Source organism: Saimiri boliviensis, chromosome 10 (assembly GCF_048565385.1).
Source record: "Saimiri boliviensis isolate mSaiBol1 chromosome 10, mSaiBol1.pri, whole genome shotgun sequence".
NCBI lineage: Eukaryota > Metazoa > Chordata > Mammalia > Primates > Cebidae > Saimiri > Saimiri boliviensis.
The window spans coordinates 103,745,053-103,817,141 of record NC_133458.1 but is presented as its reverse complement, the minus strand read 5'-3'; the positions used below and the strand labels follow the sequence as shown (position 1 = coordinate 103,817,141).

Below are 72,089 nucleotides of genomic sequence, written 5' to 3'. Positions count from 1 at the left end.
GGCTCTGTCAGAGAGGTACTCTAGGGCTGAAGGCTGTTGTTCAGATTTTGGTCCCACAGGGTGTGTTCCCTTGATGTAGTTCTCTCAACCTTTTTCTATGGATGTGGCTTTTTGAGAGCCGAGCTGTAGTGATTGTTATCTCTCTTCTAGATCTAGCGACCCAGCAAGTCTACGCAGCTCCAGGCCGGTACTGGGGGTTGTCTGCACAGAGTCCTGTAATGTGAACCCTCCATGAGTCTCTCAGCTGTGGATACCAGCACCTGTCCCAGTGGAGGTGGCAGGGGGGTAAAATGGCCTCTGCAAGGTTCTTAGCTTTGGTGGTTTAACGCACTAGTTTTGGGCTGGTTGGTCTCCTTCCAGAAGGTGGCACTTTCAGAGAGCATCAGCTGTGGTAGCATGGGGAGGAACAGGTGATCGGCAGGGTCATGGAACTCCCAAGATTATATGCCCTTTGTCTTCAGTTACCAGGGTGGGTAGGGAAGGACTTTCAGGTGGGGGCAGGGTTAGACATGTCTACGCTCAGACTGTCCTCGGGCAGAGCTTGCTGCAGCTGCTGTGGGGGATGGGGGTCAGGTTCCCAGGTCAATGAAGTTATGCTCCTTGGAGGATTACGGCTGCCTTTACTGCATCATGCCGGTTGTCAGGACAGTGGACGAAAGCTGGCAGTCACAGGCCTCACCCAGCTTTCACACAATCCAAAGGACCGTCTCACGCCCACCGTACTCCCTGCAGCAGCACCAAGTCCGTTTCCAGGCAATGGGCGAGCAGGACTGAGAACTTGCCCCAGGCCAGACGCCTCCCAGCTGTGGCTTTCCTTCTTCCCCCACCCGTAGAGTCTGCACACCACATCTATACCCTCACCCAAGTTCTGGCCAGGAGGCTTCTCAATCCGTTTAAATTGTCACAAAGTTCAGCTGGAAATTTTCTTCTCCCTGTAGCCTTTTCCCAGTGCCTCTGATGGTCCTCACAAAGAACCCCTGTGAAGCCAGGCAAAAACAGCTTGCTAGGGAGCCCAGAAAGCTCCCAGGGCTTTTCCCATTGCTTCCTCTACCCCGGTATTTCGCTTGGCTCTTTCAATTGACTCAGCTCCAGGTAAGGTCAGAATCTTCTCCCATAATCCAGGTCTTCAGTTTCCCCAGTGGGGATGTGTCTTCCAGGGTGGACCGTCTCCCCTTCCCCCTTCCACAGTTTGGGCCCTACAGTATTTGGAGTGTCTCTCAGGTCCTGCAGGAGCAATCCGCTTCCTTCAGCTGACCTGTGGTTCCTCTCAGGTTTCCTGATGTATTCCCGTAGTTGTTGTGCAGCAGAAGTTCATGATGCGAGCCCCCACACAGTGCTCTGTCCATCCAGTCAGAGGTGCAATTAGTCCTGCCTCCTTTCGGCCATGATCCACCAGAAGCCCTGCTTTGATCCTTTGGTGGTGTCATGTTTCCCTGTTTATTTATGATCCTCGTGTATTTGTGCCAGTTCCTGTACATTTAAATCAATAGGCACCTCTTCCAGTATTTACAACAGACTTTGCCAGGGAAGTCCCTCTAGTAGTCAGTCAATCCAGAGATTCCTGGCAGGCTGATTAGTGAGCCTATGGTTGAGCTTGCTGGAGAAGATAGCTCTTGAGTAAGTCTTCCTGACTCCTGGGTGGAGGGAAAGGTGGCGTTGGCCTGAGGGCAGACCTGGAGACTAAGTCTGTGGGTGCAGGCCTGGATCCTGACTCCGTGAGGAAGTATCTCGTGCCAGAGTTCTCTGTGGTGGGCCTGGTGCCTGGATCTGAAAGGGAAGTTCTGAAGCCTAATTCTGTGGAAGCAGAGGAGGGCCTGGGTCTGTGGAACTAGGCTGCAGCCTGGGTCTATGAGAATTGGGCTGGAGTTGGGGCAGTCCTTGAGTCTAGATTAGGGGCCAGCATCGTACAGGGCGTGCCTAACGCATGGTTCTTTAGGGGCTAGCCTGATGCTAGGAAAAGCCCAGAGCCTAGGTCTGCAGGGGCAGGCCTGGAACTTCGATCCACAGAGGCTGGCATGGTGCCAGAGTCTACAGTGCAGATGCGGACTCACTTGACTATCCTTCTCATTCATGGAGGGATCTCTGTGCTGTGGCTTTATGGTCTTAGGGGAGAGGTGACATAAAGCATGTGAAGCTGTGCTTCCTGCCCTCTTCAGTGTGTCTCTCCTCATTTCTGAGCTCCACCCAGGTGCTGCAGTCACTCACTGGAATTCTTTGCTCTTACGAAGATATTTTCATGCATGGATGGCTTTTCAAAATGATGTCACTTTGAGGGGACAAATGATAAAGACTGCCATTCCACCATCTTGCTTACATCACTCTTTGTGTATTTTTAAATAAACCTTTTTAATTTTGGAACAGATTTAGATTTACAGAAAATACGCGAAGTTAGTGCAGAGTTCATATAGATACCCCACACCTAGTTATCTTACTGTTAACGTCTTACATTAATATAATTATTTGGTTACACTTAATCAACAAATGTTGATAAATAATCTTTCGGTAGAGTTATATTTTATTACAAGTTCCTTATTTTTTAACTAATTTCATTTTTCTTCCAGGATTCAATTCAATATGCCACAACGCATTCATTCATCACATTTTCTTAGGTTGCGATAATTTTTCAGACCTTCCTTATTTTTTGTGACCTTGACAGTTTTGAATACTAATGTCAGACAATTGTAAAATGCTTTTCAGTTCACATTAATATAATGATTTTCTCATGATTAGACTTAGATTATGGACTTAGTGGAAGAAGACCACAGAAGTATGAAGATATTCTCATCACACCATATCAAGAATCTATGAAAGTATGAAGTCAAATACATCTATTTTATACTTAGGTTAATAACGCAATACTATTTGGCTTAATTTTGTTAATTTTTTCAATTTTGACTATAGAGAATGATTTCAGTTAGTTCCTGTGTCTCTTTAACATGTCTTCACCATTCCTGCTGTTTTAAGCACTTCTTCACTCTCTGCTGATACTACAAGATGCTCCAGGCTTAATTGCATATATTTTGCTCCAGTGAGATATTGACCATCACCTGCGGAGGTCTGGCCTGCAGACCCAGACCCAACAAGGGATGAATAAATGCACTCTTACACTGTTACAGTGCTTCAAGTGGGCAAGGGATGGTTGTCAGCTGCTTTCAGAGGGCAAAATGCAACCAATCAACCAAGACTCCCCTGTCCGTCCACACATTTATTCAGCCAAGATTTTACAACAGAGGTTCTAAGTCAACATACTTGTGGACAATTAACATGGTTAATAGAACAGTTTCTGGAAGCAATGTATGAGATTTTTCCATTTCCCTTCATCTGCACCAGCAATTGATATTGTCAGGTTTTTGGATTTTAGCCATTTTAATAGGTTTAACAGTATCTCATTATTATTTTAGTTTGCCTTTCCCAAATGGCAAATAATGTTTAGTATCTTTTCATGTGCCTATTTGCAATATGTATGTCCTCTTGGGTGTGAGTTTTCTGTTCAGATGCCTTCCCATGTTTCATTCAGTTATTTCTTTGTGATTAAAATTTAATAGTTTTCTCTATCTTGTTGATACAAGTTCTTTATTAAATATATGTTTCTCAAATAGTGTCTGTCAATCTGAAGCTTGCCTATCTATTCTCTTAACAGTGTCTTACAAGACAAATTTTTTTCATTTTAATAAAGTGTAAAAACCTTGTTTCTTTTATGAATTGGTATTGTATCTGAAAATTAATTCTAAAACCCAAGATCTCATTAATTTTCTCATGTTTTCTTCTAGAAGTTTTATAGTTTTGAATTTTACACTTATATCTATTACTCTTTTGAGATACGTTTTGTGAATAGTGTAATGCATACATCTAAATACATTATGGATTCTACAGAGTTCCAGTTGCGAAAGAAACACCTGTTGAAAATACAATCCTTTCTCAATTAGGTTGTCTTTGTGACTTTGTATCTTCATGTATTTTTAACCACAGATGTGAAAAATATTCTAAAAGCTTTTGAGGCAAGAATAATAGATTTAGACCAGTTTCATTATTAAATAAGCAATTGTTCATCTTAGCAATAGTCTTGGCATTGAACAAAAGTACATAGAGTTTCTAGGTATTCATTTCTGTTGTGCTGTATTCACTACTCCTTCTCAGGGGCAGGTTTTTTTTCTGACAGATGCTAAACTGTGTACCAAAGGAAAAATACTGAGCAAGGTAACTCAAATACTGAACACACAGCGCTAATAGTCCGTAATGAAAAATAGAATATTAATAAGCAATTATCACAGAGTATGACAAGTTTTATAAAAGAAATGCAGGTGATTAGAAGCATAGAATAGGTGTACTATGACACAAGGTGGTCAGGAAGAGTTTTTGAAGTGATATTCAAGTGTTATCTTTATGTTGATTCAGAATAACCCAAGTGAAAACTAGAAGTGAGAGAGGTGGAGGTAGAAACGTTGTTCTGGGAGAGAAAACGCCTTTTGTGCTGACAAAGCATACATTCTTTTTTACCAGATAAAAAATAAAGATGAAATTAAATGTGTCAATGGCAACAGGTAAAGCTAAAGAGCTAGGCAGGAATGACACCCCAAAATGTTACAGCAATTTTTCCAGTGATGATGTTGAAAGAGAGATAGTATTTGATTCGCAGTTCTGGAAGCTCCTTGTTACTACAGGGTGGAAAAGATATGGAGTAACACAACGGAAAAGATAGAAAATCACATTCAAAGGTTGTGTGATAATCTAGGTAGACTGGTGTAGATGGTTAGGTGTTGAAATTCAAATAGTAATGACAGGATAAATCAACAGGACTTGTCAATTCATTGGAAATGGGGGGAGGGGAAGAACACAAGATGATTTAAAGCTCTCTTAATTGCAGAATGATTTGCAATAGAATGCCACTGCTGAGTTAGTGAACAGCAAAATAAGTACGGATTTGGGAAGATCACAAGATAAGTCCCGGGCATGTTGAGAATGATGTGCCTGGAAAATATTAAACTGAATATTTTCAATCGTCAAATGGTCCTAGATCTCAGAAGAGAAATTTTGAATTAAAGATATATGCTTGGAGATTCTCAGTGATGTAACTGAAACTGAAATGGCTGAGATTGTTAAGGCTTGGGTAAAGAATGAAAAGAATACAGCACGGGACACAGTTCTTCAGAGTACTAGCATAGAACGAAGGGTAGAAAAAGGGGGTATTGGGAAAAGATACTAGGGGCAGCCATGGACATAGGAAAAGAGCAGAAGATTGTGACGATTAAAAATCAAGGGAAAATAAAGTTTTAGACGCATGAGTTGGTCATCAGAGGTGGCGCGTGCCTGTAATCCCAGCTACTCAGGAGGCTGAGGCAGGAGAATTGCCTGAACCCAGGAGGCGGAGGTTGCGGTGAGCCGAGATCCCACCATTGCACTCCAGCCTGGGTAACAAGAGCCAAACTCCGTCTCAAAAAAAAAAAAAAAAAAAAAAAAAATTATGTTGAGAGGTCCAATTAGATAAGACATGAAAAATGTCCACTGGTTTATTTTGCAAGAACGTTTTTAGTCACCTTGGTGAAATAAGTTTCAGTGAATTTTGTGTTGGCTCAATCCAGATTACACTGGGTTAAGTAGTGAATGGAAAATTGATGCACTATAAGAGAAAGCCATCAGAGAACAGCCTGAATCCTGCCCACGAGGACCATCAGGTGAATAAGGCGACACCAACAGCATCTGTGTTGGTGACTCACAGAACATCAGAAAAGTTGGAAGCCAGCCCTGGGGAAGCTGCAGCAGCCATCTTAAGTCCTGTGCTCATCTGCCCGCTGGTCCTTTGCCCTTCCATTTCTCGGAGCCTGCTGTCTGGGATGTAGATGTGGCCACATTGAACCGCAAAGGCAAGGACCACATTCAGCCTCTCTCAGACTTCCAAGAGCAGAGTGTCAGAAAAGCCCTGTATCTCTGACCTCCAGACGTTGTGTGACAGGTAGAGGAAGTTCAATCTTGCTTATGGTGTTTGGAAGGTTTCATCACTCTGAACATAATTTAATTCTTGCTAATAAATCAGTCATCTTGTAATACTAGCTTCACCCCTGCAGGTAAATTTGTGTGTTTGGTGACAGAAAGCTGGAGGAGCTTTCCTCCCATAGCATCTATTGAATATTTAGAGCAGCAGGAGTGGGTGTCTTTATATCACATAAGGAGAATTCTTGAGGCTGAAGGAAGAGGAAGCTGGCAAGAGTATGAAATAGTAACTGTGGTGAGTGCGGGGTGAACCAAGTAAAGGATTAATAGATTTATGATTATTACCATGAAAATAATAGTTGATATATTTATAATTATTGCTATTAAAATAACAGAGCTACAAGGCAACATCGCGGGCCCATTTGAGACTACTAAGAATGAATGTTTCATGACATCAGTTTAATGGTAATGGTTTCGAATTTCTCGTTATTTGTTATTAAAGAAAACTGCAGAAAACATAAATGTCCAGATCAACAAATCAACACAGAAAACACTCATATAACCAGTTCCCAGATCAAGAAATAGAATGTGATGAGACCCATTGGACGTCTATCCACATGACATCCCTTTCACTTTTCCAGTGTTTATTTCTATCACCATAGTATAGCTCTACCTTGTTTTACAATTTGATTGAATGGTACTATAGAGTATGAGCTCTCCTGTGTCTAACCTCCTGTGTTTGATATGTTTATGAGATTTGTCAATTTTGTTGTCTATGGCTATACCTGTTAATTTTCTTTGATGTCTGATATTTAATTATATGAACATGCCACAACTTATTAATCTATTCTGCCATAGACAGACATCAGGATTATTTACAGTTTTGACTTCTTAAAGGTAATCATCATGGATGATGCCAGGTAATTATTGTGATATTCTTACATAAGTTTCTTAGCATACAGCTACACAAATTCCTCTTGCATATATACCTGGGAATGGAAGCAGAGTTCATAGTGTAAGCACATCTTATACTTAGCAGATAGGTTAAGCCGAGTTCCAAAGTGCTAATACTAGTTTGGTGGTATTCCCACCAAATTTCATGAGCCTTCCTATATTGCTTCACATCCAGGTCAATACCTGAAAACAATAATCTTCTAAATTTGGCTATTTTAACAGGAGCATACCATCTCACTGTGATTTCATGTACATTTGAGTTGCTACTAAAGAGATGAAATGTCTTCATGTATTTATTCACCTTTTAGATACTCTCTTTTGTGAAGTAAAGATGGCTTACATTCAAGGAAGTTAAAATGATAAACTTCCGTAGCATAATATGGAGAAAGATACCAAAGATTCAGGAAAATAGGAATGCTGTATGTGTTTATTATGCAAAACACATTTACTTTCCCGCTATTCCCTGGGAGGGCTCAGAAGACACCCCATTTGCTAAGACATTACCAAGAACCAGGGAAGTATCACTAGCTGCCATAAAGCCAGCTCTGTGGAGTCAGCCTTCTGTAGTGCAGCATTGCAATGGGCTCCTTCTTTGATGGGGATGACTTGTTCATGGCAGCCAAATAATGCCATGACCATCCAGGGGTTTTAATCTGTATGAATCTCTGCTGTGGCCCATTAATCATGATGGCCCTAGAAACTAAATAGGTAACAACTGATATGTAGCATTAACCAATATATACAACTGGGAAGAAACATAAAAGACTTTAGATCTGGTCAACAGAAACATGACTTAGGTCATTACAAAATAAAAAGATTCCTCTCACCACATCCTCAGACATACAGGACCTCTATACACACTAAAGTCATGGCAAAGCCTCTTTCCACTAAAACCGTGCTAGAACACAGCTTAATCAAATAGAGAATTCCAGCCTGTTGCCTTGGCCCCCTTCTCATATACACTTCATGAATACAGTCTCAAGACCGTAGTGTCAGTAAGTTTTATTGTTTTGAGTTAATTCCAATTTGTGTCTCAAATAGGAGATCGCCATTCCTCCAATACCAACAGATTGTAATTCACCACAAAAAACCCTTGACTGGAGGAATATCTGGGCCCCCTTGAAGAAGTCCCTCAACATGCCAATGCGTGGGGAGCTGAAATGCCCCCACTTCATCAGATTGAAGGATGATAGAGATTAGGTCATAAATAAAACCGTACATGTGGTGGGCCTGTGGACCAATCCCCTGCTTGCTTTCTTGGTTTCTAAATGAATGTTAGGATACAAGTACTCAGAAGCTTGGAGAATCCTTATACTGGTCTTCTGACATAAAGAGTGAGGCCAAGACTGGCTGCACTAATAGCACTTTGAATCTAAGTGTGAGGGGGAAAGAAATGAAGAAAGGGGTAAAATGATACAGGTAAAAATGTCAGAAGAGAAACTGGGATGAAGTTTGTGAAACTGTTGACCTCCTAATGTCTTGGGTGTAACTGAATACAGGAAAAGAAAGGGTAAAATGTTTTGGTATGATTTGGGGTCTAAATTTATTATTTCCAATTTGTAATAGTCCTAGGAAATAGCAAAGTTTGTTATGAGACAATGGAAGTGTGTGGTTGAAGCAGGATGAACATATGTTTATTTTCTATAAAACCACAGATCTGAGATGGCAGGATTTTTACCACGTCATCCAACTAAAGGTTGAATAACTAAGTGATGAGGACAAATCACAGGTTAGAGATGATGAGATAAAGCCACAAATCTAAGGAAAGAGTCTGTGATGAATAAGAATAGATGTGTATGGTCTAAGTTGAAGGACGTGAGTCTCAAATGGACATTCAAGGTGGAGAAGTCAGGTCTGGAAGCTCTAACCTTTAGTTATTTGGAGTGCGAGACCAAGGGTGGTCTCCATCCATGAACAAATATCCTAGGCATGTAGTGTCATCCAGAGAGTGTATCTCTATTAAGAACAGAGAGAGAGAGAGAGAGAGAGAGAGAGAGAGATTCTCTATGTCTTTAATCTTAGAAGAGAAAACTCTAGGCTGGACATGGTGGCTCAGGCCTGTAATCCCAGCACTTTGGGAGGCTGAGGCAGGTGAGTCTTCTGAGGTCGGGAGTTCGAGACCATCCTGGCCAACATGGCGAAACCCTGTCTCTACGAAAATAAATAAATAAATACAAATACAAAAATTAGCCAGGCATGGTGGTACATGCCTATAGTCCTGGTTACTCAGGAGGCTGAGGGAGGAGAATCAGTTGAATCTGAGAGGCAGAGGCGAGCTGAGTTCGTGCCACTGCACTCCAGCCTGGACCACAGAGTGAGACTTCACCTCAAAAAAAAAAAAAAAAAAGAAGAAGAAGAAGAAGCAGAAGCAGAAGCAGAAGCAGAAGAAGAGAGAACTCTAAGGTGCAATTGAGAGAACTGATAGAGAAGGTCTGAAGTAATATGGGAAGAGAGGGCCCCATAGCATCCAGAAGACTGGGATATCCTGCTTGGAGAATGAAGGTATCTAGCACATGTGGTCCAGTCACGTTGTCTGGATAAAAGATTGCAGCTAAATTAGTGCCAGCTACAGTTTTCCCTTTAATCCTACATTTACTCCTTTCTTCCCAGTTCCATCCCTGAAATTCACTGTCACAGCACACCATGCCCGTGCACACATGCATACAACACACACATTAACCACTCTCACTATGGAGCAGCAAACACGATTTTTACAATTAGTAACCAAGCCCTCCAAATACAGCACAAATCCCAGACAATTTTGAAGACTTACTTTATCTACTTTTTCCTCCTTCTTAAACTGCAGTGCAGTTTCCAAAGTATAGTTTCCTGTACCCATGTTTCCTTAAATCTAAAGTGTCTTTGCCCAGTCTCAGCAATTACCAAGACTAATTGATGATTCAGCCCAGCCATTGGGGTTACTCCCACAGGACCTATAGGTATCTCCAAAGAAAATGTGAGCCGACTCCTACTCTCCGAATTTAAACACTCGGACTTGGGATCAAAATTTTCTTTTATCTAACCTCAAATAACCTCCCAACTAAATTCTGACCATTTATAAGACTCTTAAATGATCTTTCATCTTACACCTTCCCAGTTATCCAGTCATGATTCTTAACTCGATATCAGATCTAAGGTCTTCATATGACTCTTTAGCTAGGGTAGTTACATCATTTACCATCCAAAGGGCATGGCTTTTGAAAGTATAATAAAAGTGTGTGCTATTAATAATTAAATGGGGCACTTGACATGACCCAAGACCATTCTAGTGGTGTCACATTTTTTAACCAACCTAGGATTTCCATGATGCTCCCCTAATTCTCAGGTTTCTAAGAGCCTAGGGGACTACACAGGGCTCTGTGATGACTAGGATTCCTTACCTAAGTCACTGAGCCCTTCCTACTGTGACCCGATTAACTCCAGTCAAGTTTATTATCATAAAGAATCACTTAATCATCATTGAATAACATATCTGGCTCAATTTACTTTCAGATGGGTGGAAGCTCCATGCCTACCGGAGTCGTACCAAAGCCTTTTTCCCAAAATAACTCTACCAGAACATTCTGAATCAAATATAGAACTCCAGACTGTTGCCCTGCCCCTCTTCTCATGCATGTCTCATAAACACAGTCTCAAGGCCCCAATGTATTCTTCATGTAGTCTACTTGTTTTGAACTGATTCATTTTTCTTTCAAATGTTAGTTCTTAATTCCTCAATACCCACAGAGTATACTTAGCACAGTTTGCCTCGGGAGACTCTCAGAATATTCCCATGCATTGTCCTAAAAATATCACTATAAGGTTCAATGAGACATCCCTTTCCATTCCATCTCAATTTTGCAAAGCCTCACGTTCATGCATCACAGACAATGATAAATGACGATAAAAGTTAGTTCGATTTTATTGAACACTACTATACACTGACACTGTGATCAAGAATTTGCATGCATTATCTCACTGTATCTGCACAAAATATGAAACAGAAACTGATATTTACAGGAAAAGTGGGTGAGGTCTAGGAAGGGTAAGTCACTTGCTTAAGAACATACAGACAATAAATACTGAGAGGAAATTTGAACCCACGTTGGTAAAACTCAGAAACCATTTTTAGTTGGGAATGTGCATATTTAAAAGTGTAAGACTAGCTAAATGTTTATAACTTGTTCGGTTTCTTGAAAGATTTTCAAAAGCATTATTTTGAGTGATGATTTACATTCATTCAAACTGTAAACAGAGGTATATAATCATAGGCAAACTTAGAAATTATAGACTTTATCGAAAATGGCAGCTTTTCTCATAGTTTCGTTTTCTTTCCCTAAATAATTATCTGCTGCACAAAAATAGATATGAAGGCGGTTACTTGGTTATTCATGCTAAAAATCCATAACAGAATTTTTAATGAGAAACACATATATTGAAATTATTAAATATCACAAATCCTGAGTTTTAACTGCAGCATAATTCTGAAGCAGGAAGAAGCGTTCCTGAGACAGTAGATTCAGGCACAATATCCTCAGCTTTTCTTACCTGGTGCCCTCTACCTGAAGATTGTTTTCACGAAAGGATGGATGCGTAGTATGGATGCTAACTGTGATGCTAATGAAGAAATTGACAGGCACAGCCTGGTTTTGATCATGAGCCCATTTTAGTTTCTCCTAAGAGAAAAAAAATGAACGTAAGTGGCCATGAGCTTTGTAGAGGGCGTCTAAGCAGATTGCAATGTTGAGGCTTCCTTTTGCCTTCCTTGGAGGTTGCCAATAGGCCAGACGTTACGATTTAAAATGACATAACGTGACCTCATGAATAATTTGAGGTCTAACTTCGTGAACTTCAATGACAAAGTTTCATCGAGTTCCGCAGAATGAAAGCCAGATGTAAGTAATTTACATCGTGGTCATGTATAAAAGGAGGCGATAAAGGGAGAAACACCGCCTGGAAGGTTAAGATCCACAGTAGCCATGTAATGGGCAGTTAGTGTCCATGTGGGTCACCTGCCTCTAAAAAAGTTTGACACTTCCAGTGGACAGCAGCTATTCTCTCTCTACAAATTGTTTACGAAACACAAGCTCTGAGAAACCACAAGTTGCGTTGAGATGAGAGAACTACCTGAGAGTCTGGAACCCTAAGAGACTTGTTTATCAGTGTCTAGGGAAGAGTTTGGCTGCAATTAATTTTGTTTCATGTGGTATTTTTTCCTTAGTCAACAGCAACTTTTATTTACTTACCTCAAGATACTTAACATTTTACCCTACCTTTAAAGCATTTTAGGTCTTAGGATCTGGAAGAAATAAAGTATTGATTTGCTTCTGTGACGCAGGTGACTGGTTACAACGGGTTCCTTCTATTCAGAATGAGTGGTTTGTATTAGTTGCTTATTAAACTCTGTTCTAATTCAGAAATTCACACATGCTGTGAAGACATCATACACATGTGGAAAGAGGGATTATTCATGTTGCTTCTTCCATCATTATCACATGAAGGATTCTCTCATGTTTTTGAAATTGCAACATGGAGAGGCTGGTAAATCCAGCAGGCCAAAGCGTTGGCTGGTATAATTCAGAGGAAAGCGAATTTGAAAAGCTCGTCTTTGGTTAGTATGAATTAGCGGCTTTCTCCTGCACTCTTAATTTCTCCAATTGAAACAGAATTTCTTTACGGATATTTTTTATATTGCTTCAACATCGAAGGGCGTGGACACGAACAGCATATCTAACCCAATGAGGATTGTCTTCCAATTCTTTAGATGGCTATTTTAAAAGTTTTTTTTTTTTTTTTTTTTTTTTTTTTTTTTGAGACGGAGTTTCGCTCTTGTTACCCAGGCTGGAGTGCAATGGCGCGATCTCGGCTCACCGCAACCTCCGCCTCCTGGGCTCAGGCAATTCTCCTGCCTCAGCCTCCTGAGTAGCTGGGATTACAGGCACGCACCACCACGCCCAGCTAGTTTTTTGTATTTTTAGTAGAGACGGGGTTTCACCATGTTGACCAGGATGGTCTCGATCTCTCGACCTCGTGATCCACCCACCTCGGCCTCCCAAAGTGCTGGGATTACAGGCTTGAGCCACCGCGCCCAGCCCTTAAAAGTTATTTCTAAAGGAAATATCTAATTTTGTATCTTCCGGTTACTCATGAAAAAAATTTAAAGTTACATTTGGCACTTACGCCTCAACTTAGGACAGATTTTGAAAGTGTGATGTGGAAAGCCATTCTCTCATGAACCTGTGGAACTGAAAGAAGGTGATCTCCCTCAACTTCAAGGTGGAAAAACGTCCCCAAAACCTTAGAAGAAAAGGACATAGCCACAAAACAGAAAGAACATCCCCCTCTCTAGTTTAGCTCTTCCGTGGATCAATAGCTCTGAAAGTTTACGTAGAAGACTGCAGACATCACAAAGAAACAGTGTTTGAAGAGTAAGTTAACCAAGTTTGAAGATGTAAAACATGAATAAATGTAATCTAAATAAGATACCACCGGGACACAAAGGAATGATCTCCAACAGATTGTATCATGCCCGAGGAAAGAGCATATTCAGATACACATTCCTATTTTAAGTTTTAGTGGGGGACTGTCTGAATTTTTAAGAAGCAAAATAACAACCAAAAGCTAATTAAAAGGGAAGGAAAACAATCAAAAAGTGAGATGGTAGAATTTTATTTTTGGAACACTATCAATAGATATTTTTCAAGAAGAGATTTGCAGTTTTTTTTAATAGGATAAGGCATCAGTAATCATGTTGTTAAAGGAGAAATGGGCAGGAAATATTTCTCCTAGATTTGGATGCAGATAAATTGTCTTTCCTGGTAATTTACTTCCAATCTTGTAGGAGAGTATAATAGCGTTTTACTTTTTTTCTTTTTTTTTTTTTTTTTTAATTGCATTTTAGGTTTTGGGGTACATGTGAAGAACATGCTTTACAAGGACTTATAAAAAAAGTTGGACTTAGTCTCAGAACTGTGTCATGTAATATACCGAATATATTTACTTCTTAAATTTTCCCATTTAAAACTATCAACATAGAGACAATTTGTCTTTAACAATGCAAATGGCCTACAGAAGATAATGCATATATGTTTATTAGCACTATTTACAGTCCTTGAGATGATATAACAGATATTAAGGGAAAATGTTGGTCTACATTGGCAAAACTAAAACATCTATCAGGCACTTTTCATAAGCGGAACAAAAGGCTTTTCCAATTTTATCTTTCGTCCCTCCTTTCTTCTTTGTTTCCTTTATAGCTTAAATGCTTATAACTGTCTTTTAAAGTAATTCAATGGTTTATCTGTACTATAAAAGCTTTCACACGCTTTATTTTGCACACTTTTAAGCTTATTTTTATTTTACTTTTATAGTTAGAGGGATCAAGTTCTTCTTTAAAAGCTGAAATGGTTTGCTAAGTTAATTTAGAACTCCTCTTACTTAAAATGAATGCCCTTTATATTGAGAACTGCTTTAACAGCAGATAACCTTGAAGTCAGGTCATTTCCATGACTTATTATATCCATGTTTATGCTAAAGGCTGAAATAAAGCCAAAATCGTGTGAGCACATTGAAAACATCATCTTACGCATAACATTTAAAGCATATGCAAGGTTCTGTTGTTCGCTTTCCAAGTGATGTTTAGTATGGTTCAGGTGTTATTGACTTGGATTATGTTTCTATGCTCTGAACTCAGTGTCCGTGAATGCTTGAACATAGAGAGATTTCTTTTCTTAGAATGGTAAACTTCAAAAGTGTTTGCTAAATACAAGGAGGATACAAGAGTCTGGTTGGCTTAAACATGAACAGTTATAAAATATCTCTCATGATTGTCTCCAAATCCCATATTCTGTCCCTACTCACAGTGAAAAATATATTTTCAGAAAATAAATAATATTGTTTCGAAGTTATTGTGTCTTTAGTTTTCTGAGCTTTAAGTTATTGCTGCATTCAGCGATAGAAGATAAGTGATTTAAAATGCAACACCTGTGTCACCGGATTTTTCTGTTTTGTTTTGTTTTGTTTTTTTTCCTGGCTAGTAAAGGCATTAGCCAACTACACATTCTTTATCTGTGAATTGAAAATACATACACTGCATTGGCTCCCTGATAGCATTAAGACGAATTCCTGTCTCCAGCTAATACGGAAAATTTGTGGTATAGTTGCATAGAAATAATAATGGGAATAAAAAACGTGTGCTCTTCTTAGATGGCAAATGCTACTAATTTGGTTAAAAAGGTTTAGGCCCACTAATAGTTGGGTTGCATAACGACAGACAGAGTGTTTAACAGAATATACATTGTTGTTTCAGTCTTTCATAAAAAATAGAGCATACATCTCAAATGTTCACCAAGGCAGATAAGTAAATTTGTTCCACATTCTGAAACTTACTGTGATATTTGTTGTGTGTCGAAAATAATATTCTTTATTCACTTAGCCCCAGGGAACATTACATAATCACTGTGCCATGCAAAAGAAAAGCAAATAAACAAATCACATCCTGAAGACCTTAACCCCTCCCCCACTCCAAAATACAGGGAAGAGGAAGGAAAAGAAGGCAGGAGGCGTGTAATTTTTTGCTAAGTACACAAAGCATGGTGGGCTTTTCTTTCGAGAAAATTCCCTCACTGCGTGACTTTCTGTACTTTTTCTGCTTTCCGTCTGCCCGCTGGAGCGACATGGCTCCTGCGCGAGCCGCTCGCCCTGAAGGCGGTTGAGCGAGACCTTCGCGGGGAGTCCTCGCTGCGGCGCTCCGGGCTGCCGCGCTTCATCAGCGGTTAAGCCGCGCTGCCCTCCATGGCGGTCCTCCCCGGCCCGGCCGCGCCGCCCCCGTCCCGCGGCTCCGGGTCCCCGGGAATGCCCGGCTCCCTCCCGCGGCCGCGCGCTCCGAGCCCCCCGCCGCGACCCGGTCCGCCGCGGCTGGAACCCCCCCGCCGCGCCGCCGAGCCCCGCGCCCTCCGCGGCCGCCCTGCGCGGGCTCCCGGGCGGGGCGCTGTCCAGCGCGCACAGAGTTAAAGGCATCATCGCAGCCATTCGAGGGAAAAGTTGCGGCGCCGCGAGCCCGGCGGAGTCCTCCGCCCGCCCCCTGCCCACTCCCCACTCCCCGAGCCGGCTCCGCGCCGAGGGAGGGCGGTGATCACGCCAGCCGGAGCGGCGGGCTGACGTGGGACGGGCTGCCAGGTACTGGCGGCAGCAGCCAGGCGGCGCCGCGCTCCTTCCGCGCGATCCCAGCCCGCGCGGCGCCGGGAGCCTCGCCGAGCCTCAGCCGGCGGGGTCCGAGCCTGCGGCATCGCGGCCCCTTCTCCCCGCGGCAGCCCTCGCCGAGGCGGCGGCAGGATGCGCGCAGCGGCGCGCCCGGGGCTCTGAGCGGAGCCTTTCTTCCTGGGCTCTTCGGCTGCTGGCCACACGGATGTGACCCCCCCTCCCTTCTTGGAATGATGGGGATCTTTTTGGCGTATGTTGGATTTGTTTTCTTTTCCGTTTTATATGTACAGCAAGGGCTTTCTTCTCAAGGTAAGTCTGTGCTCCACGGCAAATAGACATTTGCTTGCCCGCCTGTGTGTGTGTGTGCGTTCCCTACACTCAGAAAGAATGCACGGGCGGATGGAATAAGCTTCCTAGCAAACACCAGTGAGCTGAGGCTGTATAAACAGTGTTCTGTTTGACGATTTTCTTTAAAGTTTCTTAAACTGTAGACAAGGTAGGCTGGAGAGATAATCTAGCTGGTGCCTGACAATGAGGTGGGCTCCCAGTGAGCACAAACACAGGGTCGTGTGTGTGTGTGTGTGTGTGTGTGTGTGCGTCTGTCTGTGTCTGTGCTTTCTATCTATGTGCATGCACAGGGTAGCCACTCATGCATGCATAATCATCGCAAACAAACACCGGGCTGGATATGGGGACCCTCCATTGCCAGTCCCTCTTCCTCGTGTAGGCAGACTGGGCTTAGAGTTTCCGTTTTCGCGGTCTGTGTGACTCCTTTTGTATGTGTGTTTATCAAAGGACAGGCTCCTCTGAGGACCCATAAAAAGGCACAACTTGCATGAAAAGCAGCAGCAGCCTGGCGAACCCGATTGTTCAGGACTTCGCAGGCTGCAGCGGTGGTTTCAGCACCATGAACAGATCACATCTCTGCTGCCAGAAGACTGCATCACTGCTGCAAGCAGAAATGCCATAGCCCTTCTTCTGCCAGCTAGAACGAAAAGTCCTTTTCAGATCAGAACGCCTCCTTAATAGCTTCCCTGTTTTGGGTATAAATGTAGTTTCATTTCACAAGAGATCATTTTTAAGATTTCATAAAATGTTGAAAAGAGACCATGTCTCTCTTGAAAAGGGGGTGGGGGTGGGGGGAGTGCAGCCACCCCAAATCATTTCTGCAGTCCCCACAGCCCTCCTCTCCATACGTGTGCACTGTGATTGTGCACTTCCATTGGCCACAAATCTTTCCAGGACTACTTTTAGGGAATCATCAGCTCTTTGCAAAGTGCCCCTTAGACAAGATAAGAACCACCCTGCTGGTAACAAGAGTATTTCATGTTCAAGAAATGCCTTTCGGAAGAAGGAAACATTATATGTTTGTGAGTTTCACCATGGTTCCATGAATCTGGTAAACTAGCAGTGTCAAGGTTGATAATGAAAAGGCTGAGAAACATTTCCATAGTGACTTCTAAATAATATTTAATGTGAACAAAGCCTGGATGTGTGATCATCACATCTTCAGATGTGTGGCAATTCAAAATACAGTGACTTGATGGGAAAAATACAGGTTAATTTGGAAACATACACAGTTTATAAAGTGTGCAACTTGCTTCACTGATGCAGGCGCGTTTCGCTGGTGTTGCTAATAACTGTTTTGGATGAATCAGGAATGTGCATTTTGGCAGATAATCATGATCCACTCTGTTACATGAAACATCCAGTTGGTCGTAGATTGTTTAGAAACTTAGAGGCAAGAGGCTCTCCTCATATATCAACTTGACAGATTGTCTAAATTGTATCTCACTGAATCTCTCGTAAATTTTGTGGAATACTGCAATCTGACAAAAGGCATTTGCATCTACCTGCGGGGTTCTTGGCTAACAGAGTTATTGGCAAGCTTGTTAACCTTTCCATTATCTGGATTTGATCAACGACATAGTGATTTAAGTATGATACCAAAAGTTAGACAGGAAAGAGGCAAGGAATCGGCCTCGGGGAGCCAGACGAAGCCGAGGATGTCAGAGAGGGATTTTGTCGCGGTTTAAATTCAGGAAAAAATGTAGCGAGTTCTCAAGGAAAGAGACGCTGGCAAGAGGGGTGTGGGTATTCCAAAAGGATGCCTTTCTGTTTTGCAGCAAAATTTACCGAGTTTCCGCGGAACGTGACGGCGACCGAGGGGCAGAATGTGGAGATGTCCTGCGCCTTCCAGAGCGGCTCCGCCTCGGTGTACCTGGAGATCCAGTGGTGGTTCCTGAGGGGGCCGGAGGACCTGGAACCCGGGGCCGAGGGGGCCGGCGCGCAGGTAGCGGAGTCCGCAGACCCCGCGTCTCCCCTTCGCTTGCCCGGTCCTAGGGGTGTCCAGCACGGGACTGGGGGCCGAGGTGCTGCCAGGGCACCCCTGGGGACCCGCCCGGTTCTGTGGGAGCGAGCGACCCCCAGGGCTTCCAGGGAGGGAGCGAGAATTTGTCCCGGGGACGCGAAGTTAAAACCCAGAAGTCAGTCCTGCTGCCCGGTCTCCTCCGGTTAAGCTGGGAAGCGCCTCCTCCCCTGAGTTCTGGTTCTTAGGACGATGCCCGCCTCGCTCCTACCGCGCCGCCACGTGCCGGGACGTCCTCGAGCCCCGTTTCTGCACGCAGAGATGGGGAGGGGAATCGATGGGCGGCCTCCACCTGCCCCCGCCCCACCCCCACTCCCTTCTGGGGCACCAGGCACTATAGGGGACCCCAGCCCCCAGACTGAACGCCCAGAGGACCAGGGCGGCCAGTTCCGTGGGGTGCGGGTGTGGGGAGACTGGGAGAGAGGGAGGACGACGAAAAGAAGGGGAGGAGGGAGGGGGGAGGGGGGAGAGAGGAGGAGGGAGGAGACGGAGAGGATGGGGGAGGGAGGAGGGGGAGAAGGAAGCGGGAGACCCGGAGACGGAGAGAGGAGGAGAAAGGGGGAGAGGGAATGGGGGTGGGGCAGAGAGAAGGGGAGAGGAGGAGGGGAGGGAGAATTGGAGTGGGAAGGGGAGGGGAAAGGGGGTGGGAAAGAGGGAAGGAGGCGGCGAGAGAGGAAAAGAGAGTGGAGGGGAAAGAAGGAGAAACGCAAGGGATGGAGGGGAGCGAGGGAAAGGAAAGAGAAAGGAGAGAGGAAGGAAGTCAAGGCGGAAAAAGTGAGGGGTGAGGAGGGGGGAAGGAGGGGAGGGAGAACTGGAGTGGGAGAAGGAGAAGGAGAGGGAGACAGGGAAGAGGAGGGAGAAGGGGGCGGGAGAGAAGGAGAGAGAGAGTGGGAGGGAGAAGCCGGGAGGGAGAGGGGGAGCAGGAGGGAGAAAAGAAGGGAGAGGGCGAGGGAGAGAGCGGGGATTGAAAGGGGGACTCAAGTGAGAGAGGGGAGGGAGAGGAAAGAGGGAGGGAGGGGAGAGAGGAGGAGCAGAGAAGGGGGAGGGAGGGGAGAGGAGGAGCAGAGAAGGGGGGAGAGGGGGGAGAGGAGGAATAGAGAAGGGGGAGAGGGGGGAGAGGAGGAACAGAAGGGGGAGGGAGGGGGGAGAGGAGCAGAGAAGGGGGAGGGAGGGGAGAGAGGAGGAACAGAGAAGGGGGAGGGAGGGGAGAGAGGAGCAGAGAAGGGGAGGGAGGGGGGAGAGGAGGAGCAGAGAAGGGAGAGAGGGGGGAGAGGAGGAACAGAGAAGGGGGAGAGGGGGGAGAGCAGGAACAGAGAAGGGGGAGGGAGGGGGGAGAGGAGCAGAGAAGGGGGAGGGAGGGGGGAGAGGAGCAGAGAAGGGGGAGGGAGGGGGGAGAGGAGCAGAGAAGGGGGAGGGAGGGGAGAGAGGAGGAGCAGAGAAGGGAGAGAGGGGGGAGAGGAGGAACAGAGAAGGGGGAGAGGGGGGAGAGCAGGAACAGAGAAGGGGGAGGGAGGGGGGAGAGGAGCAGAGAAGGGGGAGGGAGGGGGGAGAGGAGCAGAGAAGGGGGAGGGAGGGGGGAGAGGAGCAGAGAAGGGGGAGGGAGGCGGGAGAGGAGGAACAGAGAAGGGGGAGGGAGCGGAGAGAGGAGGAGCAGAGAAGGGGGAAGAGGGGGGTGAGGAGGAGCAGAGAAGGGGGAGAGGGGGGAGAGGAGGAAAAGAGAAGGGGGAGGGAGGGGGGAGAGGAGCAGAGAAGGGGGAGGGAGGGGAGAGAGGAGCAGAGAAGGGGGAGGGAGGGGAGAGAGGAGGAACAGAGAAGGGGGAGGGAGGGGAGAGAGGAGCAGAGAAGGGGGAGGGAGGGGGGAGAGGAGCAGAGAAGGGGGAGGGAGGGGGGAGAAGAGGAACAGAGAAGCGGGAGAGAGGGGAGAGAGGAGGAACAGAGAAGGGGGAGGGAGGGGAGAGAGGAGCAGAGAAGGGGGAGGGAGGGGGGAGAGGAGCAGAGAAGGGGGAGGGAGGGGGAGAGGAGGAACAGAGAAGGGGGAGGGAGGGGAGAGAGGAGCAGAGAAGGGGGAGGGGGGAGGAGGAGCAGAGAAGGGGGAGGGAGGGGAGAGAGGAGTAGAGAAGGGGGAGGGAGGGGGAGAGGAGCAGAGAAGGGGGAGGGAGGGGAGAGAGGAGGAACAGAGAAGGGGGAGGGAGGGGGGAGAGGAGCAGAGAAGGGGGAGGGAGAGGAGAGAGGAGGAGCAGAGAAGGGGGAGGGAGGGGAGAGAGGAGCAGAGAAGGGGAGGGAGGGGGGAGAGGAGGAGCAGAGAAGGGAGAGAGGGGGGAGAGGAGGAACAGAGAAGGGGGAGAGGGGGGAGAGCAGGAACAGAGAAGGGGGAGGGAGGGGGGAGAGGAGCAGAGAAGGGGGAGGGAGGGGGGAGAGGAGCAGAGAAGGGGGAGGGAGGGGGGAGAGGAGCAGAGAAGGGGGAGGGAGGGGAGAGAGGAGGAGCAGAGAAGGGAGAGAGGGGGGAGAGGAGGAACAGAGAAGGGGGAGAGGGGGGAGAGCAGGAACAGAGAAGGGGGAGGGAGGGGGGAGAGGAGCAGAGAAGGGGGAGGGAGGGGGGAGAGGAGCAGAGAAGGGGGAGGGAGGGGGGAGAGGAGCAGAGAAGGGGGAGGGAGGCGGGAGAGGAGGAACAGAGAAGGGGGAGGGAGCGGAGAGAGGAGGAGCAGAGAAGGGGGAAGAGGGGGGTGAGGAGGAGCAGAGAAGGGGGAGAGGGGGGAGAGGAGGAAAAGAGAAGGGGGAGGGAGGGGGGAGAGGAGCAGAGAAGGGGGAGGGAGGGGAGAGAGGAGCAGAGAAGGGGGAGGGAGGGGAGAGAGGAGGAACAGAGAAGGGGGAGGGAGGGGAGAGAGGAGCAGAGAAGGGGGAGGGAGGGGGGAGAGGAGCAGAGAAGGGGGAGGGAGGGGGGAGAAGAGGAACAGAGAAGCGGGAGAGAGGGGAGAGAGGAGGAACAGAGAAGGGGGAGGGAGGGGAGAGAGGAGCAGAGAAGGGGGAGGGAGGGGGGAGAGGAGCAGAGAAGGGGGAGGGAGGGGGAGAGGAGGAACAGAGAAGGGGGAGGGAGGGGAGAGAGGAGCAGAGAAGGGGGAGGGGGGAGGAGGAGCAGAGAAGGGGGAGGGAGGGGAGAGAGGAGTAGAGAAGGGGGAGGGAGGGGGAGAGGAGCAGAGAAGGGGGAGGGAGGGGAGAGAGGAGGAACAGAGAAGGGGGAGGGAGGGGGGAGAGGAGCAGAGAAGGGGGAGGGAGAGGAGAGAGGAGGAGCAGAGAAGGGGGAGGGAGGGGAGAGAGGAGCAGAGAAGGGGGAGGGAGGGGGAGAGGAGGAACAGAGAAGGGGGAGGGAGGGGAGAGAGGAGCAGAGAAGGGGGAGGGAGGGGGGGGAGGAGCAGAGAAGGGGGAGGGGGGAGAGGAGCAGAGAAGGGGGAGGGAGGGGAGAGAGGAGGAACAGAGAAGGGGGAGGGAGGGGGGAGAGGAGCAGAGAAGGGGGAGGGAGGGGAGAGAGGAGGAGCAGAGAAGGGGAGGGAGGGGAGAGAGGAGCAGAGAAGGGGGAGGGAGGGGGAGAGGAGGAACAGAGAAGGGGGAGGGAGGGGAGAGAGGAGCAGAGAAGGGGGAGGGAGGGGGGAGAGGAGGAACAGAGAAGGGGAAGGAGGGGAGAGAGGAGCAGAGAAGGGGGAGGGAGGGGGGAGAGGAGCAGAGAAGGGGGAGGGAGGGGAGAGAGGAGCAGAGAAGGGGAGGGAGGGGAGAGAGGAGCAGAGAAGGGGGAGGGAGGGGGGAGAGGAGCAGAGAAGGGGGAGGGAGGGGGGAGAGGAGCAGAGAAGGGGGAGGGAGGGGGGAGAGGAGCAGAGAAGGGGGAGGGAGGGGAGAGAGGAGCAGAGAAGGGGGAGGGAGGGGAGAGGAGGAACAGAGAAGGGAGAGGGAGGGGAGCAGGGACTCGGGCAGCGTGGAGGGCGCGGGGAAGACGGGGGAGCAGTGGTGAGGAGGGAGCGGGGAGAAGCGGAGAGGAGGAAAAGGAAGACGGGGTGTGGGGGGCAGGCGTCCCTGGGAGCGCGCGGGAGACCGAGACGCGCGGGGCGGGAGGGCGGCGGGACCGGGCGCGGAATCCCGTCCCGGGCTCTTCCCCGCCGCCCACGCGGCCGCCCCGGCCCCGCCTCCCGAGCGCAGCTTCCGCGCCGCAGGGGCCGCGCGGGGACCACGTGGGGGCGCGGGGGCGGCGCGGCGGGGCGCGGACGCGGCGGGCGGCGGGACTGAGCTCTCGCTCGTCGCCGGCAGGTGGAGCTGGTGCCCGACAGAGACCCGGACAGCGACGGGACCAAGATCAGCGTGAGTGCGGGGCGCGCGGCCCTCCCCGTCCCTAAATAAAACCCTGTCGCGTCCGTCGCTAAACATTCGAGACAATCGTCTGCGATCCAGGAGGTCGCGTGACACTTTCTTCCCTTGCTTTTTGTGACTTGCCTAACAGTAAGAATCCATACAATGCCAATATCCACCCAAAATGATGGAAGTAATTATCCTTTAGTAGAAAGTGAAACGCTCACATAGGAAAATATTTCTAGGGAAGAAAACATAAAGCATCCAACAGGATACGGAAATAGTGATGAAATTAAGCAACTCGATTTTGAATGTCATTTTAACGCACGGCATGCATTTCCAGTGCTGTTATTCAAGATCATATGAACATAATGCAATATAAATGTAAAACCATATTACAGGACCCACTGACCTACTGAAATGTAAACTGACAGTTCTGCTCTATTGCTTGTTACTTTTACTGTGTTTTTTAAAAAAGAAAATCTCTAAAAATACAAAAAATTAGCTGGGCATGGTGGCGCTTGCCTGTAATCCCAGCTACTCAGGAGGCTGAGGCAGGAGAATTGCCTGAACCCAGGAGGCGGAGGTTGCGGTGAGCGGAGATCGCGCCATTGCACTCCAGCCAGGGTAACAAGAGCGAAACTCAGCCCAAAAAAAAAAAAAAAAAAAAAAAAAATCTTATTTTTTTGCTATACCTCAAGCGAAGCCACACAGCCTCAGTTAATATTAGTAATACTGCATCATTTGTTAAACAGAAACGAAACACGTATGAAATACAATGAAATACAAAAGGCGGAAATCTGCTAAGTGTAGACATACTAGTTACTTGTTTTTAGGAATCTAAAATCCCAATGACCGACATTTTAAAAGAAAATACATTTAAAGCTCTTACAAAAGCATAAAGTGGTAGATTGGAGTTGACATCATAACTAAAAATGTGCAAATATATTTACACAGAATCTGGTTCTGTGATCTAAATGTGTAATCTCAACATGGAAGAAATAATAACAAAGATGAAATATCAACCATAAACTCTGATTTATAACTCATAAAATTTCTGACTTTTTAGAATAATTATTCTCATACCACAGAAACTGTTGTTTTCCTACAATATTAGAAAAGCTTTATTGGTGAAATCTACCTTTCTTAAATATTTTACTTTTCACATCCATATATAATTAGATTTTTTGGTGACCATTCCACCTTCACCGTTCACCCATCTCCCTATCATTGAAAGACCGCTGACAAAAATAGCCTGACGCATCCTGACCTCTGGATGCATACAATGAGAAACATGATTCCACACACAGCTGTTGACAGTATTACCTATGGCAACAGTGCATAAAAGTTAATGAGTGGAAGAGAGTTCTAGACACAGACTGAGGCAGAAAGTAGTTTGCTCCCTGTTTATCCACTGTATCACCTTGAACATATGTTCTCAACCAGTAGTTACTAACTTTGAATTCCCAAGAGAGCTTTTATGAAATACTGATATAAGCTCTACCCTCTAGAAATGCAGACTTAATGTTTCTGCTTTACGCCACATGGCAGTATTTTCAATAGCATCCCAGATTATTCTAATGTACACTCAGTGTTGGAAATCACTGACCCAAACACCCAAGCCTCAGTTTACTCAACTATAAAATGGGATAATAAACTCTAACTACCTCAAACTTTATTAGGGGATTTAACCCAAAATAAACATGGAAGTGTTAGTTTCCATTGTTATGGTATTAGCGTATTTATATGTAATTTTATATACACATAAATACATATGGTTCAAATGTTGGAAATGATTTGTATATATACCTCTATATGTAAAAACAGATGAGTATCTCTCAGATTTTCCTAATAATTTATGGCGCTTTGAAAGGGTGGTGGTCATTAGCAGAAAAAATAACTTTTGGCCTCCTTCACTTCTTTTCTGTATCTTTCAAAATCAACCAAATTCTTGAATCCCAAATGTCTTATGAAACCGATCATGTCTCAGTTATGAAGAACATATGATTATGTCCCAAAGCTAACTGTTCTGATAAAGATGCTTCTATATCTAATCCATTATATAGAATATAAATCATATATTATGTCTAACATATATATCAGATATATGATCTTGTGGTTAATCTGAAAAACTTAGCAGCAATAAGAAAGCTAATTTCAGTTTTGAAAATCAAGCCAGTGTTTGATCGATGGCATCAAGTGCCTATAATGGCTTGGGATTTTGAGTAACAAGACTTCAGATGTGAAGCTGTACCCCCAGCCCTGCCACCCCATGACGAGAAGCAAGCCCACATCTAAAATTTAAGAGGAAGAATATTAATATCCAAGTGTCTTAACCGCACCTTTAGTGGTCATCCCAGTGTGGGAATACAAATGCATTCTCACTCCAACTTGTGACCAACAGAATAGTTTTGTGATGTCTCAGAGTTGAGGGGGTTGGTTTATAGACCACAGGGAAAAAAAGACGTTGTTTGACCTATAGAGTTGGCCTCAGTGGCTTGTGCCTCATTGAACTGAGTTAAGCAGGCAGAGGACTGCCAATCCCATGATGGAAAAATGACCGAGCAGCTCCTGGCAGTGGACCGCGGAGGCCGCAGGATGACCGAATCTGGCACTGGCTGCATTGAACTAATTAGCCCGAGTCTGCAAGTGCAGGGGTTGGTGGAATAGGGTGACTAAGGCCTTCAGATGTGACATTAAGAAAATATAAAGCTCCTTCACTATGGCTGAGGGGCTCCTAAGACCCTTCACCTTTCCAGTGTTAGCAAGTTCAGGGTGAAAAATGGGAACAAAAGCATTTGATGTGGCACTTCGTTTCTTTTCACCTGCGATTTTTCAGACAGTGAAAGTCCAAGGCAATGACATCTCCCACAAGCTTCAGATTTCCAAGGTGAGGAAAAAGGACGAGGGCTTATACGAGTGCCGGGTGACTGATGCCAACTACGGGGAGCTTCAGGAGCACAAGGCCCAGGCCTATCTCAAAGTCAACGCCAACAGCCATGCCCGCCGGATGCAGGCCTTCGAAGCCTCGCCCATGTGGCTGCAGGACACGAAGCCTCGCAAGAACGTCTCCGCAGCTGTGCCCAGCAGCATCCACGGCTCTGCCACCCAGCGAACGCACTCCACCTCCAGTCCTCAAGCGGTAGCCAAAATCCCCAAACAAAGTCCACAATCAGGTATGGAAACCCATTTTGAGCCTTTTATTTCACCACTCACAAACCCTCCGCAGAAAGGTCAGCCGTACGCAGTAGACAGATTTGTGAATGACGGTTTTTAAAATCAGAGACGTAGCTCAGGGCAGGTGATCGTGCGAGGTAAGCCCCGAGCCGGCAGCGATCCCCTCAGAGCTCAGAGCATGTAGGTGCGTCTGGTGAGTCCCCTGGTGGTGCTTCCTTTCCAGGGCATCTGAGAGCTGGACTCTGCTTTTTTTCCTTTCTGTATTTACACATTATAAGAACAATAAATCATGTAATGTTGGTTACATTACAAATGCATGTTCATTTTCTCTACAGATTTATGTATCGATAATGACCCAAATTAAGAGGCTTTCACTTAATCAAAATGTAAATGAGAGAGACATGCCATATCATGCATTTTCAGCGACCCACAGCTCTAAGCAGGACTATTCTCCAAGGGCTTTTGATTTTGAAGGAGAAACCCTCAGCTGCCTGAGATGACGATAATGGAAGGACGGAGTGGGGCTGGAAGGCAGTTAGTGGTGCAGAGATAAGGCGACTCCTGTGAATGCGCCTTCCAGGCCAATTTAGAAGCTTAGTCACAGGATTCTGAAGGCAGCTGTGCAAGTTAAAGCTGTTCTGAATGGCATTAATATATGCAGTCATTCAGCCAATGGAAACGCATGGACATTTTAACCTTGATATGGAATATGGGATAAAGACTTCTGGAATGAGCAGTGTCCTGCACAACCCCAAGGCCATCTGATTTCCTCAAACACATGGCATGGGATGAAGGGAACACAAACATACCTGCTTAATCCTTTTTTAGTTTTTTCCCTCTATATTTTATCATGAAGATGTATGGATGCCAACATCAGTAAGGGAAAATTATATTATTAATACTTAAGCTGTCTTCAGCCATTAAATTAAAACGTCTGATATTCACTAGGATTTCTGACATCTCATCTCGTATCGTCCCAGACAGACACACACACACACACACACACACACACACACACACACAACTCAGAAATCATCCTAATCAAATACATATACTTTATATATATTAAATATATATAAATACGTATGTCAAATGTATATATAAATATATATGAAGAAATACACATAGGTATGTATCGTTAAGTCCTTGCTTGTGAACAATGCTTTTAAAATATTGTATGCCAAGATAGGTGTTCTCTTAATACTTTACTTCCTAATGGACGTGATGTGTAGATGTGTAGGGAGGGCACTTGGATTAGGGTTCTCTAAGTTTGCCCTGCCTTATCATGTAGCTGAGCAACTCTCCTGACAAGCCGTGGTCATTGTAATTTACGTCAGTCTGATGAATAGATTGGCTTAGCCCCTCTGTGGAAGCCCAACGTGTGGATTTGTCTAATTTTTTTCTTTATGGTCTTTTCTGTTTCCCAAGTCAAAGGACAAAGGAATATAGCTGGAATACATGTGTGTGTGTATCAATACACACAAATACACAGGTATACGCTAAATGTAATGGTAACCAAATGATGGTTACAACTTTGTAACCATTATTTGAGAAAGATGTATTTAATGTCTTTGGAGTGATTTTCCCCTCTTTCTTCACATTATCACAAAAGAAGTTAGACACTACAGGCAAGATTATAGAGTAGCCTCGGCAGACAATTTACAACCTAATTTGCAAGAACTCCAAATCATGGAAATGCAATTATTATCCTGTGCAGACTGTTCCAAGTTCGATGTCATGATCTGTTCTGCAGAATAAAATCAGACAGATCACCTATTCCAAACGAAGAATTCCAAGGGTAGAGTGAAATGTTTTATCTCTTTCTAGAATATTTTGTTAGCTTTTGCAGTTCAATAATGCAATCTAAAGACATCTACTTGATTTTCTTATCTCTTAGCACTGTGATTAGTGCTAAATGATGAACTCTGGGTCTCTTCTAACAATTTTCAAATAAAAGTTACTGCTCTCATCCCATTGCCAGCCTTAGATACAAAATGGCTTTCCCTAGAGTTAAAGGTAGAAAGAGAGAAAAAAATGACTCATGAATTCTATATTCATGAAAAGTCCTGTTTAATAAGAATATCTGCTTACACCAAAGAGTAACCTGAAATATCTCAAAATATTTAATTTCAGTGTTTCCAACCAGTGAATACTGGATAATATTTTTATATACTTCTATCAACATTTTCTAACTTCTATTTCAGAGGCTGGGGCAGTCTAGCCACTCACTTGATTTGTGTGTAAGTTCCTATACTTGCACAATTATTATACATAATTCAGTATCGGGGGGGATATTTATATATTATATTCACTGTAATACCCACATTCTGATTTATGATTTTTGCCTTACAATTTTCCGATTTTATTCAAATAAAGCTTATTTTAATACCCACGCTTCATTTATCCATTCATTTATTCACCTTCCATCCCTCCCAGGAAGTCACATGTAGGCACAGGGACACAAACATGGAAGACACACTTCTCCTCAAAGAATTTGTATTTCAGTTTGCAAGAAAACAAAATCTTTGTACATTCTATTTATCATGCAACTTTATTTCATTATTCTATGAAAGGCAAGATGTGGTGAAGGCACAAAAACCAAAATCTCGCTTTTCCAAGCCAATGGCTTTCATCTTTTATTGTTTGTCACAAACAGGCATCCTTCATCCGTGGTATATGGGACACTGTCACATCAACCTCTGTCACAAAGAGCTGGCCTGTTGGGCCCTTTATTTTCATCATCATCTTTGACTTAGTTGACTAAATTATTTAGACCGAAACACTCACTTCTTCATTCATGCTATTTTTCTGTCAAAGAATTTCTGTTTCCACGAAGGAGAACATATTAGCTGAAAATAATTTCATGTAAAATCTTCAAGTTTCTATACAATTCATTTAAGCAGTTTTTCTAGAGCAGAGATTTACATCAATAGAAGAAGATGGGAAAGACAGTCTCTGGCCCATCTACCTATCACAAGATAAAGTTAACTGTTATTTAATATGGCTAGTCCCATACTTTTTCCAGATATTTTTCAGAAGTTTTTGAGCATGGGACTTCCCCTCCGTCTTGAAGTTGTTTCTTCTTTATCTTTATAAATCCTTAACTCATAAAATTATTTGAATTCTACCTCCATTTTGTAATCAACAATTAAAATATTGAAGCAAAACAGGCAAACAGACAAACAAAACTTGGCTTTTGAATACTCTCCAGTTTTGTGTACATGGCCAACTTAGATGACATCAAACCCACTCCCCTCTGCCCCCTCCCCTTTTTTTTTTGGCCGTATTTGCAAGAAGCTTAGAACGAGGAGATGCCAATAAATGGGATATATCAGGAAAGCAATACATGGAGTTAGAAGCAGAAAAAATGTTCTATAGATGTTCTGAGAATGTGAATTCCTGCTTTTCGCTGGAGGAGTCAGGGAGGGCACCCTGGAAGAAGGGGCTTGGAGGCTAGGGAGAGTTCATACAAGCAAATATGGTGAAGAAAGGCCTTTCCGAGAGGACGGTGTCTCCAAGTACAGCTGGCTGTGGAAGTCCCAGGATCTTGACCAGGATGCAGGGCTTTAGGTCCCTCTTCACAGATAGCACAGGACGCAGCGGCCCTCCACCATGCTCCCAAATGTCCCAATATACGAAGGCTTTCTCTACTTGCTTCTTCCTGTCTCATCTGGTGTCTCCAATCCTTCCAGAAGCCAAACGTTTCCTCCCCTCTGCCAGCCCTTCCTGTGTCCTCTCTGTCTTCATTTTTTCCTACCGACCCCTCCCCACCTTCCCAAGGGCACACAGAGCTACAAGCAGCTTCCTGCTCCTCCTCCCCGATCCTGGCCGTGGGTCGGCCCCTGCTGTGCAAAGCTGTGTGCTGGCTCCTCCAGGTCAATTGCCCAGGTCAGTCACACTCCCGAGGCTGTCATTAAGTCACTGGTGCCTCCTGCTTCTAGTTCTTCTTACATCGCGCCCTTCCCCATCTCTAGGCAGCCTTTCTCCCTTGATCGCTCCTTCCTGATACTCTTACCTCTCTTCTCTTTGCAGGCTGCTCCCTTATTTACTGGCTCCCAGCATTCCCGTCTCCTTTATTGGCCTCCCCCGCTAAATTCCTCTGTTAAGTATAGTTCTTTTCCTACTGTCGGCTCCCCGATCTTCTCATTCATTTCCATGGTTTTGACTGCTCAATTTTCTTCGAAAATTGTCCCATGCACCTTTGTACTTGTGCCTCATTTCCGTAGATCCAGACTCACGTTCACTCTTGTCCCCAAAGCATCTCCATGTATATCCGGTAAGAACTGCAGAGCAGTAAGGATGTCTGCACACTCGTCTCCATCCCGCCCATTGAAGCCTCTTTTCCTTCCCCTGAGCAAAGGCCGGCTGGCCTGCGACCACGCTGTGTATGTGCCCAATAAAGTATGAAGTGAGCTGTGCCAGTTCCAGACCGATCCTTTACTGAGGCTGAGACCTATCCTTAACAGCGCCCGCTGAGCCTTCCTGGAAGCCAGCCACCATGGAACAGAGCAGAAATGGTTACTATTTTCAAAGTGCCAACGTTAGTTTTCGCGGTCTGACTTCCAGCCTTGTTTCTTCTGAGTTCCTGATCGCGCTTAGTCCTTCCGTTTGGTATTGCCTGAATGTTTCCAGTTACTGTGTGACCTCTATGGCTTTGCCACCTTACTGAGTGAAGCCCAGCCAGGACCCTAGGTGTGCAAGCCAGGAAGCAGCCTTGGGCATCGGGTCACTCCAGGCTTCCTCCGGCGGCAGCTCCAGTGGCTGTCTCACTGCACTGCCCAGCTAAGCGCAGAAAACACACAGAACAGAGACAGAGGATGATCTGTCATTTTAAGGCACTGGGTTGTAGCGAGGTTTGCTTCGCGATTGATATCCAGATCAGACCCCTAATACTCAAAATATTGAAAACTGAATTTATCTTGGCTTTCTCGCCAGAAAAGAAACGTTCTTCCTGCTGTGTTCCCAAGCTCTTTTAACAGCGTCATCGTAGTCGTCCATCTTGAGGAAGCAGGGAAAATGTGCTCATCTCTTCCGCCAGTTGTCACACTGAATTGTCTTAGCAATGGTCTCCCTAAAACGTCCTGGAGAATCTGGGTCTTTTCTGTTCTAACCAATAACGGTTTCATTGCCAACACAGGCCCTCTTCACTGTGCTCATCTATTCCAATCACAATTTCTTGTTTCAACTCGAATGCAAAGGACAACAGAGCAGAAATGGTTACTATTTTCAAAGTGCCAACGTTAGTTTTCGCGGTCTGACTTCCAGCCTTGTTTCTTCTGAGTTCCTGATCTCACTTAGTCCTTCCGTTTGGTGTTGCCTGAATGTTTCCAGTTACTGTGTGACCTGTATGGCTTTGCAAATGCTGTTTCTTGTGTGTGAGTGTTTTCCTGTTTGCTAAGTTCCTACTCAAATGCAAACTTAAAGCTCTCTCCTGTTCTCTTAGTCAGAATTGGTTGTTTGCACATCAAATTCTCAGCAGTTTGTTTATACTTCCTTTGAATTGTATTGTTGTACTTTTAGTGCTCAAAGTCACACATGCTGGAACCTCTTACTCTCAAGCACACCAGGACCCTTGATCACCCTAACTATAACTTCTTGACTACAAATATTATAACTTGTATTTGCAATACTTTTATGTGCCCTAAACAAGTGGGACTCATGTTCTTATTATTTTTTTTATAATCATGTTTTCATAATTAGATAACTTTGCCACTGTTCTAGAACCGATCAAGACTCCCAAACAGTGTTTCTCAAAGTGACTACTGTATCTCCCTTTGCCAGACTCATCAGGGAACTTGTTAAAATTTCATATTCTGGGACTCCGCCCAGCGCCTACAGCATCAGCATACCTGAGTGGAGAACCAGAAATAAGCATGCTATGTTGCCAAAGTTAAAAGAATCATTAGCTTTTTAAAGTTTTGAGGGACTAAAAAAATTTTCTTCTTATCGTTTACTATGAGACATATATCTGTATGTGTATCTGCGTCATGCTGCAAAATACTTTTCTTTTTTTCTTTTTTTTTAATAGTCTGAATTGAGATATGTGAAGTGTAAAATATACAGCAGATTTTGAAAATGAGTTTAAATACTTTTCTTAGAGGCTCTGTTCTGTTGCTCTTACTGTTTCCAGTGTGGGGATGAACTTCTGCGAAGCTGTTCACTCCTGTGATCAGCAGCTGGGATTTGTAAGGAAAGTGGCCATGGCAAAGGTGGCATTTGTGTCTCCGTGAGTGAGGTCTGTAGTAGCTCAGTAGGAATGCTAATTCTCTGAACTCCGAAATACGATTCTTGTGCGTTCCCCGTGATGTGAACCTGACTGTCGAGAGGCAGCTGCTGCAAAAGCTGCCGGGAGCCCAGAGTGGCCATATTCAGCAGGATTGATCTTAGCACAGCACGTCAAAGCTGTGGGAAAGAGGGAGATGAGGGGCTGAGGGCCCTTTCAGGTAGATCGTCTCATTTAATATGTGGGTAAATGGTGCCCTGCTTTGAGGTAGAGTCAGTCATGGAATTCAGATCTTACTACTGATTTTCAATTAAACGATACAACTTGGCTGCTTACACAGGTGAAATTAATCTGATCATTGTAATTCCACTGTATAAACGGCAACGATGTAAATCAAGTGTCTGTGAATAAGATGAAAAATAGATTTGAGGCAATGATTTGGATAACACAGGCCAAGGAATCTGGAGGGCTATGTTTGAACCAGAATTATGTAGGTTAAGAGTCTATAGTGGTTAAGTGCTCCTGCAAACCATATTTAATTTTACTCATGGAAGTTCAGAAACTATTTGGGCTCATAATATCAAGGCCTCGCTGTAGGTTGGACGGGCTTTTCCATTCATAACTGGCCACACAAAGGCTTGCTTATGACTACTAGTTTCTCTGTAATTAAGGAGACATGAAACAGAATTTGCCAACGTTCTAAGCACTTGTCTCAAGTGATTCCGTGATATCTGTGACTTCAGGAAGCTACCAGAAGAGCAGCTTCCTGGATAGATGACCAAAGTGTTGAGAAATTGCTAGAAAGGCTTCACTCTGTTGGTCCTAATAATGCATATCCTAAAAGAGCAAGGAAGGGCAATAGCTCTTTCTTCCAAGGACCACTTCTGCCACTGATAGGATGGATCAGTATCTTCATCTGAGCGATGGAGGGGCGGAGATGAGCAGGGACACACTCCTCAGACCTTCTGCCTCTGCCTACTCATTGGTAGAGGCACTGCACACAGCAGTGGAGGAAGGCTGCTTCGCATCTCAGCCCCATCACTCATAGCACTGTATGTCTGGTTCCTCATTCCTTTCTTTCTTTTTTATTTTTTATTTTATTTTATTTTTGAGATGGAGTTTTGCTCTGTTGCCCAGGCTAGAGTTCAATGGTACAATCCCAGCTCACTACAACCTCCGCCTCCCGAGTTCAAGCAATTCTTCTGCCTCAGCCTCCCAAGTAGCTGGGATTACATGTGCACACCACCACGCCCAGCTAAGTTTTGTATTTTTAGTAGAGGCAGGGTTTCACTATGTTGGCCAGGCTGGTCTTGAACTCCTGACCTCAAGTGATCCACCCGCCTTAACCTCCCAAAACGTCGGGAATACCCGGCCTGTTTCCTCAATTCTTAAATGAGAACTATACTGCAATCCTAACAGGGTTTTGACAATTAAAAGAAGTTATCAACATGTGAAGACTGGCACTTAATAATGCCTCTGTAAATGGTGACGACTTGCTGTAATAAGATGACTATTATTGCATATGCTTAGATACAGTTATCAGCAATGAAATGGTTAGAGTTAATGGCCTTTACCACCTGGTTCTTCTAGGCAAATATTTTCTTTGCTGGATGTGAGGAAGTGATGGGTTAAGGAAGGAAGACTAGAGCCTCATTTCTGGCTTATGTTTTATGGTTTTTAATTTCAGAGCTTTCTTTTTTCTTCTGTCACAATGCCATCAATTGATGATAAATTTCCCTCTAAATAAGCACAACATATTAGCCAGCAGATGTCTTGTCCAAGGATCTAACTAGATCTTTATGGTAAAACATGATACAATTCCAAAGGATTTTTAAGAATTTAAATTGCAACCTGAATAACAGGTATTCTGAAGCCATGATTATACAAACCGGCTGTTCCTCTTAATTAAATTCAAGCTTTCAAAAATAGCATTCTGAGTTTTTCAAGTCACAAAGTAATTAGCAATACATCTGAAAACAGAAACAAGTTACTAGAATATCATTGCAAGCCTTAAAAAGAGGCAAAAATAAAATAGGAATATAAATCCATAATGAAAATGTCATCGTTTATGTTACCAGGTAGATATAGATTTGATTTCTAGACTTGCTATCTACTAGCTTGTTCCTTTGTGTGAGCTGCTCACAAAATCTCTCTGAACTTCAGAGTCTTATGTATAAAACTGATATGGTAATACTTATCTGCCAAGGGTCATTTTTAACATTAAATGGGATAATGGATTTCAAAAATCTAGCAGAATAAACCTAGCACGTGAGCGAGCTCAGCAATGCCTAGTTCTCTACCTCTTTACCTACCAGATAAGAAAATATGCTACTAAATAACATTTAAAAGGATAATGAAGAAACAGAAATATGAATAGAGATTAAAGATAATCAAACAAGCCTGGAAAGCCCTAAAATTATAATATCTAATGAATTAAAAATGTAATAATTAAAGAAAGATTTATTTAATAATGCTAAAAGGAGACATATGATTACCATTTACAACATGTATCCAAATCAACGCCAATGAAAGAGCGAAGCAGAAAAGAAAAATCAAATGTAGGAAAATTAGCATAAAATAAAATACTTGAGACTTTGAAGGTTAAAAGTTACAAAATAATTTGCAAGTCAAAATATTTTAACTATAATTTAAAAATTTTATTTAACTAAAATGTAACTAAAAAGTAAAGCATCAAACAAGGAAATATTTGTGTCTGCCACTTAGGAAAATAATAATTGTCAGTGTTTACACATGCTATGATTTTGTAACCCATTCCTAATCACTTAGCGATGTTAAAAGTGATCATATAATATGAATAGAATTAAGTTCAAAGTATAAACTTAGGTCAATCTTCTAAATAACCACAATACCAAAATAGAAAATATTTTGGGAATACTATTCAATCCTCAATAGGAGCAACAAGTAAAGATATAAAACATAATCATTTTTTTAAAAGGTTGGTAACAAGTAGTATAAATATGAAGACCATTAAAACACTTTGTTGAGAGAGTTTGGGTTTGAATAAATGAGTTACAATGCTATGTTTTTGGATGACCCATCTCAGAATTGCAAATATGTCAGGCTTTTCAGGAGTATTTACAGATTTGATGCAGTCCCAGTCAAAACCCCTTGTCATTTAAAAAGATTTTTGACAAATATAGCATTGGCAAAAATTTTCTAAATCAAGCCTCATAAAGGTTACAGTGAATCAGACATTCTGCTACATCGTCACCAGCATAGTGAATCAGTACTTCTCTTGTGAAGGAAAATGTGTCAGGGAAGAGTAGTCACAAGGCTTTAGATTGTGCAGCCCGTATATTCCTGAAATTATACTTCTGGGAGGTAATTCCAAGGACATCAAAGTCAATCATGAATTGCAATGCTTATTACAGAGTTTTTCATACACTTGGAAATACACAGACAACCAAAAGGAAAGTTACTAGTGAATGTGTTAAAGCATGCAGTGAACATTAAGCAGCTTGTAGAATCATGTTCTCAAAGAATGTTTAGTGACATTAGAAAGGACTCGGGACATAATATCACATGAAAAAATACAGGATACAAAACTTTAAAGTGAAAAAATATAGCCAACAGAACTTTAAATCAGTCTGAGCCATGTGCATAGAAAAATGAAAGAAAAAAATGAAAATGTACAGCAGAAGTTAATATAAGTTATGCTTTCTAATTTTTTATTGTTCTGCTTGTTTATTACATTTGTACAATGATAATGCATTACTGTTATGAACAGAAAAAGAAAATTTAAATTTTTTCCTATTAAATAATGGTTAACAGTTGTCTCATGCGAGAGAAAATAAATTAGCAAACACATAAAATATTTCAACAAATAAAGAGAAGTAAAATAAAATAATGATGTGTAACTATAGAGTTTATGACAAAATCTTAAAAACATCTACACATATACATACATGTACCTAAAGTACTGTTGTAAAATAGTGTATTCAGAAATTGCTAGTAGCACTGAAATCAGGAACATTGTATTTTATTGTATCTTATTTCCTGGAGGCTGAGTAGAGAATCTGACCATCAAGTTAGACTTGTTTTTCTAAGCAGATAGGTGTGATCTTAATGAATTTTTATTGATTAAATAAACACATACAAGTAAATAAATATCATGCAACCATTTTTCCTGTCAATGAGATAACTCCACACAACCTCCAATTCCAAGAGAGATGGAAGTGAGGAGCAGTGCGTTGTCATGGGCAGCATCACGGGAAATCAGGACACAGGACGATTTATAAACGAGAATGTTTTATTTAATGCGATTGCTTCAGAACAGACGCTGAGAGAGCATTTTTGCATGAATTCAGAATCCTATAGGTATAAAACATACCTGATTATAGGTGAAACAGTGCTTGAATAAAGGCAAATAGTGAAATCTAGGAGTTTCTTATTCCTGACTTATTCCATGAAGCTGACAAATATGAAGCTGTAGAGAAAATTTAAAAGACGAATTTAAATGAAGCAATTGTATTATCATCTTCACAGACAAACATTTTAATGAAGTTAAATAATGCAGTGAGATACTTCAAATTTTAAAATGTAAAGGTATCAAGCCCTGCAGTGAAGGGCCCTGTTTTGAGATCAGTGCTTTTCTTGATTGATTTTGATGGCTTCTCTCACAGCCACACCCTGAGGAGCTTGTTCTTCAGCCATGTATATAATCTTTTATCTTTAATTTTTCTGATTAAACAAATTCTTATGCTATGAAGGCAATTTTCTAACTTCTAGCATTGTAAATAGTTAATTCGAAAATTCCTACATTTAGGGGATTAAGCAGTAGAATCACAACCACTAATTAGAAAAAAAAAAAAAAAAAACTTTAGAATTTAAAAGCTTACTCTGTTTCAAAGTATCGGAAAATATTGTAAGGGTTGTGAAGATAGGAATCCTGTCTTGATACTTTGAGTGTTACTGCAGCAGCTCGCATTGCCTTTAGCATGTACTTTGAGTTAACTGTTTAGGGCTAGAAAATTACATTTTGATTTATGAATAGTGAGAAGCACTTCTGAAGATAATACCACTGCTAAGAATATACATGAATTTTAATGTAATTTAGTGAACCTTTAAGAAAACAACGTCAGAGTCAGAAAAAATTAAAAAACAGCCCTTGGACCATCCTTCATTGTATACTAGTGATGATAATTTATGTAAAATAACATTTAATGACAAATTATGCCTGGAAAGTTTGATGAACAAATCCCAGCAGTGACTTACTTCTGTCCTTTTATTTGTATATCTTGATAAATGAGATACGAATTTTTAAAGTCTTGCTTCAAATATTTCTAATTACTTAATGCTGATAGCCAAGAAGATAACTTCTGCTAATGGAGATAATTAATAAAGCATTCTAATTCAGAAAATGTGAAATAGCTAGATTAAGGAAAAGGATACAGCCACTGGCTCAAACTTGGAAAAAATACGGGTAAAATCTTAAGACATTTTTCTTGTGTTAAGACAGGTGTGTCTTTTGAAGCATATAGTTGATGATTTTGTAGGTCCTGTTGACATTAGGTCCTCCAATAATTCCATCCTCAAAGTCAGACATTCATGAGCCATAAAATCCCGTTTTTAGTATTTATATTTATAAATCATGGCTATGTCTTTATTTTTCACTTTACATAAGAAGATAGGTGTCTTTCCTTCTCTTTCGTTTTTTACTTTTTCACTCTGAGTTCCTCCGTTGCCATTTCTTTAAAAATATGAGCTGTTTTGCCTGCTTTGATGAGAGGTTTCTCTCTGACAGTATTGGCGACGGGAGTCTATAGCAACGTGCAAAGAGGGTGTGGGTGAGGAGAGATACTTCTTTATTTCACCAACTGCTGAGCGATTTCTCAGACGTTCAGCCAAACCTTCCCCTGTTTTCTCATCTCACGAGTTATGCAAACGCTTTTTTCTGCCCTTTTCAGTTAGTAGTCAATAATCCTAGCTGCGTGCCCTTCTGTTGGCCTCCTAATTCAGGGCAAGCTGTCCTCACTGCGGCGGGGAAGGGCTCTGGGGGCACAGTCACTGAAAGGACGCCAGCACACGTGGATGCCAATTGTCTCTGTTACATTCCCGTATTTGAATGCACTTTCTGAAACCCTTAGTCAAATTCAGCACCATTCATGATCAGGGCAACAAAACCACATGTGAAATCCCTAATGTGGAATTTGTGATCATTCAAATAAATCCTGGATTAATAACTACCTATGCACGATGAATAAAGAGAATGCTAATGAATAATGAAAGCAGACAGGCAGGAAGCATTTTTAAACTCTGTGACTGAATAGTTTCAAGCATTTTACCAACATTTGTTTATATGCCAGTAAATGTAGTGTTAATTACAAATCATTCTTATTTATGCATTAAAGCAGTTGTTAAATATCTGTGGTATTCGAATTTCATTGTTGGAAAGCATTCTTTTTGCTTTTCCACCAATTTATATTCTTCTCCTTACATTTTGCCAAAGCCATTCATATTGCTATATATTTTTAATAAGCAGAATTGGGAAAGTATACAGTTTTCAGATACGAAGACTTGCCAGATTAAATTATGATACAAATCTATTTGTACCATCTGAGCTCTAGAGTCAAACAGAGACCGGATTTGAGTCTCAGCTTCACCACCTACTAGTTGAATAAACTCCCACAAGTTACATAATCCATAAGCCCCTTCGGTTTCAGTTTCTTCTCAGTAAAACGATTATGGTTACCTCTTGGGATCATAGCCAAAGGTCAAGAAATCATAGGTGTTAAAAATTCTTAGCAGTTCTATCATAACCATCCTCTCATCTGCACAGATCAGTTCTCGCTCAGCTGGGGGTGCTACCACGAAAATGTGCTCTTTTCAAATGTGCTGTGGCCCCGGCAGGAGGAAGGCGGTGATGTTGCTTACACGTGTCCGCTCTTCAGTAGCTGTGGAGGTAGAAAGGCCCAACAGCTGCAGAGCAGGGTTCTAAGCAAGAGGGGAGTCAGAAAGGGCCTCCGGTGAATGGAGTGGCAGACATGCGCCCTGTCCTGTAGACCTACGTTCATGGACAAGCCCACTCTCCCTTCGCTACAGTAAAAGCCCTCACAACTGGAACAGACCCGTAAATTTGCTGACTAAAGGAAAGCAAGAAAGGAAATTTAAACGGCTGCTGCCAGCGTGCTGGGGCACATTAAATAGGGAATTTATGTATTAGGTCAAAGTGAAGCACATTCCTTTTAAAAAACAGATTTCTGGAAGAAATTGGCACCGGACACATAAGCATTCTAATAAAAAGATACTCTTTGCAAAAAATCATGGGATAAAATCATTCTATTATTTGCCCTTTCCCCTTAAATAGTGATTTAGTATGTGCAAACTTGAATAAAAATTGCATTAGAAGCTAGCTCAGTCTTTCTCACCCAGCAATTTTCATTTCTGAAGCTGACATCTGTAATAAAAGAGAAATATGTTGAAGGGGCCTGTCTGCTCGAAGAGCTGTAATGGACACTCAGTTCTTCATAAGCTGGACTTGTTCACAGAAGGAAAAGTACCTGACTGTTGGTACTTTTACTCTTGGAGAACTTCCATTTTTAGGTGTGTTGCTGTGAGCCTTACTAATACTCACTTTTATAAAATGAGGATTCTGGACTCAGACCTTGCAGCCACAGTGAGGTTGTGGGTGAGGGAGAAAATGTTTTGTTTTTTGTTTTTTGTTTTTCTTTTTTCTTGCGCCTTTTGATTCCATTAGATGCGCAAACAGAAAGAGAAAGAAGAGAAAAAGCGATCAGGTATCATGCCTAACGCTGCATACTGATGCCCTGGAAATGTTGAACGTGCCCCATGTCCAAGCCAACTGGACTTGTATTTACATAGAACATTAACCCATCAGAAAATGCTCAAAGCCAAGAGAAAGTGGATATTTGGAGCTGGTCAGATGCACTTGGAATTAAGTTGTTTATTTAGTTTTCTCCACTCTGCACCTTGAATTAAATACCCCGTCCTCCCCTGGGATCCTTTCTAGAGCCCAGAGCTCCGGTTCTCATTCCCTGCCTGTCACAAAACTGTTGATGGCACTTTGACCCATCAACCTCGCCTTTCTTGGGCCCAGACTACCAAATTTGAATAAAACGCTTGGAAAAGAGGTTTTTGGAAAGAAGAAGGAATGTTAGAGTAATATTCAAGCCAGGTAGTAAATGAATATTTAAATGAATTCAGAGGAACCTTTGTAAGCTGTCAAAGTCTATGCTATGAAAACTTCAAAATACTGTTTTAGCATAAGACATTTGGTGCATTCCAAAGAATAAACGAGTTTTACGTTTTATTAATGTTTAGAAAAACCAAGAGCCTGATAGTGTTTTCATATCCAATATTTATCAGTTCAGCGTTGGGGAAAAAGGTTTTACATCACGTATGAAGTATGTTATATGATATGAACTATGTTGTGTGCGCTGCACTTCCTCTGAAAAGATGAGTATACATTCAAATGATAGCTGCACACCTCGATTTAACAAATGCGAGGTATTGGAGCCAGGTTGCTTGCCTGGGGGGAGAGGGGGGTTCAGAAAGCGGCAGATCTCTGCTTGGTGCCAGTGGATTCCGTTGCTGTTTCTTCATTTCTGTGTCTTTACGTCACTCCCTGTGAGGATGAGTCACTTCACGCTGCTGGGTGACATGTTCCTGATCTGCATATTTGCCACACAGGGTTGTTGCGGGGATTAACTAAGTGCCTACTGCATGTTGCCGGGCACCAATAGTGTCAGTCGTTGCGGAGGGCACGGTGTGGGCACACAGAGGGAGGTGGCACTGGTCAGCCTGGTGACTGCGAGACGCAGGGAAGAAATGGTGGCACGGACGGAGGTGTGAACTGAAAAGGAGGGAGCGGGGCGCTTCCACGTGGCGGACACAGGAGAGGGGCACGGAGGGGTGGGAGGCGCGGGCACGGGAGCTGGTGCTGCAGACTCTGCTCCGGAAGCGGCGGTGGTGCCAAGCAGGCCCTGGCCTCTCCAGGCAGTGGCCCTCTCTGGCTGGCACCAGGTGGTCGGCTGGAGGGGAGGACGGGCGCTGTGTCCGCCCGGCTGCGGAGGCTGCCAAGGGCTCAGCTACTGTGCTTGGATTGCTTTAACGTTGCTTCCTTTTTGTAATGAAATGGATGGAATGTCTGTTATTCTCTGAAATCATAGCAACAGTGAAATTCACTTCTAGAAGGCTTTTTCATGTTTCCCCTTGGCCGGGCTTTCATTTGCCACAGTCTCTCGAGAAACGCTTGCCTGCTGCATCGCAGGGGAGGCGAGACCCACACCACAGCTGCGTGGGGAAGAGAAAGGGTGAGAAATGGAAGCCAAGCTTCTGCCCCGCTTAGACTCCTAAGACTTCTTAGACACTCCCGTTTACAAAATGGAGAAAACACCTCCTAGACTCGCGAGAGCGCTATGAAAATCTTTAAGCACAAAACCGAAGCCAGTGAAAGGTGTCATGATTAAATAGATGTCGAAGGATGTCATGAAGTGGCATTCTGTGTCCAAGAGAAACCTCTACGTTCTATTAGGCCCCTCTTCATCTAGGCCTGCTGCCTGTACATTTTCTTCACATAATTTAGATAATAGCATCTTCCTTTCTTCTTCACAGAGTCTTTTGTCTTGGGGGTAAAGTTTTAAAACTCCCGAGACCTTATTTTACACATTGAAAGTAATTTTTAAAATTGCAAAAATAATTTTACTCCTTGCTTTTAATGAGATAATAACATAATCAGTGAGATAAGATACAAATACGATGAATTACACACCATGTAGGCCTGGTAAAGAGCCTAGCAAAAGAAAATACTGCTGAAGTTCAGAGGAGAGGGAGATTGCAACTAGCTGCTAGGAACAGATAAATGGACTGGCAATTATCTGAGGACAATTGTTGCTTATATGTGTGATTGTATTAAGGGAATAACAGGTTACTCCGTTTGGCCTCAGCAGAGAACACAAGAAACCAAATAAAGCAAAATAAGAAATCCTATCACAACCCGATACTGGCATACTAATATGACAAAAGTAAAACAACTCGACGCGGTTATTATGCTCGTTTGAGGACTAATGGGGAAAAAGTATCTCATTTAAGGTCGCAAAGTGAGTGGTAGCAGAGGAAATCAGAACTCAGGGATCCTGACGGCAATCCCAGCTCTTGAGTATTTTACAAAATCAAGCATTTCTACCTGTAAAATGAGCCCAGAGTAGCCAAGGTGGACTTGTTACATCAAAGTTAATATTTCCGTACAATAAACCACACAGCCTGTTTGCTAAGGAGTAATGCCATTATGCAATTAGTATAAATCCGAATGAAAATGACGATGATGATTATCTGTTAAAATTACACAGGGGAAATTATAGCATTTTAGATTCTCAGATTTCACTTCTAAAAGTCTTTAGGCCTGCAAAGATAAAGAAGTACCTATCTTTTTATTCAAGACATAAATAAAAAACAGAAAGGAGAGAAACGATCAGTGATTTGATGACAATACAGATTTGCTTTAGAATTTACTATACAGGAAAAATCTTTGTAATTTTTTTCTGGCAAAATAAATTGTATTTAATTAAAAATATGCTAGCAAATGCATGCACCTAGAGTGGCTGAATGATTACAATCTGAAAACAAAAGTACCATTCCGCAATAGTCTATTACATATCTGATGGAAGTTCAAAATTGAAGTAGCCTCAAAGTATTCTTTACACTGTGTAATTGGGTTTCTTTTCAGTTACAATATTCACGTCAATTACACTTTAACTTGCACATGCTGGATATAGTATGATAGGGAATCCTGGGTCAAAATGAAGCAGCTGATTCTTTAATATCTCATTGGGCTAATGGGGTTGGGCCTGTCCTATGAAAGGTTGATTAATTAAGAAAGGGGCGACATAAATTATGGTGCAATTTCAACAAACCCAAGCCAATCTGACATGCCCATGCTGAAAAGAAAACCATTATTTCACACAATACTTTTTAAAGAGTGAATCATTTTACCAAGTTGTATTAGCATTTTAAAACTTATATTTCATACCAGACATACTTTGTGTGAAATCAAGGACTATTGCCTGTATAGGGAAGCATTTAATAATTTATTTTTCTTTCTTTTATTTCACCAAATGAATCCCTGTCAAAGAATTTCTCTTCAAAAGATAGTGAGAACACGTGTTTAATTTTGGAAAGCTCTGATGTTAGTGGTTCTACATAGAGTGGGTGCATTTTCCTTGCATGATCTCTGTACTGAGAACTACACGTGGACTGAACTATCACTTCTGCATTTTTTTGAAACTTGTCACCCACGTTGAATAGAGGATCACTCTACAGAGCCCCATTACTAACCTCTGGGTCTTCTTTCGGTCACTAGGTTTCTGTGAGGCAATACTCTATTTTGGTAAATATATATAGCCCACCTACCAGTAAGGCAAAGTAACCTAGCAGAAATAAAGTCATGTAAGTTTATTAAATGGCTACCTTGGAAGAGCTGAATATTTATGCTACATATAGTGACTTTTAGAGAACAGGGAATTCTGCCACAATTTTTGTCATTGTCAATGTGGACCCAAACATGATTTAGGTGAAGTATTCAAAAGGTTACATTTTCCCACACTTACCCCCTTCAAACACATTTAAGCTTTCTCCTGTTAAAAATGACAGAAGAAAATGCTTTGATCCTCATCACATTTTTGTTCTTTACTGATAAAGGTACATAGTATGTCAATGGTAGCTAGCAGCTTATTGAATAAAGTCTATGAAGAAAAAAATGCAAAACTCAGTTTATTCCCTGAGATAGTCTTGGAGCTCTTTCAGGAGTTTCCAGTGGCACTAACTGTCTCCCAGATTTCAAGGATTAGAGAAAAAAAAAAAAAACAAAAAAAACAAAAAAAAACACCTCACTCTAAAAGTAAATGCCCAAATGCACCCACCCTCGACCAAGCTCCCTCCTCATTGATGAGCCTGCTGTTTTCAGGCTGTGTCATGTCCCCTGTGGATTTATGGTCATGCAGTAGGAAAAACAGGGATGTGTTTTTAGGTACCAATGTAGGAAGAAGCAGATGACTTTAGGAAATGATCCTCAAGGAATTACTTGGGGGAAAAGTATCTGGACTTAGCCCTCTCAGTGTTCCCAGCCGTGGGATAGCATTGTTTGAAAACAGACAAAACAACACCAACTTCCTGGGACTGAAATCCTTTGTATGTGTTGTTGTTTGCAGTGCATGCCAAGACATTCATGAGCACCAGAGCCAAGCTGGCGAGCTAATTAAATATATATGTGTATGTGTTTAAAACAGCCTAATAAGGAGCGTTGGAAATCTTCAAGATGAGCGAATATCTTATAACTTCTTCCGCAGGTGCGAGGATAGCTACAAGCCATGGACTTTCTGTCCTGCTTCTTGTTTGTGGCTTTGTGAAGGGTGCTTTGCTTTAATCTAAAGTGCTGACTTTTTTCCAATATCACTTTCTCTTCTTAAAGCAAAGAGCAAATGGCCTGTAAAATCTACGGAGCGGACAGCAAAGTTGACCCTAAACTCCAAGCACCACCCTGCACCCACTGTACTCTAATTCACTACACAAGGAGCGCCTGCTTCGGAAGCATAAATGAAGAGGCTATCGCACGCTTTGTTGATCACATTTTCTTTGGCAAAACACTGATCTTTTATTTTAAGAGAATTAGTGTGAAGTGATAGGACATTTTGTAATAGCAAGATCTATTTTTTTCCCTTTTCTTTCGGCGACTAGAGTCACTCACTGACTGCTCAAGGGTTGGCCTGAATGTCATCGGGATAGGGAATATTTACTATGGATACCACTGATTTCCTACTAAAGGACCCAGTAGCTTCAGGAAGCAAAGAGAGATCAAAAGGCTACATCATCAAACAAAACCCCCTTTCAGGGGCAAGAACAAAACTATCAACACTGCAAGTCAACAGGAAGGACATTACTTTAAATAAGGAATGACACGAGAAAGAATTTTTTTTTGTTTGTTTTCCACTTTTTTCTTGGATTTTTCTTCTTTTTCTTGATTACAGTTCTTATTCAATGGTGGCAAAGTGCTGGTTATGGCCAATCTCCATCAATCCTAGGAGGTTTATAGAAATACATTTTGAGTGTTCTATATTTCAATGTATTTTAATTCATTTTGCAATTCCTGTATATGCAAATCTGACAAATTCTGTAAATTGCTTATAGTATCTGTGCTATAACTTCAAAGTAGATGTACTGCGACCCTCATGCAAGCTGATTTTTATCATTATATATATAAATATATACTTAAGAATATCTATGTGTTGGGCCACTGACCAACTTATTTTGACAAAGCATTTGTTTTCCGTTGATGATTCATATACTGCGTGGATTTTGTAACACATTGGTTCACTTCCACAGGTCTGACAGCTGCAGACGACCTCTGTTGTCCTCTGCTTCATTCTGGAAAGTGCGTATTCAAAACTGTATCAGTCTGAATTAATTTTGCTATGTCTGTGCTAAGTTGGAATTTGCTGTGTTCCTTTATACATGGTGTTTACTGAGGTTTGAGAGTCTCTTGACTCTGAAGAATGTACACTCGCTGGTGTTGACAGCTGTTTCTGTATTATTATCATTATTACTCTTGTCGAAAAGAAATGTTGCTTCTAGAAAATTTGTCTTCGAGGTGAATGTGGGGGAGGTGAAGCACTCACCGTAATTCCCTAAATTCGTGTTAGAGCATCTCTTGCTTTGGCTAAAAACGCTGCTTCCTTTGACCTTTATGAAATTCCGTACCTTTGTCATTCTGTTCTTTGCTGCTAATTATATTTTAATGTCTCCTAATTAAAAATTAAAATTTGGTTGTTGGCTAAATACAATACGCAAAAGACGGCGGCAGGTCCTCAACTACAGAAGATTAATGTGTTCAGTTTTCACTGGTTAAGTGAATTATAATTTTAAATATTCCATTTTTATTTTTGGCTTTATGATAATTCAGACTATTTTATTTTGAACCTGTTTTCTACTCTGGAAAAGAAAGATAGGCAGAACTCTTAAAGTGTTCCCTGTACATTATGGAATAGATACAGCTTGAGAGATAAATGACCTAAGTTTTCCTTCCAGAGAGATTCTTCCATTTTCTCTCATTACAAAACCCGAAGAACAGCCACGTGGGGCCATCAGCTCCCAGCCTAAGGTCCTAGAACCCGAAGCTTGAAGGCAGTCAGTACCTCTGCTTTTCAAAGGTAAATGCATTCATTTTCTCTGATTCAGTTATAAGCAAGTGTATATTTTCATAATATTCCTGACATTACCTGAGGAATAATATTTCATGCTAAATCTTTTATTGCCATTTTTCTCATTCAATTGGTTTACTATTTCACTTTAATGAGAAAAATATAATAAAGGTTTTGATTGCGCTATTTTATTAACCTAGAAATGTATTTTCTTTCAAAGCCTAATACTTAAAAATGCATAAAGTGATGGTAAGATAAACATCATCTATTAAGTTTATCTGAGGCTTAAAATCTGCATTCATTAAAGCGTAAGTAAGTATACTGTTTTAAATTCAGTCAAGTTGGGAAAAATCTACACGTGATGTAATTTGACTCAAAATTTTGGTCATGAGATTGGCCATTACTAAAGCAACACAGACTTGTACCTGTATCAGCGAGGTTTACCATGCTCATAATCAAAGATGTATGCTTGTTCGGGATGAACTTACTAGGATCATTCTCTCAGTGTCCAAAATAGTGAAGATTTATCTGTCACTGTGCCACCAAGAGTCCAACTCACTGGCCACTTTGAGAAAGAACATGGTGCATGATTTGCCTCAAACTGAAGAAGTTGATATAGAACCTTAAAAATGGGAACAGAAACTAAAACAAATTAAGGAGCCCTTTCAGAGATTTTAACCTTACTTTTCGTCTCTAGAACTGTAACTTTGTAAATAAACATGACTATGAATATGAATAAAGATTTAACAATAAGTGATCAGACATTCTCAAACCTTGTTTCCAAGGTTATATAATGTTTATCATAAGAGAGAATCCTAAAATATTAAAATTGTTTACTTGAATTTAAGTTGAATGATTTTGTTCTTTCTTAAAGACTTAAAAATTGCTTGTAAATGAAAACACATGAGGGTAAAATATAAAAAGATAAAAATTTTTTAAAGCAGAAGCTGCTAATTGGGGTTCGTAAATAAGCTTTGTGGAGTTCATGAACTCACTGAAATTCTATGTATATTTCTGCATATCTATTTTATGGAGATGGTCCTACATATGGCCAATCAATTCATTGATTCTAAGTGATTTTATTATAATTTCTGGACTAAAAGAAGATTGTTTAGATGATTTTGAGCACCTAAGAAGACCTGATAATTATAATTTCGAACTGGTTTGCCTTAACGTTCTTGAATATAATTTAAGAAGGTACACATGTGGGTGCTTGTGGGGGCGGGTCAAAGAAAACACATTTTTAAGTTCCGAAAAAAAAAAAATGGTCGCAATTTGATATAAACAGCATGGACTAATGATATCAGATGATGTTGGTTGAATTTTCAGGACTAGTAATGGAATTTTGCAATGGATACATAGATTCCATTCGAAGAAGTGGTTCTATTATTTATCCTATATTTTTTTAAAGCGAAAATATTAAACATAACTTAGTTTGTATGTGAAAAAATAAGTGCAGGAGGTAAGTTAACCTGTCTAAGATAAAATAGTAAACTCTGATTATTGTATTTTGGAGTTAAGACTATGAAGCCAAAAAATACGTGTGCACATAATTTCAAATATAAGGCCCAGGTAATTTTATTTTCAGAACTACTCATTAATTAAGGGAGCACTCAGTGTTTTAGGAGTGTGAAGACTTCAGGGTTTCAGAAATGAAATAGATAAGCCTCTTCCATAGATCTAGGGAGAGACAGACAGTAAACATTCCAAAGCAAGAACATGTAAAGTATTGAGAAATTCTTAAGAAAGCCAATAGGATGATATACAGGAGTGTGACTAGGAGGTCAGAGGAGGCTGCTCTGAGGAGGTGACATTTATGCAAATCTGAATAATAGTAAGCCGGGCAAGAGATCTGGGAGCATAGCCTTCCAGGGAGAGGGAAGAATTTGTGCAAAACCCCAGAGGTGAAGTCCATCTAGGCTTGCTCAAAGACGAGAAAGAAGACAAGAGCATTAAGTGTGGGGAGAGAGGCAAGAGGCAGGATTATCAGACAAGGGCACCTCGGACAAGTCCCCGCCAAGGAAAGAGCACAGGACGGGGCAGGAGCGTGTGAAAATTCCAACGTGAACAACTGTTCCAAAATCAGGATGGAGGCTCTCTCCCCAGCCTCACCTCTTCTGGTGCGTAATGAACTTGTTAGCAAGACTCCTAGGGGCGCAGCATTGAGTCTTCCACCCAGGCTGCCCCTTTGTATTGACATGACAGGGATTTAGGAGGCACCAGAGACTGTCATTTGACTGTCTAGGGCTAATTTCCAACTGATCATTTTGAGGAGCAAAAGGGAAGAGTGAAAGATGAGGACCGCTTTGAGTGGAGGTGGCACTGAACTTGATGCAGTAACTACAAATGCAATTTAAAATAAAAGCATGAGTATGTAAATTGCAAGGACAGGTGTACAGAAAGAAGAGACTGACTCCTAGACAGGTGCTGGCAAAGCAGTGTAATTAAAAAGGCAAGGAGGAAAGGGAGCTGCCACATGTACACCGCCCGTACACACACACACACAACACACGTTATCAGACATTCAAAAAATGAGATCTTACAATACGAACCCCAGAGGACCGTGGATTCCAGTATTGTCAGGGGAGAAATAGTGTGATAAAATCATTTCATACTTAGTTATGTTTTCATTGTTAAAGAAATAGACCATTTTGAGGTAGTTAAAGCTCAGAGAATAGCATGTATGTAGTCTTCTTGAAATATACATTGGCTTTATGCTCCAGCGGAGATAGGAATCAAAGGTGAGGCTGAAAATAAATAGGCGTAATATAAACTGTCCCCCAGATTGTGTTAAATCTAAAGAATGGTTCAGTATTTTATTGTATCTCACTGTATGTGAAAAGAAACAAAACAATACCTACCCTTATTTTGTATATGCAGTGCATTATAATATTTTCTATTTTGTTCTGTTTCTTTTTTTGTTGATGCTTGACACAAAACATTAAATTGGTTTTGCAATCTACAATTTGAAATAAAAATCACAGATGTATTTATTCCAAGATAGACTACCAGTAGCAAACATAATTAAATGAGAATATATCACAGAAAACGATAACTTGAATTCTACACGCTTACTGTGTTATTAAAAACTAGGAAGTCAGAAATGATCCAAAGAAGAAAAAGAATGTATTATTTGTCCCCTGCTAAAAGTGGTTGTGACTCTCGTTGGCACTGGGAGGTGGTGGGGCTGCTTTTCATGTCTGTGGTTTTTGTGTGTTGTTTTGGGTTATTGTCTTTCTTTTCTGCTTTATCATCCTCTGAACTCCCTTCCTATTTTGAGTTATCCCCAACCCCTAGTGACAGCTCATGAGGTCTTCTAGAAGACATTTCCTTCTTCAAAGCTTGAGAAATGCACTGGAGAGTAGCATGGCAGCCCATGGGTCCATCCATGCTGTCCCCAGTACCCAGAGAGCGAGCAGAGGACTTTGCAGCGGTGCTGAGTAATCACTGCTCTGCAAGTTTGAATGATGCATGGCCCATGGGGTTTCTAGGGAGAAAAGGGAAGGACCACCTTCTTGAAGACACACTTGATTTGTATGACCTCATAAGAATGGTTCTCCAGTTCTTGAAAGCAGAGTTTTTGGCCATCACAATAAAGTCACACCCCCAATCCAAACCCACCAGCAGAGTTCATAAACCCAGAGCACCATCACTGAAGAGTCCACTGGCCCCAACGATAGTTTTCCCTGTGTGTACTGGGAGTATTACTCTCAGCCTCCCACAAAGAGAGGCCCTTTGGAGAATATCAGAGAAAAAGAAATACACCTCCCTGTGTTATCAGACAATGGTTCAGAACTAATGCTACATCTTGGGGTCACTAGGGTGCCTTAGTCAAAGACTTAAGGGGGCAGGTGATTAATAGAATACTTTGCGTCCTTAAGAACTATGGAACCACTATAACACATGTAACACTTCTGCAGCCTCTAATAATACAGTTGAAAGGTGTACCTTAAAGATGGAAGAAAATCGAAAGGTATTCCTTAAAGCTAGAAGAAAGTCTGTGTTGGTTCTCTGTCCTGTAAATGCTATAATTTTATGATGGGCCTGGGAATTTCTCCTCTATACCAAAATAGTCAGTAAAAAACGTCTTGTCCCTGGAGGAAACGTGGATCTCCCTCTTTCTTTGGTAGTACCCAGGGCAGTGGAGTCCTCACTCTGGGCCATCAGAGGCTTGCTTCTAGGCTAAGCACAGTGGTTGCTGCTGGTCCTCATGTGGTCTACTTACTGGAGCAAATTAGCACAGTTCGTGGCTCCTGTCCTATAGTCCACAGTTTGGTAATTTTCTACCTTATTGCAGTTATAATTGTAAAAAGAGGTGCCTGGCTTGTTTTTTTGTTGTTTTCTATTTTTTTTTTTTAACCTGGGAGGCATGGAAGTACCTTTACGTTATAATTTTGCCTCCAGGTTACATTGACTTTCCAGATCTGAGCCGCAATTGAGTCAGTCTGACCATCCCCTAGGATGTACTATTGATAAGATCTAGAGATCAGGAAGAAACAGCACATTAGAGGCCTTTCTGTATTTATATACATGCTCCACAGGATGGAAAAACTTTATAAAATACATGAAGCCATGGATGGCTCCAGAGATATCTTTAAACATTCGAGGAAGTAACAATTCCAGTCTTTCACCTACTATTGCAGTCAGTAGAAAGACAAGGAATGCTCTCCAATACATTTTATAAGGCAAGCATTACCTTGCTAGAAGGTCTGACAATTACAGTGTGAGAGAAAATGCCATTACAGGTTAACCTAACTCATGGATGTAGTTGCAAAAATCATCCACGGAATAATGGCAAAACAAACCCAGCAATATATAATATATCACGTGAAATATACATGGTTTGTTCTAGGACTTCAAAGTTGGAAAAACCAACAATAAAATGTTCAACAAGCCACCGCTGGGCGCGGTGGCTCAAGCCTGTAATCCCAGCACTTTGGGAGGCCGAGGCGGGTGGATCACGAGGTCAAGAGATCGAGACCATCCTGGTGAACATGGTGAAACCCCGTCTCTACTAAAAACACAAAACATTAGCTGGGCATGGTGGTGCGTGCCTGTAATCCCAGCTACTCAGGAGGCTGAGGCAGGAGAATTGCCTGAACCCAGGAGGCGGAGGTTGCGGTGAGCCGAGATCGCGCCATTGCACTCCAGCCTGGGTAACAAGAGCGAAACTCCGTCTCAAAAAAAAAAAAAAGAAAAAAGAAAAAGAAAAAAAAAAATGTTCAACAGTCTATATTGCATTTCCCCAGAAACAGACACAAGACAAGAATTTGAGTTGAATCAATTTATTTAGGAATTTCAGGAACCACCAGTAGAAGAGGAGAAAATAAGATTAAAAAAAAAAACATTAACAGAATGTGTTATCAAACTAGCTACCACTGCAAGCAAAAGGAGTTTAATCCCGCAGAGGTTTCAGGCAGCATGAAATACACATTTCAGGGTGATCCCCAGCCAAAGGAGAAGCCGAAATATATAAATACCAGCTCCTCTCAGTCATTAGTTGTGGGTGCCGGCCCTGGCAGGGAAAAAAGAAAGTTAGGGGTTGATACCCAGGCACTTCAAGCCTGCTTTGTGCAGAGAGCGAACAGCCTTCTGCAGCTTCCAGGACAGTCTTCAGGAGGAGAACTGCAGATGGTGGCAGCTGGAGACTTGCTTGAACATATTGACGTGCTCAGGCAGATATGGTCACAAAAGTTGTGCACTACACAAAAGTTGTGTACTACAGCAACCATTCACAGCATGAAAGAAAAAAGCATCCATAGATCTCATTAGATGAGGGAAAGGCACTTGATGAAGTTCAATATCCATTCATGACTAGAAAACTATAGGAATAGAAAAAAATCCATCTTTACCCTGGTAAGGGTATTTGTAAAAAATTTTAGCAAACATTATTCTTAATTATGACACATGGGATATATTTTCTTTTATAATCAGAAATGAGGAACAAGACAATGGTGCCCATGACCCCACATCTATCTCCCATGCAAAACTGTTCTTAGAAGCATTTTACTAATCTACCATTGGGAAGAACACAAATGACCATGAATATATAAGCAAGTGGTATGTTCACAAAAAGGAAGACTGGGCGGTAAAGAAAATAAACATATTAGGGCTATTTACAACATTATGAATGAATAATCGATGAACAATTTGAAAAAAAAAACTAGCAAAATAAAATCCAAGTGAGAAAAGTGTAAACGATAGTACAGCACCTAAATTTTAATGAGCAAAGATTCAACATCAAAAAATATAAAACTAAGGGTAAAAAAAGCAACATGCATAATTGTCAAAAATCAGTATTTTCACATCTTAATTTTAAAAATCTTATTTTGGTAGAGAAAAATAACTCGGGAATTTAAAATTTGAGAAAATCATAATTTTTCAAGAAAAAAGAAAAAAGCCCATACATTGAAATCTTCAGCCTCAGTAAAAATCAAAGAAAGAAATTACATTAAGACCATGACAGACTAAATATGCATGTACCATCAATTCATCAATTGAAATTCTAATTCTAAAGTGAGGGTATTTGGAGCTGAAGCCTTTGGGAAATAAATGAGGTCATAGGGGTGGAGTCTGTTAAATGGTATTCTTGCTCTTATCAAAGAGAACCAGAGAGCTGCCTCTTTCTTTTCTACCGTGTAAGGACACAGTGAGAAGGCAGCCGACTATGAACCTATGAACCAGAAGCAGACCCTCAGCAAATCTGCAAACTTCCCGGCCTGCAGAACTGTGGGAAGTGTTTGTTAAGTCACCTAGCCTATGGTATTCTTATTTTCACAGCCTGAACAGACTAAAACGAAGAGTAATTAATGCTTTGTGCCTATAAAACTGAATTTGAGAAAAATGGATGCTCTTAAAGATTTTATTTCCAAACAAGAAAGAAATTGTATAAATTATGTTACCAACCTGAAGAGGTAACAATTGCCATTTAAGTGAACCACAGGATAAGAAGAAATAATAAAGAAAAAAATAATGAACTGTATAATGGAAAAACTTTCAAGAACAGATATGAGAAAGTTGTGGGACATGATAGCAATGTAAGTACAACTCTGGGTGATAAATTCAAGAAAAAATGGAAGAAAAACTTTTAAGACTTATAAGAAGATATGAAACATGAAAAATTACACAAGAATGTAAGTTACATGTCATGATACTCTCCAGCATTTTCAGTGGCATGGAAACCTCAAAACAGCAGGGCGTAATCTCCACTTTCAGTTCAATGACACTGTTGATTTCACCAGGTAGAGGCATGCTTCCTGGGGAACTGAAGCTAGTAGAGCTTGATGAAGGAAGAAGATTAAAAAAAAAAAAAAAATCTGTGAGTGAGAAGTCTTGTGTAACAGTGGAGGAAACACTCCCACTTGGTCCTTGATTTCTAGACTCATGTATTCAAGCCTTGGAAAAGCCAGCATCCCATATCAGATGCTGATTCAAATCATATACTATTTTTAGGACAGTGCTTCTTTTTTCTGGATGTTGGTTCCAACTAGGACATAAGTAAGTCTTCCCAAGGCCGGGCCACTTGTTTCATCAGGTTAGCTGCTTCTGGGGGAGAGGGAGGCTGGGTGTAGCACGGTGAGTCCTCTGGGCATGAGTCCTTTGACACATGTCCTCTGTCCAATAAGCACATTAATCAGAGCCAATGTTGGGACGATAGTGCTGGCAAAAGCATGACCATAGAGAGGAAAACCCACATGCAGAAAGCCTGTGTGTTCCCAAGCAAAGGGCCACTCCCTCCAGGATGGAGAGAATCCAACGTCACCAACGGAATACCAGAGCATCCTGGGAATGCTGCCATGGTCCCAGCCTGGGTCTCTATCAGCAAGTTGGTCACTTGATAGTTGCAGCAACTGAAGCAGCCCCCGTAGGGGAACCCCAGCCATTGAGCCCATGTGTATTATTCATTTAACATAAGGTGAAATAAGGTAAGACAGTACAAGATCTAGCCTTGTAAGATAAGATGAAACAAGGTAAGATAATACAATTTAAAATACTTTTAAAATAACCTTATAAACTTGAAATTGAAAGATACTTTCTCAATAAAACAAATGAAATCTATTTAAAACTAACAAGAAACCACACTTTTAACATTTAAACACTGCGAACACTTCTGTTAAGCTTAGGAACAACCAGAATCCTTGCTATTAATGTTTAATGTTTAATACTGATCTAATAATCGAGTGAGCACAAAGGAGAAATAAACAAAAACTGAAAAGGGTATAATCATCACAATTGGAATGTAATATAATTATCTGCTGAAAAGCACAACAGGATAAACTGACTTTTTAGGGCTAGTAATTGACTCTAGTATGAGAAAAGATAAACTACTAATATACAAAACAGCATTTTCCTCTGAGTTAGAAAAACATAACAGACATGGAAACGTAGTCACAATGAGAACACACACACATAAACTTAACAAGAATAGCAGTGCCAAGAAATATACCGTACCGAAATGAAGAAAGCAAAGCAAAATACGGAGGGCACAAAAGAAGAGCAATTATTGGGAAATTACGCGCAGTTTCAGAATGAGTCTCTATAAAAATAACAATCTTTCCCAAAGTCATGCGTCTCCAAATATATCCTAGGTAGTTTTTGTGGATTTTTTTCTTTTTTGGAATTTTGCCAAATTACTTTAAACTTTATCTTCCAGAAGAAATGAAGGAAAATAGCCAAAGAAGATTTTTAAAGATAAATGAATGGAGAGTTAACCACCAAGATAACGAAAGTATAATCATTAAAAGATTGTGGCACAGGTCCAAAAATTGACAGGAAGATGAATGAAACACAACAAATGGTCCAGAAAAGGCTTGAATGTATTTAAATAATAATACATTATAAAGGTGAGATGGACGGGAACTGGGAAAGTGGGGTATTCACTCAGTAATTATGATTTGATTGAAAAGGCAGTTGAATAGTCCCTATTCACCACAAACCGATGAACATTCTAAAGAATTAGAAAATTACATGGAAAATCAAGACATTAGAAATTGGTGGGGGGAAAAACTTCTAAGCATGAAGCACTGGCAATAAGCAATTGAAAGGGAAAGTAATAAACTACATCAACACATAAAATTTCTGTTAGTAAAATGTTGAAAGATAACAACTTGACAAAAGGAAACACAGATAAGTGAATTGTATCTTAATATTAAGGAGATTATAAATAAGAAAAGACCTAACTAGTTGGAAAATAGGCTAAAGACACATACAGCTACCAGACAAAAGAAAAACAAATATTTAAAATAGGAAGAAAGGAATACAGAAGTGATACACACAGAGCAAATTAAAATTATAAGAGAAGATATAAATCGATGCCAATACATTTGAAAATATAAATGTGGTGAGGATATAGACAGGAAGTGCTTTTTCCATCCACTCAATACTCTGCAGACATTTATTGCCTATGTGATCTCTATTTGGTATTATAAAGAAAATGTCTGAAGGCAATCTGAATTTTGTCTCAGGGTTGATCCAATTTCTTTCTAAAATCTTTCAGCACTTTTAATTTTATTCCTTAATGTCAAAAATTGTTGTGAAGATATTTTTCTCTCACTTGAATTATCTATTTAAACTTTATCTCAATATCAGCACTCTGCCATTTTTATTGCTGTAACATGTGATGGCAGTTTTTTGGTGGGAAAAACTGCCTCCAGGATAGAGCAAAACTATTAAGCACTTGCCTGAGAATGAACAATTCAGAGACATTCACTTTAACCTGTTTTTGCTGAGGTTTCCCAAAGTGACTTGCTCAGTCTCCAGCACAAAGCAGATGAAAATAAACATTTCTTTCTGCAGTTTCTCTTGATGACAAGATCACTTCATGGAAGGGTCGGACTTCCATTTCGGTGTAATCTGCATGCAGTTTCTCTTCGGATGCGGTGGGCAATCCACAATGGGGAAGCATAATGCAAATTATAAAGGGATGGCTCAACCTACTGCAGCACTGGAGCAGGGCAGGGGTGCAGGACTGACACGACCCAAGTCCAAGACTCACTGTAAAGCTATTAACAAAATAGACACATCAATCAATGGAGTGGAAAAGAGAACTCAGAAATAGAGCCACACATTTATAGCCAATTGACCTCTGACGAAAGAGTAAAGGCAATTCTTCAGAGCAAGTACAGTCTTTTTACCCATGGTGCTGAGATAACCAGACACTCAACTGTAAAAAAAAAAAAAAAAAAAAAAAAAATCTAGACCTAGACCTTACACCTTTCACAAAAAATAAGTCAAAGTGGATCTCAGTATAAGACCTGTAGAACTATAAGTATAAAACTCCTAGAAGAAAACTTAGGGAAAGTCACCCTGGATTTAGCAATTTTTTTTAGATACAATACAAAAAACATACTCCTTGAAAGAAAAAAATTGATATGCTTAATTCTAACTCCATTAAAATTAAAAGCTTCTGTTCTGTGAAAGACACTATGAAGAGAGTATAAAAACAAGCCACATGTGCAGAGAAAATATTTTCAAAACATATCTGATAAAATAGTTGTATCCCAAATATACAAAAAAAAAAAAACTCTTAAAAATTACTCATTTTAAAAATGGGTAAAGCATCTGAACAGTCATCTTACCAGAGAAAATACACCAATGGCAACAAAACTTGTGAAAGCATGCTCAGCATCATACACCACCGGGGAATTCCAAATTAAAACAGTGGCATCCACTACACAACTATGAGAATATCTCAACCCAAAACACCGACACCACCAAATGCTGGTGAAGATGTGAAGCAACAGGAATTTTCATTCAATGCAGGCAGGAATGCAACATGGTACAACCTCTTGGGAAGGCAATTTGCAGTTTCTTAACAAAACTAATGTTACTTGTGTCGTATGATCCAACAATTATTCTCCTCAGATCATATGGGACAAGTACGTTAGTTTTGCAAGAAACCCCAAAGAGTTGAAAACTTCATCCACACAAAACCCTCCACAAAGGTGTGTATAGCAGCTTTATTCATGATTGCCCAAATTGGAAATAACCAAGGTGTCCTTCAGTAGGTGAATAAAGTGTGGTTTGCAAACAATCAAATATTATTCAGCACTAAAAAGAAATGAGCTATCAAGTCATGAAAAGACATGGAAGAAACTTAAATGCATATTACTAAGTGAAAGACACCAATCTAAAAAGGCCACATACTGTTGATACCAAATATAACATGCTGGCAAAAGCAAAACTATGGAGACAATAAAAAGATCAGTTGTTGCCAAGAGTTGCGGGGAGGCTGGGGTGAGAAAGTGAAACACTAGGAATTTTTGTGTAGTAAAACTACTGTATAGGACACTATAATGGTGGATGCATGACATTCTGGTTCGTCAATACCCACAGAAGGGACAAGACCAAGTGTGAACCCTAATATAAAGCATGGCCTTTAGCTGCTAATTGTGTGTCAATGTAGGTTCATCAATTTGGTACAGGATGTTGGTAATGGGGCAGCAGGTGGTATATGGAAAATCTCTGCATTTTCCACTCAGTTTTACTGTGAACCTAAAAATCAGTATATAAAAGGGATACTTGCCGTCACATGAGTATTACAGCACTATTCAAAATTGCAAAGATAAGGAATCAACTCTTAGTGTCCATCGACCAAAAAGTGGACAAAGAAAATGTGGTCTGTATACACAACGGAATAGTATTCTGAAGGAAATAATGTGATTTGCAGCAACATAAGGAACTTGAGGTCATTATGTTAAGTGAAATAAGCTAGAAAGGCAGATATAGCATGTTCTCAGATGTCGGCACTAAAAAAGATAATCTCATGGAGATACAGAGAATGATGGATACCAAAGGTTGGAAAGGGTGTGTGGGTAGGGGCGATGAAGAGAGGTTGATCAGTGTGTACAAACATATAATTAGATAAAGGATATGAGTTCTAACGTTACATAGCAAAATAGAATCACTATAGTTGGCAGGAATAGTCTTGCGTATTTCAAAGCAGCTAGAAGAGAGGACTTGAAATATTCCCAATGCATAGACATGATAACTACTCAAAGTGCTGGCTGGACACCTCAAATATCCTGACTTGACCATTACACATTCTATGTATGTAACAAATACTCACATGTACCCCATATATATGGAAAATATTATGTATGCATTTTTTAAAGCCTATTAACTAAAAGAAATGTGGTATCAAGTCACAAAAGACATGGGAGAACCTTAAATGCCTATTACTAATGAAATAAGTCAGTCTGCAAAGGATGCTTACTGTATTATTCCAACTATATGACATTCTGGAAAAGCAAAACTATAGAGACTTCAAAGGATTGGTGGTTGCCAGGAATCCATGTGTACAGGGGAAATATGAAGAGGTGAAGCACGGGAGTTTGGTGCAGTGGAACTATTCTGTATGATACTATAATAGTGAGTATATGGCATTGTACACTTTTAGAAATACACACCACAAAGCGTGAACCCTAATGTAAACTACAAACTTTAATTAATAATTATATATCAATATTAGTTCATCAGTATTTAGAAATGTATGTCGGTGCACAATGGTAATAACTGGAGAGGGAGGATGTGTTAGAGCCCTCTGTACTATCTGCTCAATTTTCTGTAAGCCTAAAATTGCTCTAAAAAACAAAAGCTATTAATCTTTTTTTTTCAAAAGGTGACTCTGATGCTGTAAAATATGTCAACACACTTTACTGTGTTTCAAAAAAAAAATGTGAGACACTCTAACCACTCAGCATGATTGAGGTCAAGGACTGGGACAGGCTTGTAGCAATCACTTTGCTATTGTTTTTATGTCTTTAGTGTCAAATGCCAATGTCACTAAGTAATTATGAAGTCAATATCTTCAACTAAAAATCAAGGCAAACGGTAATTATGTCTTCACACACCAAGTTGCAAAATACACCCCAAACCTTACGCTACTAAAAATGTTATGATTATGTTGATTATGCAAAAAAAAAAAAAAAAAAAACATAATGGAAGCGATGAGCCCTTAAAGTACATCTTACACTTTTTCTACATGATGCTAAGATAGGAATTTTTGCTGCAAGATTTCATTCTGCCTGCCTGTCAAATTCGAAGGTTTGAAAATGTGAATCCCAGATCTATGGGTGGAAGCCAGTGGTACATTTCATAAGCCCCTCTAAAGTATATCTCTAGCAGTACCGTAGGCTCTTGGAGTTGAAATGGAGTAGAAATACAATACATGAATATAAAGAAAGAAAGAGGAAACAAAGGAGGATGGAGGCAAAAGAAAATAAATATAAAGGAAAGAATGAAAATTTCTGGATTGAGCTGAATGTGAAAAATGCCTAAATTCATTGTTTTCGCCTGAGAGAATTCTGAGTGTTCTTATTCTGCATACATCACCAGCCTTTGGGCATCCCACAGAATTTCAGAAATCAGAAAGATAGTCAAACCTTTTTGTGTCCGACTTATATTTCAAATTTCTGAGACTATCAAAACATGTTAGATGCACCACTGGTTGCCTTGAATCTAAGCTCATTTTCCCCTGAACCTCATGTAGATTTTTCTTAAAGAATCTGTTTTATGAATGTGTTTGCTTCAGTGACAGTTATGGATGAGGCTGACATGCCTAAAATATTTTAATATTCTAAGACAGGAGTGCCTCAAATGTTTAATAAGAGCCTCACTTCATTTTTAAATTGGCGGCAACAGCACACATTCTCATATTCCCAGCATTAACACATACCTGTTCCCTTTGTTATAGCAACAGCATAGTTGGAATGAACTGCAGTCACATTATTTTAGATGTTTATTGTGGTGGAACTTTGCATTTTATTATCCACGGTTTCGGGTAGTGGATGAAAATGATTTATACAAGCTGCTAAAATTATACCTATCTGTACATGACTATGCTTTTAGATGACAATGATTCCTCTTTTCGTTGCATATTAATTTGATCACCTCGCTTCTTTCTCTTTTATCTTTTATGCTCTTTCAGGGAGGGAGAGGGTAGAAAGGAGACGATCATAAATTTGAGAAGAGTGGGTATGGCCATTGGGAAAGAAAAGATAAAATTGCAAAAAACTTGGCACTAGGCAACAATCAAGATGGCCCCAGGAGACCAATCGTAAAGCACTATAGGGAAGAATGCCATCGAAAATCTCCAAAATCAAAATACTGATATATTGATAGGAAAACTAGAAGCGGTGAAGTTACTGATGTCACCATTAATCTCGGCAAAACTAGAGTCCGAAATGAATGCTGATGCACTCCAATTCATCGTAGGGCCTGCCTTGTTTTTCCAAACTATACAGCAGAGAATGTGCATATTGAATGGTTTCATGAACTGTTGCCACAGGGCATTAACCTAAATATTCTTTATATATTCTTTATAATACCTACATATTTATTATAAACATCTAACAAATTAAGAAATAGGTACGTAATTATAATAATATGCAAACCACATAATGTAAATAGTTTCAAATTTTGAAGTCACTTAGCTTGTTAAATTCAGTTAGTAACCAACGAACCCATCCAGTGAATGCATGGTGTAATTTTGTTCAACACTTTTCAATAGCTCCCCTTTGTAACATAAATTATGTAAATAGGTAATTAGAAGTCTCCATGACCTGGATTCACCCTATGGTCTTGGCCCCATCCCATACTGATTCTTCCCAGATACTCTCTGGTTCAACAAAAACCCTACTCACCACATCCCAAACCTGTCATTAGTGACCCAACCCAGAAACACATCATTCAAGCCTCGGGATGATGTATCTCGGCTATTTTTAAAATGTCTCTTCACACACACACACAAAAACAAAAGCTATTTATCCAATTCTTTTCAAGAAGGGGTAGATACTATGGGAAAAGTTTGTAATGTCCAAAACAATAAGGTGTACCTATTCAACACACACACAAAAAACATGGTAGGCATTTCATCCGTTATATAGGCAGGTAAGTGTTTCAACAGAGGAAAGAATCACAAATACAGTCATGCATCGCTTAAATGGAGATCCATTCTGAGAAATGCATCCTCAGGCCATTTCATCATTATATGAACATCATAGAATGTACTTTACTGAAACCTAGCTGGTACAGCCCGCTATACACCTAGGTTATATGGTATGGCCCATTGCTCCTAGGCGACGAACCTGCACAGCATGTGACCGTCCTGAATACTGTAGGCAGTTGTAGCATAATCGTAGGTATTTTTGTATATAAACACATCAAAACATAGAAAAGATACAATAAAAATATAGTATAAAAAATAAAACATGGTACAACAGCGTATGGCACTTACCACTGGAAGGCCTGGAAGTTGCTCTGGGCAGTAAATGAGTGAGTGAGGAGTGAGTAGAAAGGCCTTGGACATCACTGTGCACTGCTGTAGACTTTATGCCCATTGTGCAATTAGGCTACCTTCGATTTATAAAGAAATACTTTTTCAATAATTACTTTTTCATTACAAACTTAAATTTTTTAACCCTTTTATAATAACACCTTAAAATACATATTATATAGGTTTTAGATATACATACACATACATTACATAACATTTTCTTTATATCCTTATTCTATAACCTTTTTCTATTTAAATTTTTTTTAATTTTTACTTGTTTAATTTTAATGTCTTAGAAGCACATGCATTAACCTAGGCTTACACGGGATGGGGATCATTAATATCACTGTCTTTCATCTTCATGTTTTGGACATTACAACCTTTTCCCACAGTAACTGCCATATCTTGATCCACTGGAGGGTCCTCAGGGGCAATAACACCCAGAGGGCCGTCATTTCCCATGATAACAATGCTTTTTTCTAGAGATACCTCCTGGAAGACCTGCCTGAGGCTGTTTTAGCTAACTTTTTTTAATAAGTAGAAGTACACTCTATTCTAAAGTAACAATACCCAGGTGTGGTGGCCCACACCTGTAATCCCAGCACTTTGGGAGGCCCAGGCGGATGGATCACCTGAGGTCAGGAGTTAGAGACCAGCCTGGCCAACATGATGAAACCCTGTCTCTACTAAAAATGCAAAAATTAGCTGGGTGTGGTGGCGCGTGCCTGTAGTCCCAGCTACTTGGGAGGCTGAGGCAGGAGAATTGCTTGAACCTGGGAGGCGGAGGTTGCAGTGAGCAGAGATCGTGCCACTGCACTCCAGCCTGGGCGACAAAGTGAGACTCCATTTCAAAAAAAAAAAAAAAAAAAAAAAAATGACAATAACAATAAAAAGTATAGTATAGTAAATATATAAACCAGAAACATAATGGTTTATTACGATCGAGGATTAGGTACTGTACATCATGGTGCTGCTGGACCTCCCTGTTTACACCAGCGTCACCACAAACGCCTGAGGAATGCGTGTGCCGCCACTCTGGGAAGGCTAAGCTGCTAGGAAATAGAGATTTTTCAGCTGCATTATAATCATCAGGGACCACCGTGGTATTTGCGGGCCATCAATGACCGAAACCTGTGTGGGACGTGGCGGTAATCGTCACGAAAGCTCCCTTTCCGTGTCACTGCCAGAATGTCACCACACCACCCCCCCACCCCCCGCCACCTGTCCTCTTGGCTGGCTTGGTCCACCCTGCCTGACTCACCCACTCCGGGTTCATCACATTCATGACCAGAAGCTTCCAATTGCTTAAGGGGTTTGCGGTTAAGATGTTTCTGGAATTTGGTGTGTTTCATTTTAAGTCTCTCATTTACAAACACAGATTTCAGGGAATTTTTAAGACCTGGCCACGCCAGTTACAGAAGACAGGAAAAGACAGGATTCGAAGATACTGTTTTGTAAGCCGGTGTCTTCCCCCTACTCCACACTCCTTTCCATAAAAATGATGCCTTCCGCCAGAGAAGTGGCGTGGCCCTGATGAGCCACTTAACCTCCCTGAACCCCAATTTCCTCATCCGTCAGGGGGAATTATGAGTTCTGCTCTGCCTATCTCATATGGCAGCTGCAAGAAGCAAATAAGATAATGTATGTGAAGAAGTTTCTGAAGTGCTAATAAAAAATTAGAAGTGTCATTTTATTATCTGCACATGAAAGACAGCTCACGAGCACTGGGATTAAAAACACCAGATTCAACCTCTTACTGTGTTGCCATGGCAGATAATGAAAGCTGTTTGGGCTTAATGTTTTTACAAACTACTGAACAACAATGCTAAACAAAATGATGGCACAGTCCCTACTAGGGATGAAACCAAGGTTTGTGTGAAATGGATGGTGACTCATGCCCTCCCACCTACCAATTAAAATAGCCTTCAAGACATCAGACGAAATAGCGAACTTGCAAAAGATGGAGGGTGTTTAAGAATTCTTAGAAACCTTCTTCCTCAAAGTACAGCGCCTTTGGGTTTCGAGTAAGATTACCAATTGTGCTTCAATTAAACTGAAGTCTCATTAGAAAATTCTGAAATAAGGCCTAGGAAGACTGATGAAAATTCACTCCCATTTTTTAAAGCTAAGATCGACAGTAAGTGTATTGCTAGAATTTGCAAGAGTTTTATAGTAATTACAACATCACGGAAGCTGGATTTAGAACTGTCCTTGGGAGTCTACCACACTCAGAACAGAGGAGGCTCCATCCCACTGGGCTGCCGCTCTGCCGTGGCCCTTCCCCGGAGGAAGGAGCGGCCATCCTCGGCTGAGCTGTAGCTGCCCTGGGGCAGCGGAGAAACGTACCCTCCCAATCAGAGGAGGAGGTCAGGGAGGACAGGAAGTCCGAAGTCCAAGCAGTTTGGGAATTAGGGTTTTTCATGGATGCCACCGTCTCTTCAACATCATTAAACAAGCCAGATAACACTGAAGAGCGATCTGATTTTAGTCCAACAGAACTAGGTGAATCCGTAGACACTTACTTTGAGACTTGTTCAGCAGCTACGGATTGGGGATGAAACTCACAAAGGACCAGGGTGCATGTCAGAGGGTTGAGACCAATACTCCTACCCTGAAAGCGGGTGATAGGTCTTGATACAGCCCTCTCTTTAGTTCTTATTTTGCAAAAAGAGAAAACTCATGCATAATACATTGAAAAACAAATGAACTTAAGACAGTGGGATTTAATGAAGAGGATTTGTGTTGATCACAAAACCAATCAGATATGTGTGCTACTCCTAGGTTTTAAATAAATGCAATAATATATAAAGCCTTAAATTATTTGTAACCACTTCTCATAGTCTATTCCAAGACAAAGAAAAAAATAATCCATATTATCAATTCAAAGATTCTATAATCAAAGCATTATGGGGGTGGATAAAAGGACATGTGTTTGCAACATTATAAAATGTTTTCAAAAATATCAAACATGAAATTTTACACAAAACATAATAACTAATATTATCAAGTACTCACAATGGGCCAACCACAGTCCTGATATTTACGCACATTATTTTATTTTCATAAACGTGAAGTAGACACTGCAATTTTCTCTCTTGAAGGCAGAAACTTAGATTCAAAGAGGTAAAGTAATGTGAACTTGTGACTCAATGTCACCAAGAGAGTATACTAGAATCTTAGTGACTCAGTGTCACCAAGATGGTATGGTAGAGTCAGAATTTAAAATATGTCACTGTCTGGTTTCAGATTACTTACTTATAATGACTGTACTACAGTAACGACAGCAACAACATATGCATACAGTATGCACACATGCAGAATACACACACACATATAGTATATAACATATACACATACAGTATACGCATATACACACGCAGTGTACAACATATGCATACAGTATGCACACATGCAGAATACACACATACAGTATATAACATATACACATACATTATACGCATATACACACACACAGTGTACAACATATGCATACAGTATGCACACATGCAGAATACACACACACATATAGTATATAACATATACACATACAGTATACACATATATACACACACAGTGTACAACATATGCATACAGTATGCACACATGCAGTATACATACACATATAGTATACAACATATACATACACAGAGTACACACATATATACACACAGTGTACAACATATACATACAGTACGCACACATGCAGTATACACACACATATAGTATACAACATACACACACAGTATACACATATATACACACACAGTATACAACATATGCATACAGTATGCACACATGCAGAATACACACACACATATAGTATATAACATATACACATACAGTATACACATATATACACACACAGTGTACAACATATGCATACAGTATGCACACATGCAGTATACATACACATATAGTATACAACATATACATACACAGAGTACACACATATATACACACAGTGTACAACATATACATACAGTACGCACACATGCAGTATACACACACACATATAGTATACAACATACATACACACACAGTATACACATATATACACACACAGTATACAACATATGCATACAGTATGCACACATGCAGTATACACACACATATAGTATACAACATATACATACACATATAGTATACATGTATATACACACACAGTGTACAGCGTATACATACAGTATGCACACATGCAGTATATACACACACATACAGTATACAACATATACACACACATACAGTATACACATATATACATCCACAGTATACGACATATGCATACAGTATATACACGGTATACACATATGGACACATACAGTATAGAAAACAGTAGACATGCTATACACACATACAGTATATACACAAACAGTATACACTTATACACACAGTATACAACATATACAACATACACATATGTATACACACAGTATACACACATGTACAGTATACACATATACACATACAGTATACAACATACACGTATAGTATACACACACATACAGTAAACACACACATATATAGTATACAACCATATACACACACATACAGTGAACAACATATACATACAGCATACACAGTATATACATACACAGTATACATATATACACACAGTATATAATATATACATACAGTATACACTCATGTACGGTATACACATATACACATGCATACAGAATACAACATACATATATAGTATACACACACATATAGTATACACACACATATACAATATACACATACACAGTGAACAACATATACATACAGCATACACACAGTATACACTCGGCTGAGTATATACTCATATCACACACAGTCTGTAACATATACATACAGTACACACACAGTATATGCATGCATACAGTGTATACATACATGCACATACAGTTTACAAAATATGCATACATTACACACATATACACACACAGTATACAACATATGCATGCAGTATGTACACATATACAATATACACACATGCAGTATACACATATGCATACACATGTAGTATACAACATATACATACAGTATATACATATATTAAGTATACACTTATACACACATAGCGTACTACATATAAGTACAGTATACACACATACATACAGCATACACACATCCATTATACACATATACGCACACACATTATACAACATATATGTACAGTATTCACGCACATGTAATTAATGCTAAAAGGCTATGCACAGAAACACTATTGATTGTGTATTAAGGTATAGGATTCAAGGATATTTACAGTCCTATACAACTTAATAATTTTTATTATAAAAGCCTCTCTATTGTTTTACTTTATCTTAAAAAAATATGACCATCCATCAACGCAAACATGAGTGATAGGATAAACATAAGCAGTATGAAAGCCACCATCTGTACAAGTGTGTAGCCAAATCCAAGTGGGTTTTATTCTTGTGAAAGTAAGCATGTTGGCTCAGTGGTGTATTGTTTCCAAGTTGACTTAATTTAGGTGGCCTATTCCATTCTTTCTATTTAAGGCTTTTTTATTTCTTTAGTTGTATTTATACATTGTTTTAAAATGTCAAGGGAATAATGATAAACTATTTTAATTACATAATTTTAAATGCTTAAAAATCAGATAGTGCAAAAAGGTAAAATCATTAATAATATTCAAATACGTGGGCCAGACACTAGAACTTGAAAGGAGGTAAACTATGCCCAACACATTCAGCTGACGCAGTGAGTGTGAGTTTAAACTACCTGTTGCTCAGGCCACGTGAACAGCAACTCATGCGAGCAGCACAGCTCAGGCAGCCACATTTTGGGATCAGTTCAGATCTCAACCCCTGTGTCTCAGTTTCTTCCTCCATAAACTAGGGCTTATAGGGTTGTTGGGAAGACTAAATAAAATATTTTCATAAGATGTAATGTTGGTGTAAGGTTCTTTTTGCTTGTTTGTTTGATACAGGGTCTTACTGTGCTGTCCAGTCTGGAGTACAGTGTTGTGATCATGGCTCACTGCAGCCTCAACCTCCCGGGCTCAAGCCATCCTCCCACCTCGGCCTCTGGAGTAGCTGGGTCTACAGGTTCACTGATCCATGCACGGCTAAGTTTTTTCAGTTTTTTGTAGAGACAGAGTCTCATTAGGTTGACTAGGCTAATTCTTAATTAGAACAGTACTTGCTATATAGTAAGTATTCAAAAGATGTTAACTGCTATTCTTATTTAGGAAATAAAGTAACGGGAAATGGAGATAAGCAACACCATGCCTTCCTGTCTTCCCTTATAGAAAGGTAGTTCCTGTGGGTAGTGGGTGGATAAGGCTGCCCTGGATGAAAATGAACACACTAAAGCCTTTCTACCCCGTGTGTTTCCGAGATTAGCAGAGCCTTTATCAGGAGCAAGTTTGTTAGAAATGCAGAATCTCGACCCCCTCCCACATGGCCGACTCAAAACCTGCATTTCAGCAAGACCTCCCAGAAGAGGCCGTTCAGGAAGCCCTGATCCCGAGCACAGATGCTGCTTGTTACTGTGTGACTGTCCTCACACCTGAGGTCAGAGGCTCAGCTGCATGCCACCCCTCCAGCCTCCTTCCTGAGGCCTCTGGGTTCAGGAGTCCCAGCTTCATTTGGTGAAGTACTTCTTCAACTAAACTCAGCCCAGCCAAGGTAATCATGTGCCACAAATTCTCCTACCATTTGGTTTAAAGTCTATGATAAAGAAAATATCTATAGAAATTGCTATCTAAAATTTTGATTTGATTTTATTTCTATTGCAAATTGCTTCCAGCAGAATCTGACAAAAATAACCCCTGCTCTTTCTGAAAATGATCACTAGTCATTGTAAGGGCACAGTATGCCTTACTAAATTACGCTGTCAACTGGAAATTAGCAATTGACCTGCGTCCCTTTTTAATAAGAACATCCCTGCTGGTATTGATTTATAAGGAGCATTATTTCCTGTTGCAGTATGAGCAGTAATAATTTTTCCTCAGAGGCACCTTAAGTTTTTAAGAGTTCCTATAACAAATGAGATTTTAACAAGGAAGGAGTAATTTTATGTGATAGTAGGCTGTTTGTTACGCACCGGTGATTTGTTTAATTGAACACGATGGAGAAGACTCCAGTATTACAAGCACACATCAGCAACCACCGCTTCACACGTATCTGAAAATAGAAGGGGAGCATGAGATGATGAAAGCAGTGAGGGATTTTTAAACTCACGAACCACAAAGGACCCAATTTTAATTTGGAACCATCTAGAATGTCCGCTTGTCTAGTTGGCATTACTTTGTCCGCATACTGAGCATTTACGATGACATCAGTGGGTGATAGGCTCCTGGCCTCTTGCCCTTTGTCCTAACATGACTCTAATTTTCTGTTCTTGTTCAGTAAACCAGCTTTTTGATGTCACTGTGGTTTTCTTGGCTGCTTTGCCCACCCATAAGAGACAGTGTCATTGAAATGGAGGAAGGGACATTTCCATTTGGACAGATGCCTTTGTAATCTCAAGCTTTCAAAAGAGTATCATTGCTACTTCAAGAGGTTCCTTGTTACGTCATGTGGCTTGGTCCCCGTTAGGAAGAAGATTCAGTGCACACAGACTACTCTTCTGGGGCACACAGCCCTGAGTTCATTGCTATTCAGAATTTGTTAAAATTCTGTTGAGCTAATCCACACTTCAGGGGAAGGATTGCTATCTTTCCCTGCCTGAAGATGCTTCCTCACCTCTAAGTCAAAAGAAATCGGAGATCTAGGTAGCTGGGCCTTGTCACACTGGCCATGAGAATTCTTACTCTCATTCTAGTTAACTTTAGCATGATAGCCCATACAGCTAATGAGTGTCATATGAAAAATAAAGAAGCTGTGAACACATTAATGGAGCTTATGTAAATGATGCTGTCAAGGATGATTTTATGTACCGCATGCAGTGATTATCTCTGAGAGGAAGTCCTCTTTGGTGCTCATAAGAAATTAGCTGTATGTCTTCTGAAAATTTAGTTTATTTTCATCTGTGGACAATGATTTATATAACTAAAAGGTTTTCCTTTCTGCTTTCTCTGCTGGAAAGCTTCTGGCTGACCCAGTTCTTTCAACTTTGTCTTATTTCGGGCATCATGTTTTGTCTCCTTCTTTAGTCTACTTTCTGATGCTTCCACTTTTAACATTTATTATCTACTTTGCTTTGTAAACTACCATAAATCTTTAATAGGAGGTAGGTAAGTTAACAGGGATGACTGCCATCAGGAGACCACGTGCCCACCCAAAGCCATGCACACATGAAGGACAAATCCTTCTGAACAATGCATCTAGAAACCACCATGGGCATCCCGTTGTGCACTTTAATTTCTTATTAAACGAAACAACAAAATTAAATCGCATTGATAAAACAAGCTGAAACTTTGCTGGCCACGAAATTCTAATTCCTCAGATAAACAGGCAAATGGGAGAAAAGGAGTTTTTAAATGCAAAATAACTGATGCTTACTCACCTCCTCCATTTACATGAATAAAGATAATTTCTATTTATGAAAACGGCCCCTCTTTAATAATTCTCTAGAGGTTCTTGACTTCTGAAGAATTTTCCTCTGAGAGATTTTACATTTACAGAAATGCCTTGAGATGGAGAATTAATTTAAACCATTCCCAGAAGCCAAGTGAAGAAATGTTTTAAAGCAAGAACAGAAGAGCAAGTTGTTTAACTGCTGCTGTCACATGGAGAAAAATGAGGACCAAGAAATAATAGTCACTGGAATTGAAAACATAAAGATCACAGACGACCTTGAGTGAGATTTCTGTGGAATGACAGGAGTGAAGGCGTGTTGCATGGGTTCAAGAGGGAATGAGAAAATGTAAAATGTAGAAAGGAAGCATAGAAAACGTTTTTGGCTGGCCTCAGTGGCTCATGCCTGCAATCCCAGCACTTTGGGAGGCTGAGGCAGGTGGACCAGCTGAAGTCGGGAGTTTGAGACTAGCCTGACCAACAAGGAGAAACCCTGTCTCTACTAAAAATATAAAACCTAGCCAGGCTTGGTGGTGCATGCCTGTAATCCCAGCTACTCGGAAGCCTGAGGCAGGAGAATCACTTAAACCTGGGAAGCAGAGGTTTCAGTGAGCCGAGATCTTACCATTGCACTCCAACCTGGGCAACAAGAGTGAAACTCAGTCTGAAAAAAAAAAAAAAAAAAGAAAGAAAGAAAAGAAAACGTTTTCAAGAAATTTTTCTAAAAACTGAGCAGTTGGGGAGGCATTACTGGAGGGGAGCATAAGAGTCAAGGAAGGTTTTTTTAGTTTATTTTTAAGCTTACATGTATGATGATGAAAATGGTCTGACAGAGAAAAAATGTAATAATACAAAAGAAAGATGATTCAAACATATGCTTGAATCAGAAATAGGGAATAGATATGAGTACAGAAATAGGGGAAGCAGCTTTAGGAGCAGAAAGATATAAATGTAATGGAAGGCAAAGCAGGAAAAAAAGCATACACATACACATACAATGTGTAAGTGAGTGAGAGAGAGAGGCAGGTATATTGGTGTGGGAGCTATGAACATTTTCACGTTTATAGTTTCTTACAGACATAGAGAGGGAGGGGCTAAAGGAGACTTCTGGAAGAATGGAGATTAAAAAGATTAGGGGAATGTGGGATTACTGTTACCAAAACTCTCTGAAGTAGCCTGATTGTGAATTTAATGTGCAACCCACCAGTATCACTGTAAGTTTTCATCTAGTCTCATTTCCAGGCATAAAGCGCATGGGGAATGGAAATTAACTACCGTGGGACCTTCTGCTGAAGAGGGAGACCCAGGCATCTCAGATCAACTTCCCTTTTCCTAAGACTGTAAACTTCCCCTTTTCATTAGTCAGACTGTAAACCGAAGTGCTTTTCATGTGTAATTCCTAAGACGTAAACTGAAACCCTTTTCATATGTAATTCCTAAGACTGTAAACAGAGACCCTTTTCATATGTTAAGCTATAAACCTAAGATTCTTCCACGTGCAACATCTAAAGTATAAGCCTATAGAAAGAAGGAACCTTCCTTTGTTAGGCGAGCTTGGATATTAGGCAAATATACCACCTGGCTCCCGGCCGAATAAACTCCTTCCTCCAATATTTGGTGTCTGAGAGATCTGTTTCCCACGGCCCGCTCCTGCAACACTGCCAGGAATAAAAGGGAAGTATGTGAAAGTAACAACAGTGAATGACAAGGGGCCTTCTTCAGCTCCGAAGGAAAGGAAGTGTGGCATGTGTGGGGTTTGAGAGACAGTGGCAAGGCTGTGGAGCAACTGATTGGATAGTTCTGTGGAAGAATGGAGCTGGATTGTAGAAAAAGGAAGCAGAGGTGATGGAAAGTGGTGGTTAGAGAGTGCCGTCCTCAAAACTGAGGTGGCGGAGGGGTTGTCATTATTGGTAATAACAACGTTAAAGTTAAAAATGAATGACTGACCGTTGATTGTGAGCAAGATTACTGGAAGTGGAAAACTCAAGGAAATGAGAAGTTCCAGGGTATTAAA

At 41.3% G+C, this 72,089-nt stretch overlaps 1 protein-coding gene across 7 annotated transcripts; it reads left to right on the top strand.

Moving 5' to 3' along the window:
* The first annotated feature begins 15,610 nt into the window (after positions 1-15,610).
* On the top strand, positions 15,611-47,180 carry VSTM2A (V-set and transmembrane domain containing 2A). Of its 7 annotated transcripts, none has more exons than XM_074379668.1 (5): positions 15,618-16,371; positions 18,189-18,355; positions 22,724-22,774; positions 25,602-25,938; positions 30,198-44,338. In XM_074379668.1, the coding sequence occupies exons 1-5, from the start codon at positions 16,293-16,295 to the stop codon at positions 30,344-30,346; spliced, it is 783 nt and encodes a 260-aa protein (XP_074235769.1). In that variant the 5' UTR covers positions 15,618-16,292; the 3' UTR covers positions 30,347-44,338. The 7 variants fall into 7 exon arrangements, with proteins under 7 accessions (XP_074235770.1, XP_074235769.1, XP_039318094.2 ...); XM_039462162.2 differs by lacking the exon at positions 30,198-44,338 and adding an exon at positions 44,486-47,180 and having other exon boundaries at positions 15,791-16,371; XM_039462164.2 differs by lacking the exon at positions 30,198-44,338 and adding an exon at positions 44,348-44,435 and having other exon boundaries at positions 15,791-16,371.
* Positions 47,181-72,089: the final 24,909 nt, after the last annotated feature.

What these genes read in the sequence shown, in the direction of transcription:
- VSTM2A (XM_074379668.1), top strand. Translation starts at nt 16,293, where the DNA reads ATGATGGGGATCTTTTTGGCGTATGTTGGATTTGTTTTCTTTTCCGTT. An exon ending in GCAAGGGCTTTCTTCTCAAG is followed by an intron (nt 16,372 to 18,188) that starts GTAAGTCTGTGC and finishes TCTGTTTTGCAG; the next exon opens with CAAAATTTACCGAGTTTCCG. An exon ending in GCGACGGGACCAAGATCAGC is followed by an intron (nt 22,775 to 25,601) that starts GTGAGTGCGGGG and finishes GCGATTTTTCAG; the next exon opens with ACAGTGAAAGTCCAAGGCAA.